At 39.5% G+C, this 72089-nt stretch overlaps 4 protein-coding genes and 1 pseudogene across 4 annotated transcripts; 3 read left to right on the top strand and 2 right to left on the bottom strand.

The window, feature by feature from the left end:
* Positions 1 to 339: 339 nt before the first annotated feature.
* Positions 340 to 972, top strand: LOC103963839 (germin-like protein 9-3). Its single transcript, XM_009376694.3, has one exon. It carries the CDS (start codon positions 340 to 342, stop codon positions 970 to 972), a length of 633 nt encoding a protein of 210 aa, XP_009374969.2.
* Positions 973 to 3406: 2434 nt separating this feature from the next.
* On the top strand, positions 3407 to 4039 carry LOC103941599 (germin-like protein 9-3). The gene has a single exon (XM_009351806.3). The coding sequence runs from the start codon at positions 3407 to 3409 to the stop codon at positions 4037 to 4039; it is 633 nt and encodes a 210-aa protein (XP_009350081.2).
* Positions 4040 to 26816: 22777 nt separating this feature from the next.
* Positions 26817 to 27591, top strand: LOC103941603 (putative germin-like protein 9-2). The gene has a single exon (XM_009351809.2). It carries the CDS (start codon positions 26983 to 26985, stop codon positions 27589 to 27591), a length of 609 nt encoding a protein of 202 aa, XP_009350084.2. The 5' UTR covers positions 26817 to 26982.
* A 436-nt stretch (positions 27592 to 28027) lies between these two features.
* Positions 28028 to 38879, bottom strand: LOC125475364 (annotated as a pseudogene).
* Positions 38880 to 62485: 23606 nt separating this feature from the next.
* Positions 62486 to 63391, bottom strand: LOC125475363 (F-box protein At3g07870-like). Its single transcript, XM_048580071.1, has one exon. The coding sequence runs from the start codon at positions 63389 to 63391 to the stop codon at positions 62486 to 62488; it is 906 nt and encodes a 301-aa protein (XP_048436028.1).
* Positions 63392 to 72089: the final 8698 nt, after the last annotated feature.

Genomic DNA, 72089 nt, shown 5'->3' with positions numbered 1-72089 from the left:
TATTACTCAACAAGGAACGTTTGTGAACAAAGCCAAATGCTCATAAGCATATACTTCTGTTCTACTTCATCTATATATTTAATGCTGATCAAGATAACCTAGAGCTCTAACCTTCATCGTTTCCTACTGTAACTACTAGGAAATATTGTAATGTTAGACTAAGTTAACACAAGAAAAATTAATATTGTAAACTCCAACTACAACAAGGCCTGCAGCAACATATTAATAAATTCGAATGCTGTTACCTTCTCTTTAGAATCGACATAACCATCAACCTATATAGTCCCTAGAAGCACAACGATCTCGTCCAACTCAAATTTAGTTAATCAGGTTTCAACAATGGCCTCCAGAACTTCAAGCCTCAGATTCTTCTCACTAATAATTTTTTCATTTGCCATTGTCCAAATGGCAATAGCCGGAGACCCGGACATTATTACTGACTTCATAGTGCCGCCAAATGCAAATGGAACTGTAGATGGAAACTTCTTTACATACACCGGCTTTCGTGCCCTTGTTGAAGGAGACCCTCCCACAGCCTTCAAGGCTATGAAGGCATCCCTGGTTGAATTCCCTGCTCTTAATGGGCAGAGTGTTTCGTATGCCGTCCTTCAGTTCCCAAATGGCACTACCAACCCACCACACACTCATCCTCGCTCGGCTGAGCTACTTTTCCTCGTTGGTGGTACCCTTGAAGTTGGTTTTGTTGACACCAAAAACAACCTCTTTACGCAGACGCTTCAGACAGGTGATCTGTTTGTGTTTCCCAAGGGACTTGCGCACTTCCAGTACAATGCTGATGCAGAAAACCCAGCCATAGCAATTTCTGCATTTGGAAGTGCAAATGCAGGAACTGTATCAATACCCTCCACCTTGTTCACCACCGGCATCGACGACAATGTGTTGGCTATCTCCTTCAAGACTGATGTTGGCACCATTCAAAAGCTCAAGGCTGGTCTTGCTCCCAAGCCGTAAAGATAGTCACATAATCAGAGAATTGATCACCAGTATTGCATTGTTTGTTGAATAATTACCAGTAATGTGTTCAAATGGTGTGCCATCAGCCTGTATTACATTGTTTGCCATAATTAATTTATTCTCGACTATATCATAACATTTCCTTGATTATTTGTGGTGGGTTATTTTTTTTTGTATTAAATAATATTTTGCTTTTACAATTTAATATAAAAGTTTTTTTTTTTTTAAAAAGGGCGCATGTCTGATTCGTAAGACTTAGAGTTGTAGTTGGACCAGTTCTGGGGAAATTGAGCAAACAAGAAGGGTTTTCGATGTGGGTGTATGCGGAGGGTGTGAGGTGTATGTATAGGGAGTTGGATTCTCTTCCCTCTTTTTTTCCTTCCCTTTCACTCCCCTCCTATTTGAACGGTCACGGTTAAGCCACGCTAATATCTTATATTAATTTTATATAGAAAGAGAAAGAAAAATAGAGAATGTGAGAGGAGGGAAGGGAAAGGGATGGAAAGAGGAGGAGAGATAATTCTAAATCCATATGTATAGTGCGGAGTGTGCAGGTAGTAGTGGAAAATATGTGGATGGTGTATTGAGATAAACTGTAACTGAAAAAGTAGATGTGGTGTGAAATTAGAATGTGAGGTGCATTGAGTAATGTGGGTTGTCAATAAAATAGTCCAAACAAGAAAGAAATAAACTGTTAGTTTTACAATAAATTATGATTTCGAATTGTGCCTGCTTGACAATCAATTCTAAGGGTAATGCTAGGGAAACCAAATTTTTTAACCAAATTTGTAAATCAAATAGCGTGTCACTAATAAGAAATAAGCATGTTAATCGACACTTAGTTAATAAACCAATCATCTGCAATCACATAATTTGGTTTGCAATTTTGGTTTAAAAAATTTAGTCTCGTTAGCATTACCCTTCTTTTGAACCCTCCCACCACCTCTCCCTTTCTCCGCTCCTCATTTCTCTCGTATACTTTCTCCTCTAACTCTAAGCAAAAGAAAACTAAAAGCTAAGCCAACGACTTGTAATGATCGTTCTCTTCCCTAGACCAAGACCTAGGTTCGAGTCCTGCTGTCGAAAATTCCTCTTGGTCGGCGATCTATAAAAAAAATAAAAAATGAGCTAAGACCCCTCTTTGTAAGTTCTCATATTGGCTTGTGGTATGCCCTGAACCTTGAATGGGGTAGCCTCCCCTCCCCTCCCCCCCCCCCCCCCCCCCCGGCGGCCAGATCTTTTAAAATACACAAAAAAAACTAAAAACTAAAGATTAAAGCAAATTACAAAATGTGCCGTAAAATTTTGTATTATTGAACGAATTCTTTTTTTTTTCTTTTTTTCTTTTTATTTTATTTTATAATTCTTGTGGTATTATTTGCGGCTAGAGGCTGACAAAAACTATTAACTGTCTTAAGAATTATGTGACTTATGTCCAGCAGCAAGAAGTACTGATGCTGTTTGAGTTAATTGGTACCCAAAATACTAGTTTTTGTTTTCTTTTTTCCTTTTTCCGAACCAAAATACTGATTTACACCAACCTGGGACGCAATTGGTTGAACTAAAATACTAGATTGTTGGTGGTTCCAAAATTTTGCAACAAGATAATATAAAACTGGGCAACGGAGGAATGGAGTTTGGCCATACAACCACTCTGATGCTATAAGCTGCAGACTGCAGGTGATTAACATTGATTAACAGATAGCAATGGATGTTGTTAATTCAGCCCATACCTTGAACCAAAAAGGGTCTAATTAACCAACAAAATAAAAAACAAAAGGGACGTCGAAACATACATTACTTCTATTAATATTTATTTCTATTTAATATTAGTATTGGAGAAGTTAAGCAAGAGTTGTTATGTTCTTGTTTCTATTCCAAGAAAAAAAATACAAATTAACAACTGTGGAACCGCAGCTATGACAACGATTACATTGTAATCTTCATCTCTAGTTTGGCAAGTCTTTCTGTACAAAGCTGTTCTCGCTATACTTTTTCTATAAAGCAAAGGTTAAGCTGGAATTGACGTCTTGTGGGTGTCAAGAATCAGAACTGAATGAACATATACCCTATTGTGTTGTAATATTACTACTCAACAAGGAACATTTTGTGAACAAAGCCAAATGCTCACAAGCATATACTTCGGTTCTACTCCATCTATACATTCAATGCTGCTCAAGATAAGCTAGAGCCCTAACTTTCATTGTTTCCTACTGGAACTACAAGGAAACATCGTAATGTTCGACTCAGTTAACATGAAATAAATTAATATTGTAAACTGCAACTACGGCAAGGCCTGCAGCAACAAATTAATAAATTCGAATGCTGTTGTTGCCTTCTCTTTAGAATTGACACAACCATCACCCTATATATAGTCCCTAGAAGCACAAATATCTCATCCAACTCAAATTTAGTTAATCAGGTTTCAACAATGGCCTCCAGAACTTCCAGCCTCAAATTCTTCTCACTAATAATTTTCTCATTTGCCATTGTCCAAATAGTAATAGCGGGAGACCCGGACATTCTCACTGACTTCATAGTGCCTCCAAATGCAAATGGAACTGTAGATGGAAACTTCTTTACATACACCGGCTTTCGTGCCCTTGTTGAAGGAGACCCTCCCACAGCCTTCAAGGCTATGAAGGCATCCTTGGCTGAATTCCCTGCTCTTAATGGGCAGAGTGTTTCGTATGCCGTCCTTCAGTTCCCAAATGGCACTACCAACCCACCACACACTCATCCTCGCTCAGCTGAGCTACTTTTCCTCATTGGTGGTACCCTTGAAGTTGGTTTCGTTGACACCAAAAACAACCTCTTTACGCAGACGCTTCAGACAGGTGATCTATTTGTGTTTCCCAAGGGACTTGCGCACTTCCAGTACAATGCTGATGCAGAAAACCCAGCCATAGCAATTTCTGCATTTGGAAGTGCAAATGCAGGAACTGTATCAATACCCTCCACCTTGTTCACCACCGGCATCGACGACAATGTGTTGGCTATCTCCTTCAAGACTGATGTTGGCACCATTCAAAAGCTCAAGGCTGGTCTTGCTCCCAAGCCGTAAAGATAGTCACATAAGCAGATAATTGATCCCCAATATTACATTGTTTGTTGAATAATTACCAATAATGTGTTCAAAGGGTGTGCCATCAACCTGTATTACATTGTTTGCCACAATTAATTTATTCTGGACTATATGAGAACATTTCCTTGATTATTTGTGGTGGATTAATATTTTGGTTTTCTATTAAAGAATATTTTGATTTTACAATTCAGTATAAAGGTTAGAAAAAGGCTTTTTTTAACCTTAATCCTTCAAAAAGATAAAAATTAATAAAAACCTAATGTCAGATTACATATTGGATATAATCCCTTGATGTGTCCTTAATTCAAATTAATTAATGTGTATTTTATTCAATTTCTCCATTACACATTTTAATTTATTTTTTGACCATTTTTTTTTAATTTATTAGTTTTATTTAACATTCTTCAAACTTGAAAGACTCAATGAATGTGCTTAAATGATACATTCCGATCAAAATCAAGACGTGCTGGCCGTCATCACCATAGCACAATATTGTCAGCTTTGGGCTCCAATCACGCCCTCGTAGTTTTATTTCTGAGAACTCACACGAGAACTTCCCAGTGGGTCACCCATCATGGGATTGCTCTCGCGCGCTACTCGCTTAACTTCAAGATTTCGATGGAGCCCGAAGCCAATGAGCTCCCAAAAAGCCTCGTGCTAGGTAGAGATGAGAATATACATATAAGGCTTACAGGATTCACTCCCCTGGGCAATGTGGGATGTTACAATCCACCCCCCTTAGGGGCCCGACGTGGACAATATCGTGCGAAGTTAGGTTTTGATCTAACTCATGATTTTAGTCTAAAAGTCATCTTTGCCAAGGATTAAATCAAGTTTCCTAAAAAAAAAAATAAAAAAAAATAAAAAAAAAGGAGGAAAACTAATGAAAAGGGCTTGAAAACTTTGAGTTTTAATGATAAGGACAAAATAAAGGGTAAAGTGAATAGTATCAGGTTTGACTTTTTAGTGTAAAAATGTGATTTTTCGTTAAAATGAACAGTTCCACGGGTTTTTCATTAAAACTCCCAAAAAAAAAAAAAAAAAAAGGGGGGCGCATGTCTGACTCATAAAAATTAGAGCTATAGTTAGAACAGTTATGGGGAATTTGAATAAAAAAGAAGGATTGTTTGATGTGGGGTGTAAGTGGAGTGTGAGGTGTATATAGTGTGGAGTGTGAGGGTAGTAGCGGAAGATATGTGGGGTATATTAAGATAAACTGTAACTGAAAAAGTAGATGTGGTGTGAATTTATGTGGGGTATATTTAACAATATATGGAGTGCCGATAAAATAGCCCAAACAAGAAAGCAATAAATTGTTAGTTTTACAATAAATTATGATTTAGAATTGCTCATGCTTGATAATCATTTCTTTTAAACTCTCCCACCACCTCTCCCTTTTTCCACTCCTCATTTCTCTCATATACTTTCTCCTTTAACTCTAAGCAAAATAAAATTAAAACTAAGCTAACGAGTGGTAATGATTGTTCTCTTTCCTAAACCAAGACCTAAGTTTGAGTCCTGCTGTCGATAATTCCTCTTGGTGGGCGATTTGCGGCTAGAGGCTGACAAAGACTAGTAACAGTCTAAGAGTCATGTGACTTATGCCTAGCAGCAACAAGTACGTACTTATGCTGTTTTGAGTTAATTGGTAACCAAAAATTACTAGCTTTTGTCTTCTTTTTTGTTTTTTCCGAACCAAAATACTAATTTACTCCAACCTAAGACGCAATTGGTTGAAGGTGACCCTAACCACTAGGACAATCCACCACATGCAAAATACTAGAATGTTGGTTGTTCCAAAATTTTGCAACAGGATAAAAGTAAAACTGGGCAATGGAGGAACGGAGTTTGGCCATAAAACCACTTTGATGCTATAAGCTCCAGCCTATAGGTAATTAACGTTGCTGGAAATTGAACATTATAATTATTCTATTATAATATTTAATTATAAAATATGAATGAAAAATAAGAGTCAGTCAAGTGTTAAACGTTATGCATCAAAGGGTGCCGCAAGGGGAGCCATCCCCTTTAGTGATGTGTCTGTTAGAGGGTATTACTTAACTACCTAAACCCTAAACGATACATCTCTTTGGCAGGCAATATACTTGAGTTTTATAAAAAAAACTCAAGAACTATTGTCTTTTAAGATATAGAATGAAGAGAAGAGTGGTTTTTTTAAGGTCTTTTATTCCTTGTTAGTCAAATTCCGAATCGTGGCTTGAAAGTACAGAATATATGAAGTACGCCAGAGTCTGAAGATTAATGTGCTTTGACTTTGGATTATAAATTGTTAAATCCTGGAAGATGGAGGCCTACCGAACTACAAGCACAAGAGTAAGGACAAAATTTTGTCTTTAGGACATTGTATTTATGCAAGCCTCAATCTCTAAGTTTGTCAGGTTTTCTAACTTTCTCTCTAGTTGTTTATGTTAATCTTATATATAATTGATGTAGTGAATTTATTTATTATTATCATTAGAATTACATTTTTTTTTTCTTTTCATATTTTCTAATATTACTCCAACAACTAACATTGATTAATAGAGAGCAATGGACGTTGTAAATCCAGCCCATAACTTGAACCAAAAGGGGTCTCTAATCAACAAAATAAACAACAAAAAGGGACGTCTAAGAATATATAAATATATATATATATATATTATATTTATTTCCATTTTAATATATATATATATATATATATATATCTATTATATATTTATTTCCATTTTAATATAAGTGTTGGAGAAGTTAAGCAAGAGTGAATCAAAATAACACACATCATTTCTAGAACTATAGTATAATAACCCAATATTTTTTAAAGTAACAAAAATAACCCACATTATTTCTGAAACTACAATATAATAACTCACACTATTTTTGAAAGTAAACCAAAATAACCCATATTATTTATGAAACTACAGTATAATAACTCACACTGTTTATGGATCTACAATATAATAACTCACACTATTTCTAAAAGTGAACAAAAATGGCCCACAATATTCCTGAAAGTGAACCATTATTTCTTCAACTACAACAAATAACCCATACTATTTCTAAAAATGAACCAAAATAACCCACATTATTTCTCAAACTACAACATTATAACCCACACTATTTCTGAAAGTGAACCAAAATAGCTCACACTATTTCTAGAACTACAACCACACTATTTTTTGAACTACAGAATAATAACCTACACTATTTTTGAAAGTGATCCAAAATAACTCACACTATTTATGAAAAATAACAAAATAAACACTATTTCTAGAACTAGACCAAAATAACTCACACTAATTTTGGATTTGAACAAAAATAACGTACATTAAGGCTACAATTGTCACAAATTTATACACTATTTATAACACTAAAGAAAACACACACTATATCTCATAGTTCTAAAAAACGTTAGGCGCTCGTCAAGTGGCGGACTGGGCGAATGTAAGTAAATGAGATGAAAGTTTGATGAATTTGATAGAATGAGATGAAAATTTAAATAATTACAATTTTGTAGTACAAAGTGGCAACCATTTTAGAATAATATTTTCATAATTTCGCTGTTTAAAAGAATTATTGAATAATCGTTACACGACCAAAAACTTTTGAATGCATTTAATTTTTTGTAGAGATGACTTTAAATGACAACCTAAAACTAAACAATTTAAATCGTCGTGCAACATTGCAAAATGAGAAAGAAAATTACGGTTTCCAAATTTATTTGTATAAAAAATAACAAGGTGATTTGTAAAAAGCATAACATGGCGACTTATAAAGCTATAATTCAAAACAATTGATTTGCTGATATAAAAATAATTTAATGGGATATTGCTACTATGTAATTTTAATTTCATGTGCAATTTTTTTTTTTTTTTTTTTGGTTGATTAATTTTGATTTTATTCATGTTGCTAGATTATTAAGATGCATTCCTACTGGATACATGAGTAATAGGTAACATTGATGATAATAGCTTATTTTTGTATTTATTTAAAAGTCAAATCAATTAGTGCTACAATGGACGGCCTGATTGGGAGAATTGATAGAAACTTTCAAAATTTTCATTTTGGGTAAATGACATTTTACCCCCTCAGGTTTAGGGTCAATTTCAATTTCTTACAACATCTTTAAAACATTTCAATTTCATACATTTACTTATAATTTAATTTCAATTTCATACATTTGTTAGAAAATCTGTTAAGTTAACCGTTAAATGATGACGTGGCAAATATAGGGTTCCTGTTTGTGCTGACGTAGCTACAACATTTATGCCATGTGGCTAAACACTTAATAAAAAAAATTTTAAAAATATAAAAAATAGAAAGAACCTAGAAATCCCCAACCCACTTCTCCCTCTCCTCCCCCAAAATGCCCCCACCCCCGCGCGCGTGCCCCCAGAAACCCATCCCTTCACCGCAATTACACATTTAGAATAGGAATGTGATTGTGTAATCCTAGAGAATCTGGGAAAGTATTATATATGCCTATTAGGATTAGATTACCTATTAAATGTTGTTATCCTAAAGGGAAAGGTTTTACCCTTTCTACTACTATAAATAAAGGCATAATGAGGTGAATCAAACACACCCATAATTACACATCCCTCTCTTCTTCTTCTCTATTGCCGCACCTTTCTCTCTCTATGACCTCCATAATTGTTCAGTAAATTATGCCTACAACACGTTATCAGCACACTCTTGACGCTACGCTAAAGAGAGTTTATTCTTCAATCAAGGGAGTATTACATTTTAATCATCCTTTTCATGATGAATTAATTTATTACTTTGAATTGATCTACATGCTATTGATTCAATTTAATTTTTCTGTGTTGAACATGATACAACACATTGGAGATACAATTCCGACTTTCCGAGAAGGATCTTCTACAATTTCAAAGGCTTTTTTCGTTTTCTGATAATCAGATACGCTTAAAATAAAGGAAGATATTTGAAATGTCCATGAAGCATGAAAACATTTCTCATGATGCATGAACTCCCCTATGTTTATATTTTCCTTCTGATATATATATATATATATATATATATATATATATATATTTGTTTCATGCATTATGCAATTAAATCACTATGTGAAATTTGTGAGTCAAAGTATATTCATAAATTAGAAGCATATTAGCATTTGTAGAACCCTAACAATTTCAAGGAAAAAAAAAAGGATTGGAACTTGAGATTTTGCGGCACCACCGCCGTGGCAACACCACGACATCACCGTGGATAGCATTAACGAGATGGGACTACTTGCGCAGCCCTATTTGGGTCTGCTGCTACCTCGTACAGCACCAAGCCTTAGCTTGGGTCCATGTCACACGGGCCTGCAGCCCTGCCCTCTTGTCTCGGCCCACGGCCTGCATGCCGTAACCTTTATGGTTGTTGGGCTTTGCAAATGCTCCAGCCCGTATCACATGCAACCAGCCCTTGATGCTAGGCCCCCAGCGCCACATCTACAAGCCAGCTTTTGTTGGGCCTTCTCCCATGCCTACCCCTCGGTCCAACACGCCAGCCTTAATAGCTGGGCCTATACCCCCTGACCTGTGACCTGCAGTCACTCCCTAGGTCCTTTTTGGGCCCTCCCTTTTCTACTTAAGGCACCCAATCCGTGCCCTTACCCACGGCACCAAGCCCAAATATTTTTGGGGCTCTATTTTTCGACCCAATGCCATTATTTTAGCATTCTAACTAATTTTAACCCGTATGTTAATATTATTTTTGCTTCTACGATCGACCCCTAATGGTCTCGATCTATTGAATTAATTAAAAGTGACCTGCAATCCATTAATCTGATAATGAATCCAAAATTATTGACTTGAAGATCACTTTTGGACATTAACGATTCAATAATTTATTTTTATACTTTGAACTGTCACACACTTTCGTAGTAACGAAGCTCTCACACTTGAGTTCCCGAAGAACCTCAAATCCACTATACTTAAATCAGCATATTGCATTCTCTGTTTCTTATAGGAACCTCTCATTATGAACTAATTGTTCATAAAACTAAATTGAACTTGTAGTTTCAAATTTAGTGCCTTTGAAACTCGAAGTTTTCAGAAAACAATACACGCATGAAAGCCCAACGTTTTTCATGAACACAATGTCTTAGCACTCGAATGTTCTAACTTTGATCCTTATAGTTGATTCATTCCCATAGCACTAATCACAATCTTGTTCCCTCCAATTCAGTGGATTGTCAAACTGTAACAAGTTCGATTTTCCTGATTTGGACGTTTCTAATAGGAACCACTTTACTTGGGGTACAAGACGTGAATCTCCACTTGACTATCAAGAAGTTGAGAAACCATTGAAGCCAACAATGGCAAGGAAGAGCTAAATAAGCCTCTAACATGATCTTCATTCAAAGACTTATACCCGAAGCATTATCAATGGAAATACCTCCCGAACGAGGATTCCCTTTGGCTCGCACCTACGGACCGTGTGATCATGCGACATATTGCCCGAAGCACACCATGATTACGTCCATGAATGAGTACAATTTTGAAGTTTATAAATCCGATTCAATTTTGACTGGAGAATATTTTTCTCGTCCTTCCATGTTTCTAACTCGCCCTTGAAGCAGCAGTGTAGAAAGCAAAAGTTTACCACATTCTCGAATCTGATTACTTCCACAAACATATGGTAAAATCAGGGCTGCCAAGGTGTGGCATAATGCCCGAAGCGTGATCCTTGGCACTTAAGACCTAAAACTTCAAGAATAAGGGATAATATTCCCGAACCTTAACCCTGCAGAATCTTTTTCTCCGTCTTGATGGAATAGATCATTGGTTATGCACCTGTTTGTGCCCCTACCAATGTAGTTAAGGAGTACCATTCTAGTAGTCAATATGTGAGACTAATTTTTGCTCCACCAAACACCAGTGGAATAGCCGAATTTTGACATGGATGGCCTTGTTGGCCGAATCCCCTTATTAAAGTAGTTACTTTATGAACATTTTTCCATGTTCTTGGATTCAAGTTTGGTATATGTTTTACTTATGGATAATCTTATTGATATTGTTCTCGAATATGAGTTAATTGAATCATGTTTCTTAATACATGTGACTGATTCAATTAAACACGTGATTAGGTTGGAATGTGGGAAAGTTAGTTGTCTGAATGAATGCATACTACGCACACTAACTTTACACCTAAATCACATTTTTAACAATGACTTCAGGTCTATCTAACCTGATTAAAAGCATTGGCACGCTCCTCGTTGTATGAATGGTACTGCATCACCATTTAAGGGACCTTAAATTCTCCCTGACGTTGAGTTTTTAAGGATATTCGAGATGATAATGATCATAAATGAAACCATTGAAGAAAATAAAGTGAAATATCTTTGCACCACCTCCAAAAATAAGCTTGAAGCTTTGATTTGGGGCCAATGGGTTGTCTCCCAACTGAGAATACACCACATGTGGCCGGCCTGGAGCCTAGTGATTGAGCAGTTTACTTGCTTTGGCACGACCTTTTGGGACACTTAGATCGAACACTAATGCTACAATGCATATCCTTATCTGAAGTAAGGATATTGTGCCTACAAGCACATTTTGCCAAGCATGCTCATTAAGGAAATTGATTTTCTATATCATTCCTCACAAAGATACGACACGACTCTTTTCACAGTGGATTCAAAGGAATATATGTGGACTAATCCAACCAAAATACGGACCATAAATACTTATGGTTTTGGTTGATGAATTGACAAACTGGTCACATGTTTGTCCACACACACTGCTGCTAAACCTCAAGGCCGATTATGGGTTCACCACCCTACTTATCCCTTAAGGTCCGATAAACTGGATAATGCCGGATAGTTTATATCGAAGGTTTTCGCTAAAGTATTGCATGTCATTTTGGGTTTTTAATTGAACATCGAATTCCCATGTTCACCCTAAATAGCCTTGCCTAGTGATCATAAAGTGCAATTTAAATGATCGCCTGAATTTTGGTGAACATACCAAGTTTTCAGTTTCTGCCAAAGGCTATGCAATCCCTGTACACAATTATGTTGGTCTACCTTGAGGCCCATTGCCACCCAAGCTATATGACGTTACAGTTGGTTACTGGATACAAACCTGACGATTTTCGTATTTATGCATTTGGGTGTGCATTCCATATGCCAAGTTGCGCTGCCGTAACGTACCACCATGGGTCCTCAAAGAAGGATGTGTATCTTTTGTCGATCATGATTCTTCTTCACACTAGCTCTCTTAGAGCCCTTACATGCGATCTCTTTACCGCTCATTTGTGGGTTGTCACTTTAATTAGACAGTCTTCCTATCGTTAAGGGGAGATAAGAATGTCAACGTTTCTGTAGAACGACATGAATTTGCGTGGACATTACCCACTATGTCTCATCTCGATCCCCGTACCGCACATGTACGATAAGTAAGTGTGATGAATTCTAGATTTTAGAATGTTGCTCCATACGCATTCATTTGATCTAGCTAAAGTGATGAGATCATATACTAGATCATATAACAGCTGCAAACATGCCTGCAAGGATAGACGTACTTAACGGACGTCGAGTCAACATCGCTGGAGAGTGTGCCACCTCCGTTGAACGGTTTGGACGTCCCTGTTGGACGGTCCGGTACACCGGCGGATAGCCAATCAATTTGTCTTAGTCTGGAGTACGACATATCACTTGGTTCGTATGATTCACTTCCCTAGAAGAAGAAGACATGGCATAACAATGAATCTAAACTCAATCGCTGTCTCAAATAATTTCCATCTCATGAGATTAATCCGGATTTCTCCCGAGATTTAAAGTTCTTGGTCCAGTATACTAGTTTGGATGAGCTAAATGGAATTGAAATGAGATTATCATCGATGATGTTTTCACTAATATGGTAGCTACCGACATAAATGAAAAGGGATGATATCGTCTATGTTCCGTTAATTAAGTGACAACGTAGAACTGATTGGACAACTAAAGTTACAATCCAGGTCAAATTCCTTACCAAAATGTGTATTAGACCTGTCATTCCTACACAGCCTAAGGTAACCCTGTTGTGTTACAAGTGGGAAATGAAGCGTTATGAGATGAATGAAATAGTACAATATAATGCACCCTGATGAGTATATTTTATATTATATATTTTACCCTATTCTTAATATATTTTGGTTAATAATTTGGAAGAATTTTGATACTTTGAATTGTATTTATAATATAGGACTTTCGATTTCTTCTAGAGAAAAACATGGCCAAATGAATGAATTTTGGAGTAATTCCAATTGGAGGACGTTCGTGAGTCACTTGGCTTGATCGTATCAAAATATCAGATCTTTCTACCAAGCGATGATTTTCTGGCAATAAAATAAAGGAGCAATGCGCAGTGCTAGAATAGTGACGTTTTGGGCTTAACTTGCGTTTTTGGAGCCTAAGATGACTTCGGATGGGTTCGTGGCCTTTTGGAGATGTGTTCAAAACGTTCTTATCTTTAAAACAAGCTATCTTGGACCAGATTTGGAGGAGAGTTAAGGCTAACGTGGCTGAACATTTTTTGTGCAGCTTTTCCTAGTTTAATTAGGACTTTATTTTTTATTTTATTATTATTTCGTTTCTTAGTGGGAATAAAATACTTGATTGTTAGGGTTTGTGGGCTGGTTTTAGAGAGATATTAAAAGGCTTTGACCGGTTCTAGGTTGAGGGGGATGCTTTTCTTTTATGCAACTTTGGAGACAGAGAGTAATTGCTAGGGTTTTTGGAGATTTTCGATTTTAAGGTGTTTTCATTCCTTTTATTCTTAATAATATTTTCTATTATTTCAATTATGAATATGTGTAACTAATTCCTTTTGCTAGGGTGAAGCCGTAAGCCTTAGCATGAATATGTTATTTTTATTTAATTGCTTATGATTGATTGCATGCATACTTTGAATTATTGATCATCGTGATTAAAACTATCTAATTGTCTTAATGCCTAATCACCATTAGGATCTTTAGAAAAGTAATTTAATGCAATTTTGGTCGGAAGGTTCCCTAAAATTGAGGCTGGCTTCTTGTGATTAATAATTGTAATTTCACTTAAGATGAACACCACGTCTTAAGGGTTGCATGGTTTTTCAAAGGGTTTTCATAAAGCATAATAAGTCTTTCATGTTCAGATTTGATATGAACGTCTGGACGGGTTGCATGTTAGATATACGTTCTATATTGGAGGTCCCAAGTAGAATATAAATTAGGAAAACCTAACCTTCAAAGTGGCATGTGTAGATCATAAGTAATTGGTAAAAATATATAGAATTGCTAGGTGATGGTGGAACCCTAGTGCTTTCTTAATTTGATTTTTCCAAAACAGTTTTCTTTCCCTTTCATCTTTAATATTGTAGATTAGTTTATTTTTATTAATTAAATTCGTTTTAATTTAAGTAGGTTATAAAACCAGTCATCTCAATTTTCTACTTTACAATAATTAATTGGAATTTAATTTGTTTCGAATTATTTAATAATCCTTGTGGAGAACGACCTTGCGAAAACCGTTTATACTACAACAACCTTGTCATTCTTGCAAGTAATATAGGAGTTTTTAACCCGTTTGCGTGTGTGGTAAAATCTCTATCAAGAAATTGACGTCGTTGCCGGGGATTATTTCAAATAATTCATTCTAATCAAATTTACAGTTAGTTATTGCTGCCTATACACATATATATAATAAAAAAATTTAAATTTCATTCTTATTTTATTTTTACAGATTACAGCAGTACTACAAATTACAACAATCTGTGCATGGTCAGAACTAGATTAGCAGCACAAAAATTGTTTCCATTTGATCCAGAACCTGAGCAATCTTTAAGGAGGAGATGCAGGGAACAAAATCTGCAGTGGGTTCCTTCACTGCAGGGGACTTTTCTGCAGTCTTTATTTTTTGAGGATCTGCACGGTAAGGAAACAATGGCATTTGTTATTCCAGAGGGTGGTCAACCTTTAGGGGATTCATTAACAGCTCATGCCACTAACATACCAAGTTGCAGTACTTATCTGGAAGTGGAGGAAGGGTCTGCATTCGAAATAAAGCAGCACATGTTGAATATTCTACCGACGATCCTAACATGCACATTGCAGAATTTTTAATGGGATGCTAGAATATTTTGGTGAGAGGATTTTCAGCCGAATCTATTAAGCCCTTGATTGGTTCCCTTAACCCACATAAATATGATTGGCCTCTTTCCCACAAGATGAGAGTTTAAAATAAATTTAAAATCTATAGTTTAGTAACACAACTTCAAATGTCTGTATCTATAACATTATAATCCGGACTCGCAAACGATTTTCGCCTATGCGCTCGTAGTTTCAAGATCTATTTGAATACGTTACTTGTGACCTCGAAAGGTCAACGAATTTTAGATAATTACTTCCCAAACTTCAAACTTCGTAACTAATTTAATTAAAATCTAAATCCAAATCAATTAATATAATTTCTTAAAAATAATATAAAATCTCAATAATACAAATACGGAGATTATAATAGTGAAATCCAGGAAAGGGATTTCACACGCGGACTCGGTCGAAAAGGATTGGAGTGAGCAACCTGCTTTTGTAACATCCCATATCGCCCAGGGGAGTGATCCTTATATGTATATTCTCATCCCTACCTAGCATGAGGCCTTTTGGGAGCTCACTGGCTTCGGCTTCTAGGGGAACTCCTAAGTTAAGCGAGTAGCGCACGAGAGCATTCCCATGATGGGTTACCCATCGGGAAGTTCTCGTGTAAGTTCCCAGAAACAAAACCGTTAAGGCGTGGTCGGGGCCCAAAGCGGACAATATCGTGCTACGGTGGTGGAGCGGGCCCGGGAAGTGGTCCCCCCGGGCTGGGATGTGACGATTTGGTATCAGAGCCTAACCCTGGTCACGTGTGTGCCGACGAGGACGTCGGGCCCCTAAAGGGGGTGGATTGTGACATCCCACATCGCCCAGGGGAGTGATCCTTATATGTATATTCTCATCCCTACCTAGCACGAGGCCTTTTGGGAGCTCACTGGCTTCGGGTTCCATGGGAACTCCGAAGTTAAGCGAATATCGCGCGAGAGCATTCTTAGGATGGGTGACCCATCGGGAAGTTCTCGTGTGAGTTCCCAAAAACAAAACCGTGAGGGTGTGCTGGGGGCCCAAAGCGGACAATATCATGCTACGGTGGAGTCGGGCCCGGGAAGTGGTCCTGCCCGGGCCGGGATGTGACAGCTTTCGCTGCCGATTTGTAAGGACTTTTCAGGATAATGCGTGGAGAAATATTGTGTTGGGGCTACCTAGCATCCTGCTTCTTTGCACTTCGAGGCTTGCAGATGTCGTCGCTGCTGGAACCATTTTGGTTGATGCTCAGGTACTATTCCCATGTCTGGGGGGTTGCAGAGAAGGAAAGGGAGAAGTGGGTCGCGGATTTCTGGGTTCTGGTTTTTTTTTATTTTTTTATTTTTTATATTATTATTTTAATATTTTAAATTTTTTATTAAGTGTTTAGCCAAGTGGCACAAATGTGGTAGCCACGTCAGAATAAATAAGGACCCCATATTTGCCACATCATCACTTAATGGTTAACTTAACAGATTTTCTAACGGATGTATGGAATTGAAATTAAATGATAAGTAAATGTATGAAATTGAAATGTTTTAAAGATGTTGTAAGAAATTGAAATTGGCCCCAAACCTAAGGGGGTAAAATGTAATTTATCCTTTCATTTTTATATGATATTTAGGCTTTGACAAGGTAGTGGTATAGTTGTAAATAAAGAAAAGTTTGCTTCTAACTAAATTGGGCTGACATAATGAAGTTTCTGTCAAGGGCATGGCTGGAAAAAAAAATTATTACGTGTTTGGGCTTTTTATTCAGCCCATGTCTCTTAATGTTTGTAAGGTTTGATTTAAGTTAGTTTTGTCCTTATGACTAAATATGAAACCCTTTTAGTTAAATAACAGTTTATGGTAGTTTTGGGTTAAGTTAAACTTAGCCCAAACCCTTTTCATTAAAATTTTCTTTATAAATCCATGGAATTTTATGGAGTTTAATTGATTTGTAGAGATTCATGTAAAATTTTGATTCAATTCCCTCGAAATCTCACAGGGAGAGGTGAGATTTGTAGATGCTTAAAATACACTACGAAATCTCTAAAATTCCCTCGAATTCCTCAACTTTTTAAAATTCTTTAAAATCAATTTCTAATGTAATACACCCGGAATATTATAAACTACTTTAAAATCCTAATTGAATGCACCTGAATTTCTAAGGATTTTAATTAACTATCTTAAAATTTTGATTGAATACACTTTGAATTTCAGAGAATCACTTAAAATCCTAATTGAATACCTCTAGATTCATTAAAAGAATTAAAATCCATCAAAATCTCATTTGAATACAAAGTACCAAATGAAGGAATCTAATCGAGAAATAGAAACAAAACCAAATAAACTAAAACTGAAAAATAAAATAAAATAAAATAAAAGAAAAATAATAATAAGTACATGTGATGATAGAATAAATAAGCGTAGTTTTTCCTAGGTCTGGCAATTCTTGACACGACACGACATGAAATTAACAGGTGTTCGGGTCGACACGATAACGAATCGAGTCGCTATCGGGTAAACCGATAAGCATCTATTAAGATAATGGGTTGGTTCGGGTATACACGTGGGTAACACGATACACGATAAGCAAAATATTAATTTTATAATTTTATTACCCTACAAAAATATTATAATAATTATATATATTAATTTAACAATTTTATACCCTTAAAAACTATAATAATTATATATATATATATACATATTAAATTAAATATTAAAAATTGGTGACCACTGGATCGGCTTAAATATACATACCATTCAATTTCTTAAGTGTTATACATACAAAATAAATAAATTTAAATCTACTTAATAAATAAATATATATATACACACACACCATTGAACTTGATGGGATACAAATTCTACGAAACTAATTTGAACGATCCAACCGTCAAACTTGTTTGTATATGCATCAAGATCACATCAGCAAAAAATCGCAAAAAATAATCATTCAGATATCAAGTAACGGGACAAAACTTTTCAACGGTTATCAACGAAAAATCACGATTTAACGGTTATTTTAACTCCGATTTTGATAATTTTTTACAGCTACACTACTTGACCCTATACGAATACAATAAATGAACTCGATCTTCAATTTAAAATATTTACACTAGTGGATACCACAAATATTATGTTATACTTAATGAAAGTATGAATAAACTCTTAAGTGTTAGTGAATCTATTGTTTTGATGGGATATGCATTCTACGAAACTAGTTTCAACTATCCAATCATCAAACTTGTTTGTATATACTTCGAGATCGCATACGCCAAAAATTGCAAAAAACAAACATTCAAATATCAAGTAATGGGACAAAACTTTTCGACGGTTATCAACGAAAAATCATGATTTAACGATTATTTTAACTCCAATTGTGATGATTTTTTATAGCTACACTCCTTGACCCTATATGAATACAATGGATGAACTCAATCTTCAATTTAAAATATTTACAGTAGTGGATACCACAAAATCTTATGTTATACTTAATGAAAGTATGAATAAACTCTTAAGTGTTAGTGAATCTATTGTTTTGATGGGATACGCATTCTACGAAACTAATTTCAACGATCCAACCGTCAAACATGTTTGTATATGCTTCGAGATCGCATACGCCAAAAATTGCAAAAAACAAAAATTCAAAGATCAAGTAACGGGACAAAACTTTTCGACGGTTATCAATGAAAAATCACGATTTAACGGTAATTTTAACTCTGATTTTGATGATTTTTTACAGCCACACTCCTTGACCCTATATGAATATAATGAATGAACTTGATCTTCAATTTAAAATATTTACACTAGTGGATACCACAAAATCTTATTTTATACTTAATGAAAGTAAGAATAAACTCTTAAGTGTTAGTGAATTTATCGTTTTGATGGGATACGCATTCTACTAAACTAATTTCAACGATCCAACCGTCAAACTTGTTTGTATATGCTTTGAGATCCCATACGCTAAAAATCACAAAAAATAAACATTCAAAGATCAAGTAACGGGACAAAACATTTTGACGGTTATCAACGAAAAATCACGATTTAACGACCATTTTAACTTCGATTTTGATGATTTTTTACAACTACACTCCTTGACCCTATATGAATACATTGAATGAACTCGATCTTCAATTTAAAATATTTATACTAGTGGATACCACAAAATCTTATGTTATACTTGATGAAAGTATGAATAAACTCTTAAGTGTTAGTGAATCTATTGTTTTGATGGGATACGCATTCTACGAATCTAAGTGTTAGTGAATCTTATGTTATCCAACCGTCAAACATGTTTGTATATACTTCGAGATCACATACGCCAAAAATTGCAAAAAACAAAGATTCAAAGATCAAGTAATGGGACAAAAAATTTCGACGGTTATCAAAAAAAAATCACTATTTAACGGTCACTTTAACTTTGATTTTGATGATTTTTTACAGCTACACTCTTTGACCTTATATGAATACAATGAATGAATTTGATCTTCAATTTAAAATATTTACCCTAGTGGATATCACAAAATATTATGCTATATTTAATGAAAGTATAAATAAACTCTAAGTGTTAGTGAATTTATCGTCTTGATGGGATATGCATTCTAGGAAAATAATTTCAATGATCCAACCGTCAAACTTGTTTGTATATGCTTCAAGATCGCTTACGCCAAAAATCGCAAAAAACAAACATTCAAAGATCAAATAACGGGACAAAACTTTTCAACGATTATCAACAAAAAATCACGATTTAACGGTTATTTTAACTCTGATTTTGATGATTTTTTACAGCTGCACTCCTTGACCCTATATGAATACAATGAATGAATTCGATCTTCAATTTAAAATATTTATACTAGTGGATACCACAAAATCTTATGTCATGATGATCGATGAAAATTGAGAATTTTGTAAATTAAATAACATGCAAGCTTTGAGTTCCATTGGCAATGTTTAAACTTTTGAGAAAGGGATCACAACCTTGAAAACAAAAACTCTTTCATTTTGCATATCCTTGCAGATTTAATATTTTGTAATAGACTAGTAGTGTATGGATGTTTGTTTATTAAGCTCTTATTTTCAAGTGTAGATGTAGTATTTAAACGAAAAATGTGTTTTAATGTTTTGAAGTAATATTTATGTGGCAATGTGTGGTATGTGCAAATTTAAGGGAAAAAAATACATTTTTCTTAACGGGTCATAACTGGTCAGGTCACTTTACCCGTTGGGTAAAGTGACTAGACCTGTTAAGGACCCATTAAGATAATGGGTGTGACACAACACAACCCGTTAAGATAGCTGGTGTTACACGAACACGACAGACACGATCCGTTTGATAGGTCTAGTTTTTCCTTTGCGGAGGAAACCATCGTGGGAGAAGTGGATAGTGGGTTTCAGAATTTAATTGCACTTCATAGACATACGTTCAAAAAACTACTACGATTTCTTTTACTGGTCTAGTTTTGCACAATAGATGGGTGTGGTGTTTGTCTGGTTCTACACGGTTATTGTTTCAGTTTTTATTTTCTTAAATAGTATAGATAATTACACGTTTTGAAATTTTGCAAAATTTAGTGTCCCCCCTCCTCTAAAATTTTTCAGTTAAGCGTGTATAGTTCTATCAGACATTATGCCCGTGGTAGATAACAAAAAGGGGTTGTGGATACAAACAATATTGACCACGAGTATTGTCCATGGTGGCTTAGTAAATTTACAATGTGCAATTTTGTGTGTGGTCGTTCACTGCTATTTTACAACGGGTTAAAATTTGATTGTAGTAAAAAATTGTTATTTACTGTGTGTTTATCATGCCCGTGGTAAAATTGTATTTTTTTTTATTTTTTATTTTTAACGGACACATGAAGCCCGTGATAAAATTGTCGTGGTAGATGAGCTATTAGTGTGGAACGGCCAGTATAAGGCATGGAAGTACAAGCTGCATAAGTACTACGACACTTTTCTGACACCTGAGGGAGCTCTTGCAAAGCTACCCCAGGAGTTTGTGGAGAAGGGGGCCGAGTGGAAGTAGCTTTGTATTCATTTTCAGCGTGAAAAGTTTTAGGTAATCAAAGTTTATTTATATATATTTTTTTCAGTTAAGTTAAATTAATATTTTGTAATGGACAAAAAAATCTGCGGCAATTAAAGGTAATCGGGACAAAAAACCGTATCTTCACCACTCCGGTTCTCGACCCCTATCTTACCAAGTCAAGGAACGGCAGGCGGCTGGGGAGCCTTTCTCCAAGGTGGTGGCTTGGAGGGGATGCACGCCAATTATGGCAACGAGGTCGCGATGAAATTTATGTAAGTATTCATTTATAATTCTTTTACTGTAAGTTTCGTTACAGTAAATAAGATTTAAATTATAATTGATAATCTTCCTTTGTTTCCATTGTTTTTTTTGTAGGCTTCTATGATACTTGATAAAAGAGTGTTTGTGTAATTAACCTTTATTTTTAGGGTTTGAATTGAATACATGATGGAAAGCAAATAATATAAGGAAACAGAGGTGCGCAAAAGCCATTTTCGTCAAACAACAAAATACATATATTTTTCACCAAGGACTTCCACTAGGACTCGCAAACATGGCCTGTTTATGTTTGTTATCAAGTCCTCTCATCCTCAATTTTTGGCTTTTGAGGCTATGTAGTTGCTTGAGTTGTTTAAGTTATGTACAACTCGAAAATTTTCAACTTATTAGTGTGTAAATTACCATTTGTGACAAGCAAGGTTCTAAAAGACGTTAAGCTAGTCGGGCGGCAGGTTGAAGCCTAACGCCTAGGTGGCTAGGTGGGCACTAGGCAGGGACTAGGTGGGGACCTAGGCGAATTCAAATAAATTTGTTATATATTGTATTAATAAGTGCCTATTTATACTTAAAAAACACATAATTATATTGAGATACATAAACTGCATAATAAAATGACATATAGATTATAAAGTATTAGAACATATTGAAAACATGGGAAACAAGCATATAATGAGTGTTCATCCAAGTATTTAACAAGTCTATTATATTTTATTTAAAAAATAAAATGCAAAATGAAAGTTATCGATTTTCTGTCTAAGTGGGAGTCGCAACCTAGGTGGGCGCCTAGGAGAGCTAGGCGGACGCTTAAGCGGGTCTAGGTGTCATTTCTTAATTTTCAAATGCCCAGGGACTAATCGGCACGGTGGCCAGCCGTCTAGCACTTAGGCAAAGATTTTTAGAACAGTGATGACAAGCACTTGATAGAATCTTGTTTTCGGTACACTACGAATCTGATGAACAGGAGCAACCTACATCCCAGACAAAAAACATATGAATACAACCCTGAGCGAGCAAAGTATAACACTAAGAAATGGCCAGCTGATGTTGTATGCAATAGATTAAGAATTTGTACTTACAGAACGGTATATTCTAATTACTTTTTATTTCCTGTATAAATAGTATTTTACCTACGCAACCTCGGCGTACCTTAATTCTGACAGATCGATTATCCATTTTTTGCTCATGAGACTGATGAGATCGTGTTCTTATTTGAGGTGCATATATACCGTTAAGGGGTCCTAATCTTTTCGACTTGAGTAGTCTGAAAAAACACAAACAGCCTTGCCAAGAACTACCTTGTACGGAATAACTCATGCTTCTTTTCCATGTATATATGCATGGCCAAGTGAATCGTAGCTTCCTTATCATCCAACCCAGCTTTCAGTAAATGTGATTCTAATTGGTCAATGCCACCAGAAGTGTGAAGCTCCTCATGTCATATATATATATATATATATGAGCGGAGAAGGAGAGAAGGAGTTTAGCAAATACGCGAGGAAGGTAATAGCCAGTAAGATTTCTCTATATTGAAAACCTGCATTTTGAACATTAGGAGTATATTATTTAGTCAAACACAAGTTGTCAACCTTTTGGTCACTGGATTTATAGGAATGCTCCATTCTTAGTGGGAAAAAAAAACTTCACTGAACAATCAAGAAATGAGATTAAAAATGCAGTCAAAAGACTTGAAGATGGAATACCCATCTTTGATGAACATATAGGACGTGGAGTCCCAGATGCAGTTAACACGTTACTTTTCACCATTATAGAACATTTCATAAGAACACCCACTAATGTTGCCTCTAGGATTCATGACCAACTTTCCAGAATGGTTGATTACTATCTTCTCTAAGCATGACTCTAGACATGAAAACATCTTTGTACCACCTAACATCACTTAGGGTTGGACATCTTAGATTGCTAAATTACTCATAATGTTCAAAATGCAGGTTTTCAATATACAGAAATCTTACTGGCTATTACCTTCCTTGCGCATTTGCTAAACTCCCTCCCAGCTCATGCGATCCGCTTATGCCAATCCTATGGACTTATTGTATGGAACACGCTTTACTGTTTGGGTTGAGAGTAAACAATCCTTCTTAGAAAGTTAACAAATGACATAAACTGTAACTGATAAACTGAAAGATGAACAAATGTAGTGATTATAAAGATGATAACTCAGAATTTCCCATTACTCCATCAATTCCGGCACAGTCAGCACATCCATCTCTGCCTGCCATCCCGGAACAGCCATTATCGGACATTAGTCCATCATCATTACTCAAAGGAACACCTATGGACTTCTGATGGTTGAATTTATCTCACCACTTGACTAATTTGGTTCTATAAACTTCATCTGTTTCAACTTCATAATTCCACTTCATATATATATATATATATATATATATCTATCTACAAGGGCGGAGCCAAGTACAGGGCTACCCTGGGCTATAGCCTAGGTAACTCTTGTGGGTACAAACCAGTTATTCCCTATGTTTCATTTATTTTTATATTCATCTCACTATTATAATGCCCATGTATTTTTTATTTATTTACTTCATTAACCAATACTATTTATTTCCTAACAAAATCTATTTTACACTTCATATACTCTCCATTTATAATTATTCGTGACAATAATTACTTACTCTAACAGTGCGTTTAATTCTTTTCAAAAGCAACTCTTTGCATGTTTCAGTTTTTGAATTATTTTATGCATGACTTTTATCTATTTAAAAAAGTTTTACAGTGTGTTAACCTTTTTCTGTTTATTTATGTATATATTTGCCATATTAAATGTTGATGAACATAGAATAATTCGACAAGCTTTGCTTGTAATATTAACGTACAGTCATTTTTTTTAAAAACCAACTGTTTTTTTATACTTCTTAGCTAGCCCACCGACCGAAATTTTTTTGGCTCCGCCCTTGTATAGCTAGTACTTGAGGGTTTCTATATATCTATTGACCCTAAAAACTACATAGCGTACGAGGCGCGTAGGTCAAGTAACTTAATGAGTTAATTATGTCCTTCGTTGGTTGATTGCTAATATGGGCATCCTAATTTGCTACTAAGCTCGGTCAGAAAAATGCTTTTGAATGTGGTGGTATGATGGAATGTGTTCCTGACTTTAGAATCAGGTGACCTTGGTTGAGGAAGCAACACTCTCAGCCTTGGATTCTATAGGTTGTGCAACTCGCTATGAAGTTCAGGGTCTTGTACACTGGGTTCGGCAACCTCAACTATTTTAGTGAGAATATAGGTCTGTCGAACTGGAATTAGATTGTAGAGACAAAGATACTGAAAGGAGATGAGTGTCTTTATAGTAAAAGTGGTTCAGCCGTTGATATGTCGAACTTTAAATGTTACATGAGAATATCTAATCCTAGAAAAATCCAGTTCATCAAGAAAGCTAATGAAGTGAGGTTGTTCGGCAAAAAATGTCAAAGACTCTTCACCAGGAGAGACTTGGGATAAATAACCAGTTGAAAAAGGAGATCTTATTATTTAACCAAATTTTCAAGACTCTTAGCCAAGCTGATTCTACGACTTCAGTAATGTTTAGCCAAACTGTCACCTTCACCAGTTGCCTTTAGAAAATTTTGTTTAAGCAAACTGTAGTCGCCCATCGGCTACCAACTCAAACCTGTTTAACCGAATTGAATTTGTGCTGACTTTTTAGTGGAGCAGTTAGTGTTTATTTATTTTTATTATTTCCTTTTTCTATTTTATTATTTAATAAAAGGGTAAAGTTGTGAATTTAATAGTAGAATTTTGACTGAAGAGGTTATATGAAAGTGAATTAAAACCTGAGGGCTGTTAGTGTAATGTCTCAAATATGAGGGCGTTTTGTAAATCTCGATAAACCTCAAGGAATTTATTATTTAATTAATTAGTTGTAAGGGTAAAGTTGTCAATTTATTAGCAGAATTTTGACTAAGCGAGTTATGTGAATGTGAATTAAATCCTGAGGGGTGTTAGTTTGATGTCTCAAATGTAAGGAGGTTTTGTGAAAACTAGATAAACCTTAAGGAGTATTAGTGTAACTGACCCTAATCAGGAGTGTGCATGAAGTAGGCTTGACAATTTCTGACACAACCCGTTAACCCGACATGAAACGACATGAAATTAATAGATTATCAGGTTGACACGATACAAATCAGGTCGTTATGGGTAACCCAATAAACACCTGTTAAGATAACGGGTTGGTCCGAGTATACACGTGGATAATCTGATACACGATAAGTAAAGTATTAATTTAATAATTTTATACCCCAAATAATAATATATATATATATATATATATTAAATTAAATATAGAAAATTTGGAAAAGGAGGTAATATTTTAATATGATATAGTACTATTGTTTTATTTATTTTCATAGTTATTTTGGTAAACTTCTCATAATTTGAATGGTTAACAATATTTGGTTTTTCTATACTTAGTTTATGCAGAAGAGAGTTCTCATATGGAAAACCTTACTGAAAATATCATCAACTTAACTCTTAAAGGCAGCAGATCGAGCTAAAGTTCCAACACATTTCTCCATGATGATCAATGAAAATTGAAGGATTTTGTAAAAGGAATGATGTGCCACCTTTGAGTTTCATTGGCAAAGTTTGAACTTCTGAGAAAGGCTTCACAACTTTTAAAAGAAAAATTTCTTCATTTTGCATATCCTTGCACATTTTATATTTTATAGTAGACTAGTAGTGCATTGTTCTTTTTTATTACGCTCTTATTTTGGAGTGTAGATATAGTACTTAACGACTATGCGTTTTTAGGTTTTGAAGTAATATTTATGTGGCAATGTAGTATGTGCAAATTTAAGGGAAAAAAATATTTTTCTTAATGGGTCATAACGGGTCGGGATCATTTTATCTGTTAAGTGACCCACTTATTAAGGACCCATTAAGATAATGGATGTGACATGACACAACTTGTTAAGATAATATGTATTACACTAAAACGACACGAAACACGACAAATACGACCTGTTTGCCAGCCCTAAATGAAAGAAACATGTTGTGTGCAGAAATTATTTTTTTATCATTATAACTTCTTAGTTTTTAAACAGTTGTTTCCCTTTGGGTATAAAATGCTTAATTTAGAATTTTTGGCTTAGGTGTTTGACTTCTTTCTCTGGCATTTTGCTTTCAAATGTTAAGGTAAAATCTCTTTAAAAAAATTAACTTGATCGTGTTTAGTTGTCAAATTCGAGCATACGCTAGGAATTTAATATTTATTGGCGACGAAATGAGCAAAATCTGTAATGTTTTTAGGCATGATCTTGCCCTAAAATGACAAACAAACGTCTGTAGAACTTCAATTACAAGAAGAAACATTGTAACCTTCATCTCCAATTTTGACATCAGAAAGGCCTGCAGCAACAATACAAACCCTAATCACCTCGTTTTCTTTAGGGTTCTTTCAACCCTAAACCTTATAAATGTTGCCCTTGTGGCCAACCATCTCATCCCACAACCAAACATTAATAGCGCAATATTGAATAATTCTACAATTAAATCATCCAACTATGGCAGCTCTCAAATTCTTTTCACTACTAATTGCTTCAATCACCTTTGTTCAAATGGCAATGGCTGGAGACCCGGACATTCTTACCGACTTTATTGCTCCTCCAAACGTAACAGTAGATGGCAACTTCTTCACAAACACCGCATTTCGCGCTCTTGTTGGGGGCGGCCCTCCCACAGCTTTCAAGATATTAAAGGCAACCATGGCTGAGTTCCCCGCTCTTAATGGCCAGAGTGTTTCATACGCCATCCTCGAATTCCCATCTAAAAGTACCAACCCACCACACACTCATCCTCGCGCTGCTGAACTCCTTTTCCTTATTGACGGTGCCCTCGAAGTTGGTTTCGTGGACACCAAAAACACACTCTTTACACAGACCCTTCAAGTAGGTGATCTCTTTGTATTTCCCAAGGGGCTAGCACACTTTCAGTACAATGCTGATCCACAAGTCCCAGCTCTGGCAGTTTCTGCCTTTGGAAGTGCAAATGCAGGAACTGTATCAATACCCAGCACCTTGTTTGCCACCGGCATTGATGACAATGTCTTGGCTATCTCCTTCAAGACCAATGTCGCCACCATTCAAAAGCTAAAGGCTGGACTTGCACCCTAGCCATGAGGACAGAATTGTTAACCAGAAGTTTCTGCTCAAGCAATTTTCTATCCTTTTGTTTGAATAATTTAGTCTTAATGTATTCAAGGGGCATGTTTGTTTCCTACAAATGATTTATGGTCAACCAACTAAAATCTTCACTCTCTTTTCCATTGCTTTTCCTTATTGCCAAACGTCCTAAAGTTAAACAGTACAGAGAAATAAACTCATCCGAGACAGCAAGTAAAACAGAATTATGCTAAAACAGACCAAAAAGAAAAGGCAGCATATAAAATCGTACCCGTGTGTAAATACAAATTCTTAAAGTAAAAGCTCAGTTGGAGAGGACAAAAAACTACATAACATTCCAGTTCTTCAATGCTAATAACGCCATAAACTACATCCGCCCCCAAAATTTATGGATAAAATTGTCGGAGATGAAACATATGCAAGTCGCTTACAGTTTTCTACCTCTTCTACCACCCTTTCTTCTGGTGCTGTCAGTGGGAATTGGAGTCACATCCTCTGGAAAACAGAAAGCAAGAATGGTTCAAGACCACCACCGATAAAGGATTGGCATACAAAGTTAAATCATTCTAGGTTCAGTCAGTACATTACAGAAACCTCTACCAAATCATCTAGGCTAAAACGATGACGAGGATAGGTTGCAGTCTTTATAGTCGTGAAATAGTGATCTTCAACATTTTTTGAGAAATAAAAGGGCTTTATCAATACGGCCAATCCTCATTCCAGATCGAGCAAGGGCCCGTAATGCAGAGTGAGTGCCTGGACCAGGAGTCTTGGTTTTGTTGCCTCCAGTGGCAGGGAGCTTAATATGAAGAGCAGTAATTCCAAGTTCCTGTTCAGAATTGAAAGTACAACTCATCTTACTGATTAAACCATATCACTTGGTAGCAAATCAACCATAACTATTCAGGCTGGCAATAGTATTCAGTTTCTAATCATTAGCGCAGTTAATGGGAGATGAAGATGACCTTGCATCTCTGAGACACGTCCTGTGCAGCAAGCATGGTCGCATATGGCGAAGACTCATCCCGATCAGCCATCACCCTCATACCACCTACATTTAGTTCATATGTTAGAATTTTGACTTCAGATACAGCTACTCAGGCCTACAACCACTGCGAGCAAAACATAGAACCCCAAATACCATTAAAGAAAAATACAAACTACAATTGCAATGCGGAAACAGCCATGTCAAATATTCACATCAAAATTGGAACCAACTGATAAAGTTCCTAGACCAGCCAATCTTAAGCTTGAGAAATACTCACCACTAATTTTGGCCACGCCCAGTGCGCAGAACTGAAGCCTCCGTATAAGCTCCAATATGACTCAAAAAAATTTATGGGAAGTGTATGTCTTTCAAGAGGCATGGAAATCAAGCATTCAAGAAACAATTTCTCCACTATCTAATGCTGCAAATATACCTCACTTAGACAAGGCCCAATCGCAACCAAATGTGGTTTGAATCGGATGTTACTTCATCTATAAATTTTTAATGTTTCATACTTCAGATGAGTATCTACCTGATAAACTTGGGTATTAAGTAAGACAAGAAAAACAAACACAAGAATTATGGAATCAGAATCTCTGATATAATTGATGACGGGTCAAGCAACTTAGCTTGTCCTCATGCTATCAGCAGTACACATGCAGGCATATGATAATTTCTTACAATTCTAATGTACAGTTGTTACATCTTGTTAGCTTGATTAGTGAATTAGTAGTTAGTTACGAGAACCCACAAATGTGGCTTCGGCTACTCTTTGTTATTATCTATAATATAGACATGTACATGTGCTTCTGCTAAAGTAACGAGAAGTAGCTTAGACTTTCACAGTGACTACAACAATAAGAAATGATATGACACGTAAAGGTAGTGCGCATAAGGGTTTCTCTTCAAGACAAATCAGTCACATGGAGCAGTTGTAAAACAGAAAGAAAATTACTCTATCCAACTGAAAGATAACAGATGACTGATGTACAGTATTAAGCACAGACTACAATACTGATAATTATCATGAAAGTATCATCACTGCTAGAAAATATTGCTTTCTCTACAATCATTTACGCGATGGAACAGATTTCGTCATGTAAACGAACTTTACCCGACGGATATTTCAACTGGGAGGGCGAAGACGATCAATAATCAGGGTTTACTTAAAAGCTTTACACGACGGACTATTGTCATAGTGCAAGTAAAATGTTGCTCGCGTCGTCGAGCAACATTTTGACGTGAAGTAGGAAAAAAATGGTGTGGAATAGCAGGGGGTTTGCTTGACGAATTAAGTATTCGTCGGCTAATTCTAATAATATTATTAAAAAAATTATAGTTACTGCAAACCCCCACCATTGGCTTGAACTCCTTGCTCTGGTAGTACTTACTATTATGATTTATACCACCAATATATTACTAACTAAAGGTGCACCTCCTTCCCAAACAATTAGGGGGTTTTTTTTTTTTCCTTCTATATGCTAGTTTCCATAACTTTTACATGAAAGCTTACATTGTATTTAATGGAAGTATAGAAAAAACACTAAGTGTTTTGGAATCGATTCTTTACAAGGGGACACACATTCTACAAAACTAGTTTGCACGATCCAACCGTCAAACATGTTTGCATATACTTCGAGATCTCCTCCGACAAAATCACCCAAAACAACCGTTCGGAGATTAGGTAACGGGATAAAATAATTCGACGTTTAGAAATTAAAATTCACGATTTAACGGTCGTTTTTGCTTCGATTTGGTTTTGTTTTTTGCAAATGCAATCCTCGACCCAACAAGAATAAGATGAATGAACCCGATCATGAATTAATTTTTTTTTTTAATAGTAGATACAACAAAAACTTACGTTGTACTTAATGTAAGTATAGAAAAAAAAAGGGAACTTTAACGAAAAGCTCCCGGTGTGTATACTCCGAAATCTCTTACGCAAAAGATCACCCAAAACAAATGTTTGGAGATTAGGTAACAAGATGAAATCATTTGATGGTTACAAACTAAAATTCACGATTTAATTGTCATTTTAGCTCTGATTTGGTTCATTTTTTACAATGCCCCAAATTGAAAGTAAAAGCACATACTAAATTTACCTGATCATCAAATTTGATGATTTTTTGAACAGTTTGAACTTAATGTTCAAAAGTAGGTAAACACTATTTTTGTTTTAAGTTTGCCTGACAGAATACTTGTACTCGTCAAGCGAACTTTCTAAATTCCGTCGGGCAATGTCAATAAAAAGATGCCCACAAATTTCCCCAAAAATTCAAATTGGCCCCCAAACTAGTAGAGCAAGTACAAGTAGTAGTAACATAGCAAAAATGTGTTCCTTATCATTAATATGTTTCGCCGCAATAATTGTGGCCTCTTGGGCGAATTGATGATTGCATCTTTTATGCACTTGCTTTGCTATGTTACTAATTTCCCCCAATTTTTTTTTTCACCAAATTTTACGATTTCTAGTAACTTTGCCAAACGAAATCTTAGGGTTATGAACACGTGTCAAAATTTTTAAAATCTTTGCCCAACAAAGTCGAAATTTTTAGTTGTGACGGGAATATGAGTGGTATACCACATGTTTTTATGTAAGTGGTGGGAATTTTATATTTAAGTTATTAACTTTTTAACACACATATCTCACCATTTATGTAGCGACACGTGGTATACTACCCCATGTGTGACGGTCACACTGAAAAATCTCTCCAACAAGTGTCAGACAAGTTTTTAAATTGTTATAGGAGGCAGATTGTCTACTCTCCTGTTTGGGTGCCCTTCCCATTCCCTCCTATTTGTGCGGTCACGTTAAGCACGTCAATATTTTATATTCCTATTTCTTTTTGTCTTATTATCTCTATAAAAAAATTAATATAAAATGTTGATGTGGCTTAACCGTGACCACACAAAATAAAAGGGGATGAGAAGGGTACCAAACAGGAAGGCAGACAATCTGCCTCCATTGTTATAACATCACGCAGTTCAAATTCAAAACCTCTCCCTCAGTGCTCTCTCTCTCTCAATCTCTCCCTCTTAGTCCTTTCTCTCTCGATCTTTCTCTCAGTCCTTTGTCTCTCAGTCCGCGTGCCATGAGCAACCACCACACCAACCACCAAGATCCAAGAGCAATCCCTCTCTCTCACTGTAAGTTTTTAATTTCGAATTTGCATTTGTGAAATATTATTTGAATTTCGTTGTCCATATTTGTGAATTTTGTATGTGAATTTCATTGTGAATTTGGATTTGTGAATTTGGTGGAATTTGCATTTGTGAATTTTTATGTGAATTTATGACACACCCCGACCGAGATCGGAGCGTGCTGGCCGTCACACGAAGGGGACGTAGCCATGTGCACGTGCGGAAGCTAATAAAGTAATAAAATAAAGGTACGAATAATTAAAACTAGCATACAAGTCCTAGAACAGGTGCTAGCACAAGTAAAAAAAAAAAAAAAAAAATTCAGAGCAGGTCTATAGCAGTCCAAACGAAACGACAATAGTGGTACGCTCGAAGGCGACCCTACAATGGTGAGTGTCTGTCAGAAACGCCGAAAAGCCCTCTGGGGAAACCACCGCAACGGCTAAGCAACTAGAACCTGGAGGGGCGCAAAACAAAAGCGTGAGTGGGCAAAAACAAAGCTTTCGAAAACCATTTATAAAAATACTTACTAACCCCTCGCCGTAAAACCTATATACTTCCCAGAAAATATATATATACGCATAGTACATGTGTTAAGCATGCTCAAAAATATGCCATATGCTCGATAATATGCCATGCCGACATCTCATAAAGATATGCAAGTGCTCAGGTATAATCATATCAACATCGTGTAATCTGGCAGCCGGAGTCACCTAACGTGACCTGTACGGCTGCATATAGAGCTCTAATCTCAATCTCAATATCTGAACCTGACCACGAGTCGGAACCACCTAAAGTGGTCTGTACGACAGGGCTGGGGTGTAATTAAGTGCTACGATCACGTGAAGCCTGGGCGAATAATCGCGGGTCACCTACGAGTCGGAACCACCTAATGTGGTCTGTACGACAGGCCTGTGCACCTAGCTTGGATCCAAGCTGAGCATAAGGTGCGGGAGGTGAACATCACGTGAAGGCCTGTGCCCTGCTCAGGGCGGGAGCACTAATACCGGGGGTGCAGGTTATGAGCTCTCTAGGCATCTCAAACCACTACTGAAACATAAACGTGAATGTCACTTACCTGGCACTTACCTGTGCGTCCACAGCACCCAATATGCATATGTATATGTATGCCATAATAATGCATACAATGATGCGTAAACGATAATAATAAAGTGCATGGCATAATGTAAATAACCCTTTTTAATCAATCTCTGGGAATATAAATGTATATAGGTATATACGGAAAACAAAAGCCCACTCACTGATACGTGGAAGGGTCGTAGCCCCCCTGTCTCGCGTGTGCACGCTCGTCCTCGGGGTACGTGTCACCTAAATGCGAAACAACTATAAAAACGTTAACTTTAAAGCACATAACCCATTTCTCAAAATAACTTCTCATACAATGCTCAAAATGGACATATGAATATACCAACGTGCTCTACACAACCTCAGGATCACAACCATAATTTTAAAATAATTTTTGGACCCCGCACGCGCCCCCACGCGCCGTCCTATGCACGGCCCTACGCGCCTCCCACGCGCGGCCACGTGCACTGCACATTGACGGCGTCAACTGACGCCGTCAGGAATATTCCTTTAACCTGACGGAATATTCCGTTATACTTAACTGACGCCGTCAACTGCTGTTAGGAATATTCCGTTAAGTCTAACGGAATATTCCCCTTTCTTCTCCGGCGAGACGCCGGCGCCGGCGACGGCGCCGGAAAACTGGGTAATTTTCAAACTAAGTTTTCTCCTTCGTTTTTCAACCATTTTCCACGATCTTTATACCAAAATGAAGCTTAGGACTAGTGGAACAACGCTAGACCAGTTTTAAGGCCTAAAAAATCAAGGAATTATACCTGTCTTCAAGGTCAAAACTCGGCCAACTTTGCACAGGACGATCCCGACGTCCAAATTCACCCAACGAACCACTCCTAAGCTCCTGGGAACCTCACAAACATAACCACAAGCTCAGAAATCCCTAAAACTCAAAGTACAAACTTTGCATGAACAGTACAAAAATCGGCCATTGTTGAATCGACGTGAAAACGATGTGTTTCTCACCTGAAAAGGGTATGGCTAAGCTTGCCTCGACCTCACGAGTTGAATGGTGTCCTTGGTTTCCTCGATCTGTGATGATTTGGGTGGTTTTGATGTTTGTCCGTACGTCGAAGGAAGAAGAGGAAGAAGAAAAGGAGAGAGAGAGAGAGACACGGGACAGAGACAGAGAGAGGGTGATGAGAGACAGTGTAGGTGCAGGTGTGTGTGTGTGTGGCCCAACACATGCCACCACACACAAAACAACCCCACAATGTGACGAAAAACACACTAGGGGCAAAATGGTAATTCCACACGTACGTTTTAATAATCCCGGGACGGGATGTCACAATTTAGATTGTGTAGGGTTTAGGGGCGGGGTGGTGTATGGTGGGGTAGGGTTGGGGGGTGGGGGGTGGGGGACCAGTTTAGGGGTAGGTACGAGGTGGTTTTAGGTGGTGCTGTGTTGGCCATGAGGTAATGATGGTGGTGGTGGGGTGGGGAGGGTACGGTTTAGGGGTAGATATTGGGTGCTTTTAGGTGGTGGAGTGTTGAGCATGGGGTAGTTGTGGTGGTGGTGTGGGTACGGTTTAGGGGTTGGTACGCGATTGTGGTAGTGAGTGGGCATGGAGGTGGTGGTGTGGGCACGAGGTTGAGGTGGTGGTGGTTATGTGAAATTCTAAATTGGGTTAATTTATTTAAAAAACTTGAAATTGTGGGTTAGTTTAGAAATTATTTGAAATATTCGAGAATTTTAGAAATTGTTTGAAATATTCGGCAATTTTAGAAATACGAAACATGTGAAACTTTTGAAATACATTAGAAATTATGTGGAATTTTAGAATTTTAGGAATTATTTGAAATGTTAGGCAATCTGAGAAATTGTTTGAAATTTAAGGAATTTTAGCTAATTTTAGAAATTATGTATTTTTTTCACAGATATTTTCCCATGTGATCACAAGTGGCCGCCTTTCTGCTTCCACATCTACTCAGAGTGAGCACTGGGCCCCTAATGCCACTCTGGTGACCAGCGGGACCTAAGTGGCCACTGTCGAATCGGCCATCGACAGGAGTACGTGTGCACCAATGACTTAAGCCACCTAATCTGCAAGGCAACTCCATAACCGTAGTCGCCACCAGCCTATGCTAGCACCCACCTCTGCCCTATCTCACCCTTCTCAGGGCAGTGCTGCGGCTGAATCCGCAACCCTGGAGGAGCTGTTGGAAGGAAACTTCCCCGCAGGCTTGAGGACTAAAAATACTACGTGTTCCCAACGTCTGCCAACGAACTCCTCATTTGGCCCGTCTTGAAATATAGAACAAGGAGTCTGATATGTGTGCAAGTCAACGGACGATAAACTCATAAGGCCAAGCAAGCTGATTGGCGGGATCCCTTTGAAGGTTGTAATGCCGACCAACCTTGATCTTCTAAGAAGGATTCAAGTGTGAGCATGCATGTTGGGACCTGAAGGGTGGTGAACTATGCCTGAACAAGGTGAAGCCAGAGGAAACTCTGGTGGAGGTCCGCAGTGATACTAACGTACAAATCGTTTATCTAACTTGGGTATAGGGGCGAAAGAGTAATTGAATCGTCTAGTAGCTGGTTCCCTTTGAAGTTTCCCTTAGGATAGCTGGAGCTCATAAACAAGCTTTATCAGGTACAGCCAATGATTAGAGTCATCGGGAGCGACACACCCTCAACCAATTCTCAAACTTCAAATAGGTAGGAAGGTGCGGTTGTGTCGTTGAGTCGCGCCACAAAATATAGAGCTCAAAGGGAGCCATTTTGGTAAGCATAACTGGCAAAGGAAAAGCAAGGAAGTTCGTAACGTAGGAGCAGGATGGGTTCGGGAATTTGGGTCTTTTCCTTAATCCAGCTCTACTCCATCGACTGAGACTGATTCTAAACTTCATCGAGTAGAGATGGAGCTGGCACGCCAAAGGGAATTAGTGCGCATGTACTTCACTGTCATAGCCAAGTCCTTGTCAGCTTCTAGCATTAGGATTCTCGAGCCCTCGGCCGAACTTTTGTAGCCATTCCAGGAGCCCCCCAACAACCATCCTAAGAGCCGCCTCAACAGTCACACCACCCCTCATCACAGTAGTTTACATTTTCTTGTTAGTTTTTGTAATATAATTGTGCGAACAATTTTTTTTTTTTTTTTTTGGGTTGTACACATTATATTTCCATTTTTGTAATTATATATTTAATATTTTTTAATTGTTGTTTTTTTATTTAAAAAACCGTCGCTCGACGGAACCGTCGTCACACAAAATGTTTACCGTAGAGTTTACTTAATGACTCTGTTGTCGGGTCAAGCTCACCACATTATTTAATCTTGTCCTACCTAACAACATAGCTTTCGTCGACCAAGAGTCCTTTCGTCAAGTCATTGGGTCGACGCACGCTCCCCCCACAACCACTTTCGTCGGGTTAAGCCATATTTACCCAACATAATAGTGTTTCCGTCGTGTAAGGATAGGAGCGACAAGTTTTGCCCAACTATTCTTCGTTGACGAACCTTAGTCGGCTAAAATCTTCGGCGACAAATGCTGCTTTTAGCCGATGAAGTTGTTCAGTCTGACGATGTGTTTTATTTATTTATTTTTGTAGTACATTAAATGAGGCAAAAAATGTGAGCCACACCATACGCATGTTCTCCGTCTCGTAGAGCAGGCCCAAGGGTCACATTTTCTCCTTTGTTTCCCTTTGCTTTCTCTTGGACGACTGGGAAAACCGCACCAAAAAAATATAGACCGAAAAGGGTTAGGAATAAAAAAAAAAAAAAAAAAAAAAGGTTCACCTGTTCTTTTGTTCTTGCACCCAGTGAGAGTACTGTATCAATGGCGGGCTAACCTTCTGAAGGGAAAATACAATTAAAAATAGAAATGTTAATCTCAAACAACGGTTCGAAGGCCACTCTATAAAAGGCACACATACAAATTTGAAATGGAACCAAGTCCCACTATAGTCTCAAACAAAGCAAGCATAACAAAATGTTTAATCCCGAAATAATTTAGCTTCCTACTTCTAAAGCGATACCGAAGTCATGATTTCTTTTACAATGTGTGAAAGAGATCAAGTTTCCAAATTATACATGAGGTATGTACATATAATTTGAAATCCCATCCTCATATTTCACTATTCAATTTTTCGTAATCAGTATTTTCAGGAAATTATTATTATTTTTCTTTAATTTTATCATTTTAGTTGCCTGGTTACAAAATTTGATTTTCATGATTTGTCATTAAATATTTGTAGACCTTTATGGGTCGCTCATAGAATTTTCAGATGGAGCTTGATTCCACAGATGCATTGGCCAAAATCGTTCGCTAATCGGAGCTTTAATGAAGAAATTAGAGCCCCTGAAGTCTGGGGCATTTTTGTCATTTGAACATCTATATATAATAGTGTTGACTCTAAAAATTACAAAACCTACGTGGCGCGCAGGCCGAGTAACTAACAAGCTAACTACGTCCTTCGGTTGAATGTGGGGCGTGCCAACTCATCGGCCGAGCTTGGCCGAGGAGTAAAATTTGTTGATGTCGCGTCGAGCGCGTCGTTGACTTCTCTATCTTGCTATTGCGACCGAGGAAGGAACACTCTTGGTCTTTGGGTTCTATAGCCTGAAGACAAGGCTACTAATTCTTCGGAGTTCACAAATCGTCAGAGCCCGATTCGGTCATTGTGATTATATTCGTAAGAGTATAAGCACGCCGAATCGAGACTAAACTATATGGGCACAGGTACTCAAATGTGATGTATGTCTTGATGGTAAACGTAGTTCGGCCGTCGGAATGCCGAACCCTGAAACTTACTTGCGAGTATCCAATCATAAAATCACTCGGCGTCCAATACGCCGAGCAATGCAATTCGTAACACCTGACTATGCCGAGAAGGCTAGCAAGATGACCTCTACCAACAAGGATTCGAAAACCCTTCTCGGCCGAGACTTAGATAGGTAACCGGTCGGCCTCAACGCAGTGCTGTTTATCCAAACTGAAGGTGTTTCTCGGTCGGCTGATTCTGCGGCAGCAATGCTGTTTATCCAAATTGAAGGTGCTCGCCGGGTGCCTCCACAGTGCTGTTTATCCAAACTGAAGGTGTATCGGCAGAAAAAGAAAAAGAAAAGATCTCAAGGTATTTAAGAGGTTTTGCGCAGGGCAATTGTATGCAGATTTTTGAAGACCCTTTCTGTTGCATGATTTCTTGTATTTATAGCACCCCATTCCTTGAGACCGATTTGCATCCTGATCTGGATTGGGAGTCCTTGTCCCGTTTCAACTCTAACTCGAACAAACCTACTCCCACTGGGATTCTGAATTTTCCTTCTTTTCGAGGCTTTATTCTTTGCCGGTCGGGAATCCTGGTCGCACCAGGACTTCCTCGACCTTTTCTATTTATCTGGACTACTTAGGATAAGATTTGACCGACCCTGCCAACTGGCCCGGGATTTATCATTCGGCCCATAGTATTTGACATGACCTTGGGCCGAGCTCATCCTGATGCTCGGCCCAACAATATTATTTTGGGCCCAAACATTGCCCCCTCGCTTCTGAGGTCGCCGACTGTTAACTCTTGGTCGGGCCTCGGCCATGAAGAAGCGGAAACGCCTATTTCTTTTCGGACTTTACTTCCCTTGATGACCATTACTGCTGCACATTTATGAGACATGATTGCACTATCCTCGTTACCCCCAACGTGCAGCCACGTGTCGATTCTCCGCCGATCTTAAAAGCTTTCAATCATTGCCCTCAAAATCGTGCACCTACCGAAGCGTCTTATCCTCATTAATGCATTAAAACCGTCGCCGTATGCAATCGTGCGTCCTAGATTTTCGACCCCTCGATCCTATTTTCGCAGGTTCCCAAAATATCCAAAATGATTGGGACTTTTACCCGGTTAAAATTCCCCCCAATTTGAACCAGTGCCTTTCGAATACCAAACGTTTGATCTTCATCCTGAAAAGCCTATAAATACCCAAACTTCTGCCATTTGCAAATCTCAATTTTATCATTCCAGTTCGTTCAAACAAAGCCTTCCAGTTCTTCCTTCTGCAATATCTCCTTCTTCCAAAACATTTTCTCTCTTCTCTTCCAATGGCCTCATTTATTTCGAAGCTCTCTAACGAGTGCAACAAGTGCAAGGATTTCATCGATCGGAGCGCAATCAAAACGCTACGCTTCGAGAATGACATGGCCACTACTCATCAGATTCTGGGCCCACTCTTCAGAGATGCAATGCCGTCGTGCATCACCAATCTTCTCAAGGAGCAGTGCTTAACACCACTGCTTCAGGGGTTCGACTGGTCGAAATGGTGCTTGGCTCGGCCTCAAGGAGCTTGGCCCTCGACCACCACAGCCTGGGCCGCCTGGGCCGACCGAATGAGAGCATTCTTCGGCGAGGAGTGGAAGGCCCTTGGTATCTACGATGCCATCATGCTCTCGACCATGGAGATTATCATGGACAAAGAGCTGCTTATGGCGGCCTTGACTTTATGGTGTTTGGGTCACCAACACTATGCTCCTTCCTTTCGGCCCTCTCGGCCCCACAGTCCTCGACATCTCGGCTATCCTTGGGACTTCTCCATCCGGCCTCCCAATCGATGCCGCTCTTTCTGGATGCCCCTCTCTTCTCGACCTGAAGGCGTTGTTCGACGAGCGGGCCGTCGAAACGCTCGGCCGAGGCGATCAAGAGCCTTCAAGAGAAGAAGTTCAGAAGCTTCATAAGAACTTCTTCAATTACAACACTCTTATCCTCCAGTTCGTTGGCCGAGGCGAGGAAAGCCTCAGGAAGGGAGAACATGAAGCCTTCCTCTTCTACTGGTATAACAAATTTATTTGTTGTACTAGGTCGAATAAATGCTTGGTCAAGAATATGCCGGTGGCCCAGGCCCTGGCTAGTGGTCACTCTCTGGCGCTCAGCCTGGCAATACTTGCCAACCTCTTCCGCTGCTTGGCCGAGACGACCATCAACAAAATTGACCCGCACTAGAACGGACCTCTCTGGGTCATCCAACTCTGGTTGCAGGTCTATTTTTCCACTCTTCGGCCCGAGGTCCCTACTTTCCAGCGCTCGGCCGCCTTTGGCCCCCAACTGGCCTCTTGACCGGTTCCTCCTCACCGGGCCGACGAGGTCCTTAAGCACTTTTTCAGTCTTGACGTCCTTTCGGACGACGAGTTCCTGGTGTGCCGGCGCCAGGAGTACCCTGCCTCGATCAGGCTCCCAACGGCAGCGTGGGCCGGGACCGAGGATGCAGCCCTTCGTCAGTCTTGGGGGTCATTCGTACTGGCTCGCGACCTCCCCCTTGGTTGCGATGCCCGCCGAGCCAGTTGGGAGGTCTACCATCCCCACTTTGTCGCTCGGCAGCTTGGCTACCTCCAAGGTTGCCCCGTACCCCTGCTCGCCTCTCGTTCCCTCATGAGCCGAAGACGTCTTTCTGGTTCTTCTGAGAGGGAATGCCGGACGACGGAGCAGGAGTTTCAGGATCGGTGCAAGAAATTTCGGCTTCGGCCGACCGTTCCTGAATCCTTGGGTACCGACACCTTTGGAGACTGGTGGGACGAGTACACCTGCGACTTCTTCGGCGCCTCAGCCGAAGACGTGGTCAGCAAAATCTTCGGCGACCGGCCCAGACCAGCGCCCTCGGCTCAACCTAAGGAGTCGGCCCAAGGTATATTGTTGTTCCGCTCTTTGCCCCTTTTTTTTTTTTTTGTTTCATCACTTGTCCTTGTTATTAATTACTTTGCTATTTCAGGGGGTCGCGTGTCGACGAAGGTGGAAGTGGTTGCCGCGGTGGCGAGGTCAAAGAAATTAGTTCCTACAAAGAAGGCCATCGCCACCGAGCGGGCAGTCCCTGCCAAATGCCCCCGTCGAGAAGCCGAACCGGAGGATGATGCTCCTCGCCCTTCTAAACGTGTCAAGAAATTGGCGAAGAAGGGCGACCGGGAGATTCATGTTGTTCCTAGTGACACCATAGGGACAACTGCTCCTGCCGACTCTCCTTCTATCCCAGCTGCCCCAGCTTCTCCAAACCTGACTCCTCCAGCCGTCTCTCAGCCTGAGACCACGGTCGATCCAGTCGTCGTATCAACTCCAGCTTCGGAGCCGGTCGTGGCGCCTGTCGTAGGCGAGTCGACTGCACCTGTCGAGGCACCCTCCACTCAGCGACCGTCGGTCTTTCTGGAAGAGGTATAATTCTACTTCCATCCTTTGTTTCGTTAGGTTTCTAGCCGTAACGAGAAATGTTTTTATTTCAGGACGTCGAGAGCGAGAGCGATGAAGTCCCGCTGGAGCGCTGTCGTCGACCAGTCAACTCTCCTCCCGTCCATCCTCCACCGGTCGTCGAGGCGACCGCTCGACCGTGTCCTCCTACGGCGGATCGCGGTAAAAGACCCATGGCCGATCCTGAGGCAACGGTCGAAACACCGATCCACCCGCAGGATGAAGACCTTCCCATTCCTCCGCAGGAAGTCTCCTCGGCCTTTGTAAGTCTTGTTTCTTTTGCGTTGATTTTATCATGACACATGTTCTTAAAAGACTATTAAATGTCAGGTGCCCGAACGTTCATTTCACCAACAATTTTATGCGCCGACAGGCGTTGTCTATATTTCCTGGCCACAGTCGTGGCCATCAAATGTAGATGATTGATGCGAGAATTATACGCACACAAATTAAACCCTCTTTTTGACAATTGTAGTATAGATATAAGTAGGGATCGTTCTAAACCGGGGATTAGGAGGGATTGCAAAATCACTTGGAAACTGACTCAAAAACGTAAAATAAAGTTTAAAACACTAAACTAGAGTCAAAGAATGCAAAACTAAACACTTAAAACACTAAAACAAACCAAAAGACTCAAACAGCACCCAAAACACTCAAAACTGCCTTAAAAACACTTTCTGGGCAGTTTTGAGCCCTTTGGTGAATTTGGACAAATTTGTGTAACAACTTGAATCAAAACACTTATAAACACAAACTAAGACACTTTCTAACTAAATTGGACACCAAAGCAAAGGGGGATTGAGGTTTTGACGAAGTTAAACTAAATGCACATATTGTAATATAAAGGCAGAATGTAAGTATGAATGTGATAATAATATGGATGGAATGCTAGCTAGAAGGTTCTTCTCCACACATGTTACACTTGCATACAAGATGATTTTCAGTTAGTCTTTCGATAAATTATGAAACTCAACACCCCGGGTTAATTAGGTCCGCTTAAATTAACCGTCAAGTTCTCCTTAAGTTAATGAATTGGATGGGTTTGCGCAGCGCAATTCACAACATTCTCCAAAAGTCCTTTACGTGAAAAGCACAATAAAGATACAATCAAAGATCATTAAGCATCATGAAAACTATAAGTGTTGACGAGGCCTTCGTTACTATGAAAAGCATGAAACTAGTGCCAAGAATTCATTTAACGCGATTGTTTATAAGCAACCTCCACTACTTGTGAATATAAGTTCATAACTATTAGGTGAAACTCACTTATATTCTAGCGTCGTATTCATGCATGAAAATTAAGTGTGCACTCTTAATAAACATACATAAATAAGTTATCAATCAAACAGTTAAACAATTTTAATCCACAACTCATGAAATTCCAACCAAAGGTAATCAATTCATATTGCAAGCATAAACATGGTTTCGAATCACCCCCTAGCTAAAGGGGGGTTTAGTTCCTCATACGTACAAGACAAAGAGAATTGAAATTAAACATTGAAATCAAAGGAAAAGAAACACCTAAACATTCCAACAACTCAAACTTGAATTGTATGAACGTTTAGGCCCTCTTCTCTTCCTCTTTGTTGCGGCACAAGGTCTAAGGATAGGTTTTGGGATGGTATTTGTATGGAGGAATGGTTGTGTGATGGTGTGAAATGTGTATGAATTTCTGGAATGGTGGAGGAAGGCACGGCACAAAGGGAATTGTTTTGTGGCACAAAGGGAATTGTTTTGTGCCGTGTGTTGTGTGATTGTTTGGATGGTGAATGGGAATGTGTATGAGAGATGGTAGTGTTTTGCACGGCTCCCCCTTTGTTGGTGAGGGAATGCATGGTTTTATAGGGAGATTGGGAGATTATGTGGCTGAAATAATGAAGGAAATGCATGTGAGTGACAGCTAGATTTGTTGGTGGAAAGCTGGAATTGCAAAAGGGGAATGCATGTGCATGGCAAAGGCTGTTTTGTGATGCATGTGGCTGATTTAAAGAATGGGAAAACATGTGGCTGCAAGCTAGGGTGAATGATGATGAATGCATGTGGATTAAAGAGGGCATATGGAAGTGAATGTGCTGAAATGATAGAAAGGGAAAAGCTGGAAATGCAAGGGGAGGCCACGGCAAGGATTGGGAAATGTTGTGGGTTATGCACGGCAAGGTTGTGGAATTTGGTGATAAATGTGTGGGAGTGAATGATTAAAGGGTGCATGAATGGAATGATTAAAGAGTGAGAAAGCATGTGGCTGCAAGCTAGGGCGAATGATGAAGGAATAATGTCATGGTGGCTGAAATGTGGTGGAATGATGAAGTGGACAACCTGGAAATGCAAAGGGAATGCACGGATTAGAGAGGATGGGTGAATATGTGGATGAATGGTTGAATTAATTAGTGTATGGAATGTGGCTAAAATACTCCCCCTTGCACGGCAAGGGAAGGGAAGAATGATTAAGGCACGGCAAGGGCTATGTAATTGGGCTAGGGCCTTGGTTTTGTGTCCTAAAGTGCCTCAATTTCGTCCAACACCTTGGCTCCAAACATAAGCTATCCATTCCAAGTCCAATTTTGCTCCAAAATGCTCCAAAATGCATCTTTTTGCTTCCTTAGCCATATGAACCTAAAAACACACGAAAATGGCTTAAACTACTAAAACAACTAGGAATTAACAATATAAATGCACGAAAACAAGCTAAGTAAGTCACCTAAATATGCTCCTATCAATGACCTCCATCGGCTGCGTGAATTCAGAAGCGGTCTAAGGCACTGGGCTCAGCCATTAAGTTCCCTAGGTTCGAGCAATGACCCAGAGGGCATGGCCGAAGTCTCCTCTCGGCAGGTCTAAAACAAACCCTTTTGTTTTGCACTATATCACGACGTCTTATTTTCCTTCACAAAGTTTTCCTTTTATGTGCAGCCATCGTGGGAAGTGGAGCTCGACGCTCTTCTTCAGAGCACGACCGGTGAGGCCGGCTCCTCTGCTGTTCCTGCCGAACCAGCGGGAGCCATGCCCGAGGCCGAAGCCTTCGTGAAGCTGCACGAAGTACTTTCTCTCTCTGCCTCCCAAGCTCTCCGATGCAAAGGTCTTGACTCCGTTGGGAAGTGTCTCAATGACCTCGCCAGCGGCGGTTACCTGAGCACGGAGAATATCTCCTTCCTGACCGACCTCTTGGAGCGGACTCGGCAACACTTCCATATTTTTGAACGAGCTCTACAAGCCGAGGACGACTTGAAGGCGGCCAAAGTCGCGCAAGAGGCTGGTCGAGCTGAGATGGAGGCAATCAAAGCCAAGCAAACGAAGTTGACCGAGTTTGATCTCCAGATCTCTGACCTCCAGCGTCAAATTTCTGACCTTCAACGGCAAAGGTCTGCTGCTGCTTCCGAGCTTGAGAAGGACTTCGAGGCCAACAGGGCTCGGCTAACGGCTTTCGCTGCCGGCGCACGGCACATCCAGCAACTGCAGTTCAATAAGAAGACGAGGCAGGCTGAGATAATTTTGGGCGAAGCGAAGTGGTTAGAGCTAAAAGCTGCCCTCGAGACTTTCCTCCCCTCGACCCCCTAGGAATTTATCATTGTATTTGTTTTTTTATTATCAATACAATGATCTTACTATCAATACAATGGTTCTTATTTACACAATGGTCTTTTACTCTTGCATTTCCCATGTAATTGGATAGTACTTTTTAAAAAACTTTCCATTAATCGGCAATTTGTGAACTGAACCTGCCCGATCTCTGAGATGATATGCCCCCTTGCTGAGGACTTTGTGAACGATGAATGGCCCTTCCCAATTCGGCGACCATGTACCAAATCGGGGGTCTTTAATCCCGACAGGTAACACAATTTGCCAAACTAATTCTCCTTCGCCGAACGTTTTTTGTCTTACACGCTGGTTATATGCTCGCTCGGCAATTTTCTTTTGTGCTATCAATAAGTGACCCGCGTGGATTCGATTTTCTTCCAAGTCTTCTAATTCTTGTCGCATCGCTTGACTATATTCGACACTGAACAAACTACTCTGCTCGATCACTCGTAATGAGCTTATACTCAACTCGACCGGTAACATAGTGTCGTGTCCATAAGTTAACGCGTAAGGAGTGGTTCCAGTGGCCGACCGGGATGAAGTTCGGTATGCCCATAATGCTTCATTTAACTTCAAATGCCACAACCCAGGTTTCTCTCTTACCATTTTTTCGAGGATGCCGATCAACACTTTATTGCTTGCCTCAGCCTGCCCGTTTGCCTGAGGGTAGTACGGTGTAGATTGCTCAAGTCGGATATTTAAACTTGCCGCGTATTCCTTAAACCTATCGGCCATGAATATGGTGCCATTGTCAGTTATGATCGTTTCTGGCACGCCGAATCTGGTCACAATATTCTCCTCTATGAAATTGCACACCTCTTTGGCCGTTAATTCGGCGTATGATCTTGCCTCGACCCATTTAGTGAAATAGTCAATTGCTACAATTATCCACGCGTGTTTCGCCGCCCCCGACGATGGCGTGATTTTGCCAATTACGTCCATTGCCCATCCCCTGAACGGCCATGGTTTAGTAACCGAGTGGAGTAATTCGGTCGGGGCTCTCTGCACGGGTCCATGAATTTGGCATGGTACGCATCTTCGTGCATATTCGATGCAATCCTTTAATATACTGGGCCAAAAATAACCGTGTCGTTGAAGCAACCAGCGCATTTTTCGTCCAGATTGGTGTGCCCCACAAATTCCTTCATGTACCTCGGCCATTGCTTGGGCAGCCTCGTGTGGGCCGAGGCATAATAGTAGTAACCCGTCCTCACCCTTGCGGTATAATTCATTTTGGTACGACACGTAATTCGTGGCGAGGACCTTCGTTCTTCGGTCGTGTCTCCCATTGGGGTTATCGAGGTACAGTAACATCGTTTTTCTCCAATCATCTGGTTCTACCTCGACTGCACATACTTCTACGGGGTCTCCTCGTTCTAGTAGGGATGGGAGCGACATTACCCTTGTGCGTATTACGTGTGTGCGCTGGAGAGTTTGCCGATTGACCAAGGCTGGGTACGAGCGCAGGCTTGTGGCTGCAATTCGGCCTAGTTTGCCCCCTGTGAGTTGTGCTCCGGAGGCGATCTGGGAGAGTTCGTCGGCGTCTGTGTTGTGGATACATGAAATATGTTCAAATGTGATCCGTTCGAACGACTCGGCCAGGTAGGTGGCGACCATGTGATAGGGCGCTAAAGTACAACTCATGCAACGAAACATGCCGTTCAATTGGTTAATCACAAGTTCGGAATCACCGAGGATGAGAACGCGGGAGACCCGTAGATCGTGTAAAACGTGGAGGCCGATAATAAGGGCTTCATATTCGGCCTGATTATTTGTGCAGCTGAAATCCAACTTGAGAGAAAAATACCATCGGCAGTGGTCAGGCGACTGAATTGCAATACCGACACCTGCCGAGGTCGAAGTACTGGAACCATCAAAATGCATAGTCCAATGGTTATCGCGTGTGGTGACTAAACCGATGTCGACGTCGCCTCCCTCAAAACCATAAGGGGAAGGGTGTTGGGCAAAGAAGTCGGCGAGAGCTTGCCCCTTGACGGCCTTTTAGGGTACATATTGAAGGCTGAACTCGGATAAGGCGAGCGTCCATTTCCCGATTCGGCCTTTGACAATGGGCCGAGTGAGCATGTAACGAATCACGTTTGTTTGGGCGATGACCTGCGTAACTGATGGGAGCATGTAATGCCGAAGCTTGGATGCGGCAAAAAACAAGGCTAAGCAAAGTTTTTCGACAGGTGAATAATTGGGCTCTGGTGAGTTCAGATTTCGGCTAAGATAAAAGATAGCTTGTTCACGCCCTACATTGTTATCTTGCGCGAGGAGACAACCAATGGATTCAGCGGCAGCCGAAATGTATAATTTAAGGGGTTTGTTGCGACAAGGTGTAACCAGCACGGGCGGGGTGGAAAGGGCCACCTTGATTTACGTAAATGCAGTTTGATGTTCTTCGCGCCATTCAAATTTGTCGGTATCCTTAAGTTTAAGGAGTGTAGAGAATACCTTCATCTTACCGGCCGAATTGGCGATGAAGCGACGGAGGAAATTTATCTGCCCGAGTAACGACTGGAGCTGTTTCTTTGTCGTCGGAGGTGGAGCGCTAATGATGGCGCGAGCTTTATTTGCGTCGACTTCGATGCCGCGATGGTGCACTAAAAATCCTAGGAAATTACCGGCCGAAACACCGAAGGCACACTTGGCCGGGTTCATTTTGAGTTTATTCTTGCGCATGCGAAGGAACGCTTGCTGCAAATCATCCAGGTGCATTTGGCGGCGTTTAGACTTTACCACCACATCATCGATATAAACTTCGACGATTGTACTGATTAAGTCGTGGAATATCATATTCATGGCTCGTTGGTATGTGGCGCCGGCATTCTTGAGGCCGAATGGCATGACTACCCATTCATAAGTACCAAGTGCCCCAGGGCAACGGAAAGCCGTCTTGTGGACGTCGGCTTCGGCGATGAAAATCTGGTTGTAACTCGCATGGCCGTCCATAAAAGATAGCAGTTCATGATTAGCTGCGGCATCAATTAGCAAATCTGAGATTGGCATTGTGTATTCGTCCTTGGGAGTAGCCAGATTTAGATTACGGAAATCGATGCAGATGCGAAGGGCACCGTTTTTCTTCAACACTGGGATGATATTGGCCAACCATTCGACGTACCGATTGGTCCTAATAAACCCGGCTTTTGGAAGCCGAACTAATTCTTCTTTAATGCCGAGTTGTACCTCGGTCGAAAATCGGCGAGGGGGTTGCCGAAAAGGCTTACACCCGTCCTTAATGCGTAGCTCATGCTCCACAAGGTTTCGATCGAGGCCTGGCATTTCATGGTAGCTCCACGCGAAGCAATCTTTAAATTCCTGGAGTAACTTACGGAGTTCGACCTTCATGGACGGTGGGAGTAACGCGCTGATAAACAATGTTCGAGGATCATCGGCCGTGCCTACATTAACTTATTCTAATGGGTCCTTGACCTGGGGCCGATGGTCTTCGAGTTCGGCCGGTACTGCCTGAACTTTATCGAAAGATAGAACGGGGCCGTTATCCGCTTCGGCCAAAAATTTGATTAAATTGATGCCGGAATTTGGTTGCTTGGTAATGGCGTACCAATGGGCCAGCAGACCTTCCATTGTGGATGAAACCGCGGCCTGACGCCGTTCTTGCTTGGTGTGATCAATCATCGGCATTGGTGACTAAATCTGCCAAGCCAAGTCTCGCCGAATCCTGTTGGACAGTCTCGGCGCCGACCTCAATCACTTTCTGTACCGAAATTATCGTCGGCCACCCATCCTCGTTAAGGCCTTGGAGGGTGATGTAGCCGACGTGATCATCATAATAGCGAGCCTGAATCATGTTGGTTTCAAATGGTTGGTTATCGGCTGGGTGGACTACGACCGATTTGCCATCCCAAACGATAAGGACTTGGTATAGTGATGAAGGAATGCAACTGGTTTGGTGGATCCAGTCGCGGCCAAGTAATGCGTTATAGTCGGTCTTGGAATCAATTATAAAGAATGCCGTCATGTGTTGACGACCGGCGATGCTAACTTCCAACGGGAGCACTCCTTTGGTCTGAGACTTATCACCAACGAAGCTGCTCATAGTGATCCCTGATGGAATAAGTTCATTATCAGAATGGCGTAAAGCCTTCATGACGGACATCGGCATAATGTTGACTGTGGCTCCACAGTCGACAAACACTTTAGAAATGGGAAATCCTTCGATGTGATCCGTGACGTACAACGGCTTCAGGTGTTGGAGATTAACCGAGGGGGAACGGGGAAATAGTTCGGCCAAAGCCGCCTTAAGGTTGTCCCCGCTTCGGGCTTCTCTGTCGTCGTCGTTTGCGACGAAATTTACTTGTGTTGCTTCTTCGGTGACCACGTCCCCGTCCAAGAAATTTGACTGGTGGGTACGTGGTTGGAATTCAGCTGGTAGGACGTGGACCATATTGATCTCCATATGTTCGAGGACCGAGGGACCCATCGGATCGTGGTCGTCGTCTTCGGCAGAATTAACCATAGTAGCAATCGGTGGAACATCCTCAATCAAACTTTTGAGTGCCTTGGTAAGAACCGGTATCTGAGACGTGTTGACCAAGTCGAGTTTGGTTTGGCTATTTTCTTCGACTATGTTTACTGCCGAAGATTTATGTTGGTCTTTCGTTATACGAGCTCGTTCTTCATAGGCAATGCGGGCGTTCCTTGTTTCTAGATATGTATCCAACTGTGCTATCCGTTTTTCCTCGTCGGTCGTGAGGCCGAAGAGAGATACAGCCGAGAAAACTTCGAAATGATAGCGCAAATGCTGAAGGTCTTCGAGTGAAAAGGGTAATTCGGCGGCGTCAATATCTGTGTAAGGATCGACCTCAAAACCAAGGACCCGAGCCTCCCGTATATGTTGGAACCTAGCTTTGATCGCTGGGTCGGAAGTTTTCTGAATAATTTGCTCGGCATCAGGGCAAATTAGAGCTAGGTCGAGGGCTTCCTGACACGCCTTGGGTAGTCCGTACAAGTCATTGGCGGAATATTTCTTATGAAACTCTCGCATGTACTCCAGGGATTCACCGAGGAATGGGGGTGTAAGTTGCGCCGTATTTTGATAAACGGCTCGCGCGGTGGTACCGGAGAAAGTTTCCTTTCGGCCTCTTGTCTAAAGTGCTAGAGACGAGCTCTCATCTCCCCAGGCCGGAGAAGGATCTTGATACGTTTCTCAGACTCTTCAATAGTTGTTTCGAAGCCGGGAGCTGCTACTTTCTTCCCTTCGACTAACTCGGTTATGATAGTCGGGGTTGGCCGTTCACTAATATTTTCCATGGCCTTTTTTGGTTGCCACTGGTTGGCAGGGCTGGCCTGCGCTTCTCGTCGTCGAGCCATGCAATCTATCCGTTGGCGGCGACGTTTTTGAGATTTAGACAGCGTCGTATATACGCCAGTCGGAGAATTGTAACTGTACCAGCGTTGATCCGATGTCCTGGGTGGTTTGAAGGTTTTGCGATTGGCTGGCGAGCCCGAACTGTGGGTATCGAGCGAGTAATAATCCTCATTATAGAAAGGTACGTCGAAGTCAAGACGCCGCCTGACCAGGGCCTGGTCTTTCGGCCATACTTGTGGGTCGAGTCGATCAAACACTTGACGTCGTGGACTTTTACCAAGTCCCTTCGGTGATGTTGTAGGGGTCGTGGAGAGTGTTGAAGATGTCTTCTTCCCAGGTTCAACTGGTGTTTTACAATGGTCACATAAAACCTTTGATTTATGAGTTTCGTCGGAACTTGACCCCGTCATAGGCTCATCGGTAGGTGGCCCCAATTGTTCCGTAGGTGGTGCATTCGAAAATAAATCAAGCTGTAGTTTTGTTTGACTATTCCGTCTACGGATATGCTGTACTGGGACGTATTCGGCCTTCCTTTTGTTTTTAGGAAGATGAGCATCCACTATACCAATTGTTGTTGAAGGGAAGGGATTGACGTCGACTGCCATCTGCTTTTCCGGAAATTTCAACTTTCCTTTCTCGATCCAACTTTGAATTGTGTCCCGGAATACAACACAATTATTGGTTGCATGCTTATTAGAATTATGATACTTGCAGTATATTTTCCCTTTTAATTCATCGGCCTTAGGGATGGTATGGCCCGGCCGAAGCTTGATGATTTTTGCTGCCAATAATTGATCAAAAATTGCATCAGCTTTGGTGATATCGAAAGTGTATATTTTTTATGACTTACTCATTTCCTCGGCGGCCGAACGGGTTTTGGTGTCTTTGGAACTCACTTGAGTCAAAGCCTTATAGACGTAGGGTTTATCTATTACTATCTCGGCCGCATCCACACTAGCATACTGAGGATCCTCACTTTCGGCCAATGCATAGCTAACCGTGGGATTCTTATACAACGTCCTCTGGGATGGTGACTTGGATATCTTTTCTTCTCGGAGCAGATAATCATACTGTTCAACGTGTTGAGCAAGTTCGTACATATCTCGAATATTTGCCCCCAAAAACTCTTTTTGTATTCCACGTCTAATCCGTGGAGGGCGATCCTGACATATTCCACCTCGGGGAGTGGTACTCGGCACCAATTCCTGGCCGACTTAAACCTCGTTAGGTACTCCATTGGAGATTCATCGGATGCTTGAGCCATCCTGGCCAATGATGATACGGACATCTCCATCCCTGGCCGATAGAATTGTTCATGGAACTTTTCGACTAACTCTTCCCAACTCTGCACGGAGTTGGGCGGGAGATTAATGTACCAGGCGAAAGCTGAGCCTACCAGTGAAAATTTAAACAGCCGTAATTTATAGAAGTCGCTATTGATGTCTCCACACTGCGCTGTGAAACGAGCCACATGTTCTAATGAGGATAACGACGATTCCCCGGCGAATAGACTGAAATCAGGGATCTTAAAACCTCGTGGGTATTCAAACCTTTCTACATAAGCCGGGTAGGGATGGATGAATTTTGGAAACTTCGGCCCCTTCTTTAGGGCCGAGTCAATCATTCTCTGGACTTCGGTCATGTTTACAGAAGCGGCTTCTTCTCCCTGGCTTGGTCCCTCGGATCTATTTCCCGATCCATCTCTTTTTTCTAAGGTGATTGGTTGCGGCCGGCGGACCCTCTCTCGGCTTGTATTGGAACATTCGTAGAAAGCTGCCGAGGTTGGCTGACCTGGCCATCTTCGAAGGCTTTACTAACCAACAGTTCAAGCATCCGGGTCTGTGTATTGTTGTTACTTCGTATTGCTTCTAGTAAATCATTCATCTTTTGACCAATCGACTGCTCGACCTGTCGATACTGTTTATCAAGTCGTCTCCGAAGAAACGTCCTAGTTGGTGGATCGGAACCTTCCCCACCATCGTCGTCGCAATCTTCCGCAATCCCTTCCACAAACATGCCCACCGTTTGATTCGGGACCGCTGAGTTGTGAGGTTGTCCGCCGAGATAGATTTCATTTTCTCGGCGTGTCACACTTGTGCCCTCGGGCGGCGCAATAATGATCGGATTTTTTGCAGGGTGCAAATCCTGCCCAAGGCCTTGCACTGGTAAGTCAGATGTTGACTTTCCCATGGTTGTTTTCTTCTTTACAGACCGTGTTTCAACGGTCATGAACTCCGAAGGTTTAGCACAAAGGTCCCACTGGGCGTGCCAAAATGTTGACTCTAAAAATTACAAAACCTACGTGGCGCGCAGGCCGAGTAACTAACAAGCTAACTACGTCCTTCGGTTGAATGCGGGGCGTGCCAACTCGTCGGCCGAGCTTGGCCGAGGAGTAAAATTTGTTGATGTCGCGTCGAGCGCGTCGTTAACTTCTCTATCTTGCGATTGCGACCGAGGAAGGAACACTCTCGGTCTCTGGGTTCTATAGCCTGAAGACAAGGCTACTAATTCTACGGAGTTCACAAATCGTCGGAGCCCAATTCGGTCACTGTGATTATATTCGTAAGAGTATAAGCACGCCGAATGGAGACCAAACTATATGGGCATAGGTACTCAAATGTGATGTATGTCTTGATGGTTGATGCCGAATTTACTTGACACTCAAATTAAACCCTCGTTTGACAATTGTAGTAGAATGGATAAGTGAGGGATCGTTCTAGACCGGGGATTAGGAGGGCTTGCTAAAACCTTCTAAATTGACTTAAAAACATAAAAACTAAATTAAAATACTCTTAACAAGACTACTATGACTCAGAATGGCTTTGAAAAACTCAAATTGTCTAAAACAATCAAATTGACTCAAATAGAAGCTAGAACTTGATTTAGATGAATTTGCATTTATTTATGACTCCAAAAGCTTAAAGATACAAAAATAAAACATATACGAATGATTAAGACTTAACAAAATAGGGGGGGGGAATTGTGGTTGGACGATATTAAATTAAAAAGACAGAATATAATTAAAGGCAAAATGTAAATATGAATGTGATAAAAATATGGATGATGGAATAGCCAAGGGGTTCTTCTCCACACATGTTACACTTGCATACAAAATTGATTCTCAGTTGGTCTTTCGATAAGTTGTGAAACTCAATGCTCCAAGTTAATTAGGTCCGCTTAAATTAACTTTCAGATTTCCCTAGATTCGTTGGATTGAATGGAAAACGCATTACAACCAAATTATTCTTAATCAAAGTCCCTAACTATGGAATACGCATGATAGAGACATTCAACAAAGATCATTAAGTTCAACGGAAATCATAAACATTGACGATGCATTCGTTACTATGGAATACGCATGAAACTTATGCCAAGAATTCGTTTAACGCGATTGTTTATAAGCAACCTCCACTACTTGTGAATATAAGTTCATAACGATTAGATGAAATTCACTTATATTCTAGCGTCATATTCATGCATGAAAATTAAGCGCGCATTCTTAATAAACATTCATAAATAAATTATCAATCAAACGGTTAAACAAATTGAATCCACAACTTATGAAATTCCAACGAAAGTTAATCAATTCATATTGCAAATATAAACATAGTTTTGAATCACCCCCTAGCTAAAGGGGGTTTAGTTCCTCATAAGTTTGAAATCAAAGAAACCCCTAAACATTCCAACAACTCAAACTTGAATTGTATGAACGTTTAGGCACTCTTCTCTTCCATTCTCATACGTACAAAACAAAGAGAATTAAATTTAAACTTTGAAATCAAAGAAACACCTAAAAATTCCAACAACTCAAACTTGAATTGTATGAACGTTTAGGCACTCTTTTCTTCCTCGTTGTTGTAGCACAAGGTCTAGGTGAACTTTGGGGATTATGTGAAGTGTTTTGGAGGGATGGGAAGTGGTTGGATAGTGGCTGCAATGGAGGAGAAAAACTGCACAGAAATGGAAGGGGATTTGCGGCACAAGGGTTGTGTTTGTTGATAGGAGCATATTCATGCGACTTAAATGGCTTGTTCTCGTGCATTTACGTTATGTTTCTCTCGTTATTTTAGTCCTTTATGTTTCTTTTGTGTGTTTTCAGGTTCTAAGGGCCTAGGGAGCAAGAAAGTGCATTTTGAGGCCATTTGGAGCATTTTTGGGCATGGATTGGATAGCTTATCCATGGAGCCAAGAAGATGGACGAATTTGAAGGCCTTGTATGCACTTGAAGACACAAAACAATGGCCCTAACCCAATTACATTCACCTTGCCTTGGGCTTAACACATTATGCCATACAAACCAACCTATTTTAGGCCCATTCTATGTACTTAAACCCTAGCCCTTTAAACTAGTTCATTTATCACTTATCAAACCATTCACTTATCACTCACCACATATCATTCACTTATCACTTAACATATCATTCATTTATTTCACTTCCATACTCCTCTTAATTCCACATGCATTCTCACACATGCACATCATTCACTCACATTTCCACCATTCATTCTTTATTCCTTTCCAAACATCTCACATGCATTTCTTCATTATTTCCTAACCCTACATGCATTATTTATTGCATCTTCACATGCATTCACACACACTTCACACATTCAAACTGTGAGCTTCCATTCCTATATGCCATTTTCAGATTTCCACCCACTAACCTAGTCATCAACACATGCACTTCCACCTTTCATCCACAATGATTCATGATTCATTCACTTTGCATCCTTTAATTCAATCACATACTTTCCCATTGTATAATACATCCACATGCATCTTTAACCAACAAACATTACAATCACATGCATTCACACACCATCTTCCCTTTTACAAAATACATTGCCGTGCCTTCCCTTCACAATTTCAGCTTTCCTCCTTTTAATTCCACATGCATTCACTTCATCATTACACCACCACTCATTCTTTAAATCCACATGCACATTCAATCATTCATTCAAGCCCCCTTGTGCCATGTTTCACCCTTTGTTCCCACCTATCACATGCATCATCATCAAACAAACTCTAATTGCCGTGGGTTCCCTTTGCTCCCCTTGTGCAATTCCAGTTTTCACATGTGTCCTAGCTGTTTTTCCATCATTCCTCCACACAAATGCTTAAACAAACAGCCATATGTTCCCTCCATTACCCCTATAAATACCCTAGCATTCATTCATTCACTCCCCATTCAATTAGCATCTCATTTCATACGCAACACACCACAAACACTTCCATTCCTTCCCTAGCCGTGAGTTTCTTTCCATTTTGCATCTTTTCTTCCATCTCCAACCACTTCCCATCCCTCCAAAACACTTCACATAATCCCCAAAGCTCACCTTAGACCTTGTGCTACAACAACGAGGAAGAGAAGAGTGCCTAAACGTTCATACAATTCAAATTAAACTTGTTGGAATGTTTGGGTGTTTCTTTGATTTCAAAGTTTAAATTCAATTCTCTTTGTTTTGTACGTATAAGGATTGGAAGAGAAGAGTGCCTAAACGTTCATACAATTCATGTTTGAGTTGTTGGAATGTTTAGGGGTTTCTTTGATTTCAAACTTATGAGGAACTAAACCCCCTTTAGCTAGGGGGTGATTCAAAACTATGTTTATATTTGCAATATGAATTGATTAACTTTCGTTGGAATTTCATAAGTTGTGGATTCAATTTGTTTAACCGTTTGATTGATAATTTATTTATGAATGTTTATTAAGAATGCGCGCTTAATTTTCATGCATGAATATGACGCTAGAATATAAGTGAATTTCATCTAATCGTTATGAACTTATATTCACAAGTAGTGGAGGTTGCTTATAAACAATCGCGTTAAACGAATTCTTGGCATAAGTTTCATGCGTATTCCATAGTAACGAATGCATCGTCAATGTTTATGATTTCCGTTGAACTTAATGATCTTTGTTGAATGTCTCTATCATGCGTATTCCATAGTTAGGGACTTTGATTAAGAATAATTTGGTTGTAATGCGTTTTCCATTCAATCCAACGAATCTAGGGAAATCTGAAAGTTAATTTAAGCGGACCTAATTAACTTGGAGCATTGAGTTTCACAACTTATCGAAAGACCAACTGATCAATTTTGTATGCAAGTGTAACATGTGTGGAGAAGAACCCCTTGGCTATTCCATCATCCATATTTTATCACATTCATATTTACATTTTGCCTTTAATTATATTCTGTCTTTTTAATTTAATATCGTCCAACCACAATTCCCCCCCCCTATTTTGTTAAGTCTTAATCATTCGTATATGTTTTATTTTTGTATCTTTAAGCTTTTGGAGTCATAAATAAATGCAAATTCATCTAAATCAAGTTCTAGCTTCTATTTGAGTCAATTTGATTGTTTTAGACAATTTGAGTTTTTCAAAGCCATTCTGAGTCATAGTAGTCTTGTTAAGAGTATTTTAATTTAGTTTTTATGTTTTTAAGTCAATTTAGAAGGTTTTAGCAAGCCCTCCTAATCCCCGGTCTAGAACGATCCCTCACTTATCCATTCTACTACAATTGTCAAACGAGGGTTTAATTTGAGTGTCAAGTAATTCTCGCATCAAATTTTGGCGCCGTTGCCGGGGATTAGCAACTTTGCTAATCCTTTGTCTTTATTTTTATATATTTTTTTTTTTAGTTTTTCGTGCATTCTTATTTCAGATTCTTAGTTTGTTTGTTTCCTTGTTTTTTTTTAGGTACTGTGTATGACTCGTCGCTCTCGGCCTATTATAGAGAACATCTCCGACTTTGACGGTGATTTTGAACGCACTTTGAGGAGAACGAGGAGTCAACAAGAGCCACCACAACCTCCACCACAACCTAGGCTTGAAGAAGACGAAGTCGGTGTAGAAGAAAAGCCCACGGATCAGATTTTTGAAGAAGAACAAGCCATGGCAGCAGATAATAGAACCATCAAGGAGCTTTCGGCCTCGGGTTTGGATAATGCATTGCCTCTTTGTATCCAATACCCCACGGCTGCAGAGGGGAAGACTGACGAATTTGAACTCAAATCCAGTTTGTTACACCATATTCCGAAATTCCATGGCTTGTCTATGGAAGACCCCAACAAACACTTGAAGGAGTTCGAGGTGGTTTGTTCGAGCATGACCCCCGTCAATGTGGATGGGAGTATACTGAAGATGAAGGCCTTTCCATTTTCACTTATGGACAAGGCCAAAGATTGGCTCTACGAACTAGCCCCGGGAACTGTGACTTCGTGGGAGAGTATGAAGCGTGCTTTCTTGGAGAAATTCTTCCCTACTTCGAGAGTGATTCTCCTACGGAAGAAAATTAGTGGTATTCAACAGAACCATGGTGAGACATTCCCGGCTTATTATGAGCGCTTCAAAGGCCTTGTAGCTTCATGTCCTCAACATCAAATGAAGGAGGAACTTCTCCTTCAATACTTCTATGAGGGCCTTCTTCCTATCGAACGTCAAATGCTTGATGCATCAGCGGGAGGAGCATTGGTGGACAAAACACCAAGGGATGCCAAGATGCTCATAGCCAACCGAGCGCTCAACGCTCAACAATATGAAGGAGTGGGCCAAAGGGAAGCCCCACGGCAACAAAGTGTAAATGAGGTGAGTGTTATTTCTGAAATTCAATCACAGCTTGCTAATCTTACTTCTCTTGTTTCTCAGGTTGTGATTGGTCCAAAAGCACAAGAACACCAAGTTTGTGGCGTATGCTCAATTCAAGGGCATCCATCCGACAAGTGCCCTCAACTAATCGAGAATGGTGGGTGGGAATCTGCCAATGCAATTGGTTTCCAAGGACAAAATCAAAACAACCCATACTCGAACACTTACAATGCCGGATGGAGGGACCATCCAAACTTCAAATGGAGGGAGCCACAACAAACTGCCCAACAAGGAGGATTTAGGCCAAACCCCCCTGGTTTTTATTCCAAGCCGTATGCACCCCAACAATCCCAACAACCTTCGGCATCATCTCATTCAGGTACGTCTTTGGAAAGTAATCAAGCTATGCAATTACTAACCTCTATTTCACAGGGGTTGCAAAATCAAAACAACCGGATAGAAAATAACGAGAAGGAGATGATGGATATGAAGAAACAAATAGGGCAGATTTCTGAGTTCCTTGGACAGATTAGAGAACAAGGAAAGCTTCCTAGCTCAACCACAGTCAATCCAAAGGGAGGATTCGAATCCGCCAAGGCCATCACCCTAAGGGGTGGAAAAGAAGTTGGGACCGAGCCAAACAATCCCAAATCTACCCAGAAAGTAGATGAAGAGACGACACAACCTGAGGCAGATCACCCTAACTCGGCCAAATCAGGTAATTTAAGTTCAAATTCATGTACTTCACGTCCTAATCTGCCCAATGTACCTTTTCCTCGCAGGTTCATGCAAGAAAAAAAGGAAGAAAGCGAGAAGGACATTCTTGAAACGTTCCGGAAGGTGCAAGTGAACATACCGCTTCTCGATGCAATCAAACAGGTTCCAAAGTATGCTAAATTCCTCAAGGACCTATGCAATACAAAGAGAAGAAGGGCAAAACAAAGAGGTAGTGAAGGTAAGCGAGAATGTGTCCGCTGTTTTGCAACGTAAACTGCCTACCAAGTGCAAAGACCCCGGTAGTTTCACAATTCCTTGTGTGATTGGACATAATCGTTTTGAACATGCCATGCTTGATTTAGGTGCATCCATAAATGTCATGCCTTATTCTATTTATGCATCTATGAATTTGGGTGAATTAAAACAAGATGGTGTAATTATACAATTGGCCGATCGTTCTAACGCGTATCCAAAAGGAGTTTTGGAAGATGTGCTTGTGCAGGTGAACCATTTAATTTTTCCGGCTGATTTCTACGTCCTAGACATGGAGGATTCAGCCCATTCTACATCTTTGCCGATTCTCCTTGGTAGGCCATTCATGAAGACGGCCCGAATGAAGATTGATGTATACAAAGGCACCTTGACAATGGAATTCGATGGGGAAGTGATTGATTTTAATATTTCTGAAACTATGAGATATCCCGTTGATGACCATTCTTGTTTTTCCATTGATGTTATCGATTCTTTGGCGCAGGTATACCTTGAAGAATTGAACGAGGACGCCCTAGAAACAATCATCACTAAGGCCATAGAGCGCAAAAATGAAGGATTTGGGCCAATGCAAGGCCACGGCAAGGAGGAGGAATTCTTTGCAATGGGTTCTAGTGAAGAAATAATTGAGGTTGTGGCAGCCCTTGAGTCATTGCCACAACAATATGGTAAGGTTCCACTCTCACTTTCAAATTCAGTTTCCACTAAGATGCTACCTTCTGTTGTTCAGGCACCATCGCTTGAACTTAAGCCGTTGCCGGACCATTTGAAGTATGTGTTTTTGGGAGAAGGCGAAACATTGCCCGTCATCATTTCATCAAGTCTCACGGCAATGGAGGAGGAGAAGCTTATGAGGGTGCTGCGAGAGCACAAACAACAGGTGGTGGCCGTGGAGCAATATTTGGCCTTGGCCGTTGAACGAGTTACTACAGTTTGCTTCTTCCTCTTCCAGGAAATAGGTGATTGCCCAAGAAATATATAATAACTTGTTACCGATCATCTCATATCTTTGAAACAAGCCCAATCTGCATCATAGAATGCTCTTGGTTGCATTGTGCTTTTGGCAGACAGAAGAATGCCTTATCTTGATGGTCTTTTGAGGTACCTGAGAACCAAAAATGCTGCCTCATGTTGTGGGACTCATGGCTTGTCCATAAATTGACTAAGCACATGAACAAGATAAACTAAGTTAGGTCTAGGTTAGGTCTGGTAATCCTTAAGTAGATCAATCTTCCCACAAGACGCCTATATGATGACAGGTCGCTTAAGAGCTCTCCATTAGTCTATGTGAGTGCTAAATTTGATTCATTGCAAACTTCTCTGGTTTAGCTCCCAAAAACCCAAGTTCTCCAAGTATCTCAAGTGCATATTTCCTTTAAAATAATGAAATGCCCTCAGATGATCGGGCCACCTCGATGGCTCGATACCCAAGAAATATTTGAGTTGGCTGAGATTCTTGAGCTTAATTTATTGCTTGGATAGAAAATGTTTGGTTGCTTCAATGTGTTGTATGTTGTTGCCCACCAAAATTACATCATCCATAAATACAAGAATGATAATGAAACTACCTTTGTGGGATTGGACGAAAAGTGAATAATCCACCTTCGATTGGTTGAAACCAGCTGCTTTGAAAGCTGTAAAGAGCTTCAAAAACCGTTATCTAAAGGCTTGTTTCAACCTATACAAAGATTGACTAAGCTTGCATACTCGAGTCTCCCCTTTCGTCTGAATCCAAGGTAGTGACAAGAACACATCCTCATCAAGGTCACCATGCAAAAACGATTGTTGACATTAAGTTGGCGAACATGCCAATTTTGAATAGCAACAACAGTAAGAAGCTCATGAAAGGTGACTAGTTTGGCAACCGGAGCAAATGTCTTGTGATAATCATCCCTCGATTTGACTATATCATTTGACCACTAAGCAAGCTTTGTAACAATCTGTAATGCCATCAGGTTTTAACTTCGAGTAATACTATTCATACCACATGTTTTTTATACCACATTTCTATACAACCTGTTGACCCTAAAAATTACAAAGCCTACGTGGCGCGTATGCCGAGTAATTAATAAACTAACTACGTCCTTCAATTGTATGTGGGGCGTGCCAACTCATCGGCTGAGCTCGGCCTAGGAGTAAAATGTGTTGATGTTGCGTTGAACGCGTTGGTAACTTCTTGATCTTGCGACTGCGGCCGAGGATGGAACACGTCTCGGCCTTCAGGTTCTAGAGCCTGAAGATAAGGCTGCTAGTTTTGCGAAGTTTAATATCAAATTCGACTTTCAATGTGCTGAATGTAGTAACCTGTAACACCTCACTTCGCGGAGATGGCTAATGAGATGACCTCTGCCAATAAGGATTCGAAAATCCTTTTCGACCGAGACTTAGATAGATAACCAGTCAACCTCGACGCAATGCTGTTTATCCAAACTAAAGGTGCTCCGAGAACGGCTGATTCTACGGCAACAATGTTGTTTATTCAAACTGAAGATGTTCGCTGGTTGCCTTCACAATGCTGTTTATCCAAACTGAATGTGTGTTGGCAGAAAAAAGAAAATAAAAAAATCTCAAGATGTTTGAGAGGTTTTGCGCAGGGTAGTTGTGTGTTGAATTGGAGGGCCTCTTCTGTTACCATATGGGCAACCCCCGGCTCACACTTACACATTACTATAGAATAGACGTTAACAAAAGTTTCCGATCGCCGTTGTCCTCTAGACAAGCCATCACTCGCATATACAAGCAGAATTTTTCTGATGGCTAAAAAGGCAGTCTTCTTCTTTATTTGCTGTGGAAGAGATCGAAGAAGAGCTACTCAAAACATTGTTGAGATATTGGGATCCCTTAACTATTTCAACAAAACCCAAGTGCCGATCATATAGAGTGAATGCACTCAGTGAAATCCAGCTGAAAAGAAACAAAATCATTCAGCATGCATTCAGGAAATGAAATTAAAAGGATAAAATAACCATCAAACAGGCACAAGAAAACAGATTCATAATAGGAACTATGACAACGCGCCGAAGAACTTACGGCTCAAGGAAGATCCTCTCCAAAAGGACAGCCACAACCTGAGTTCAGTTTTGTGTACTTTCGGGGTGGCATCCAAGAACTGGCAGAATTGTAACTCCCTTCAGCAAACAGCCATTTCTCATGTCGTTGTACCCTTCATGCCACACATGGTAAGCATGCCAAAAAGAGTGTATCAGTGACCAATGTCTCAACCACTATTGAAGCATCCGTTTATTTTTTCAAATTCCTAGATAACAAAATGCTAGAACAAAATATACAATAACAAAACTGATCGTCAATTTCGTCTGAACAGAAATCAAGCATACATTGGTACGTGGAACACTTGACTTAACCTACTCCTGCTCATCGTCCTACCCACCCTCACCAATGGGCTACCCCAGTTGGTTCATGATGAGAAATTTTGAAAAATTGTATTCTTAATGTCTCAATAGATAATAGGCAGTGAACTTGTTACATGTATTATGAGTCATATGAATAACATGTTGTCTTTTTCTTCTCAAAAGTGTTCAAATATTACTAGGAATGTAGAAGTGCTAAGGACTCGAGAAGATAATTAGACATTAAATTCGAAGGTTGGATTTGCCTAAGAAACATTAAATTCCACACTCATAAAGCGAAAAATAAAAGTAGCAGTAAAGAAATGTAACTAGATTACTACATGTCTATATTTGGAATGTAAACTTAGTACCTCTTCATATCTTCACCATTTGAGACATTGTAGAGTGAAACAAAGGATGGACTGTAGGCAATGGCCTCAAAGGGCGCCTGAGTCCAAGTAATCTTTATTTCCCTAAAACTCTTTCTTTCTCCATTATAACAAACTACAGCGCGGTTATTGTACAACATCAGGATTTCCCCATTACTCAAATACATAATTGGTTCATACACATCACAGCACAGTTCCTCTACACAATCGTACAGTTTTCGAAAACAAGAACTTTAGTCCAAGACTCTTGGACACCGTATTCCTTCATTACCCACATGTCAAATTACTACAATCGTCCCCAAACACACACAAATGGAGACAGCCTCCTATCACTTCCAAAAGGAAACAATCCGAAAATTGATTCACGGGTAAGCTAGGGACGGGTAGGGGTCGAAACTGTTCTGTTTCAAAGTCGAAAGAGTGTATAAACTCGGGACTTTTACTACTATATGAAACCCAATGAAGCGCTCCATGCAGAAAAGCATTGAATGGCAACTGATCAATGTCCCCAGGAGCATTTCCAATACTTCTCCACACTCCCGAACCAATGGTGTAAACCTCAGCCTCGGTCCCATTGGTCATTCGCAACACCTTATATTCATTCATCGCGGAGCTAAAACCAAGTCCAACGAAAAAGAAACTATTTCGATTTCGAGTGTTATCAGTATGTGGGATAGTAATATACTCACCTAAAATCGGATTGCACACAAAACAGGGGTAATCTCTATTAGCTCCAGAAAAGCAAAGTAAGCCATTGCATGAGTTTATCAAGCGAAATTCGGGCATGGCCCCGATGGGCAGGCTATTTTTGGGACTAAACCTTATTTTCTCGAGCTGCAAATCAGAACCAGCAGAATCTAGTATATGGGTGAAATCAAGTCTCCTAGATTTTCTTATAGGGGGATAGGTCTTGATCAAGATGCCAATGGGTGATCTTGAAGCGTGGAGACGAGTAAATTCAGGGTCGAAAATTAAAGAAAGCCACTCTTTGCAAACGCACCTGCAATTCAGGAGGGTTTTGATGGACAATACCCTTGAGAGAATCTCCACGATCAAAGCCTTTGGAAGTTGTAGGAAATTGTTGCATCCTTCTCTTTTCTCTTTGTTTTTGCTGCTGATTGCTGCACTGCCTTCTGTTCTTTTCTTTGGATTTCCTTTCTTTTCTCTCGCCATTTTTTGTGTCTGGTATTGGGAAAGTTCCGGAGCACTGGGATATAGTGTTTTTAGAGAAGAACCACCACCTGCATGTTTTGTTGTGGAAACTTTTCTTACCTGCTAAATTGGCACGTATAAACTGCATGTATTTGGCAAATGACAAATGTCAAATGGTAATCAAGAAAGAAGAAATCATCTAATACGTGTACAACGCCCTTAACACACCTAGTTACACATTAGTATAGGTGAGTTTCATTTCTATATGTAGGAATCAAGCACTTTAATTAAGATTGATTATTGCAATGTAAAATAGGTAGGGATGATTTGTATTTATTAGTTATAGGTCTCTTTAATTTTTTTTTCTTATAATTAGTAATTGATTATTCTCTCTTATACATCTCAAATGGATAAATTTTTTATGTGTGTCCGAAACACGTCGTATAGTACATCATGTGTCATAATATACATTACAACAAATTATTCTTTCAGCAAATTAAGGAATTTGCAGCGAGAAATCATTTTTCTCGCTATAAAGCCCTTTTGGCAATATTCTCCGATTCTCACAAAACTAACCCAATTTTGTTCACTAAATTTGTCCTTACTATAGCTAGAAAATTAAGGGGGATGTAGTCAAACTAGGATTTGAGAGGATTTTAAAAGACTTTAAAATCCTAGTGTAGTCAATTAAAAGATTTTAAAGGATTTTGAAATCCATTCAAATCTAGGTGTAGTTAATTAAAAGATTTTAGAATCCTTTAAAATCTATGTGTAGTCAATTAAACAATTTTAAAGGATTTTAAAATCCATCCAAATCCAAGTGTATTAAAAAAATTAAGATTTTGGAGGATTTCAATAAGTTGTGGATTTTGTGGGATTTAAGAGCCAAAAGTATATATAACCAAACTAAAAAGAATCCAACCTCACCCTCTAGGATTTCAAATCCTTCCACCACAATCCATTCAAATTCTTTAAAAATCCATATGAATTTTGTAGAAGTCTTTAATCCTCTTAAATCCTATCAAATCTATTACTTTTAAAATTCTTTAAAATCCTTTAAAATCTTAGTTTGACTACACCCCCTAAATATTTGGCAATATATATACCCGTTTAAGAATATTTTTTCTTTACTATCACGAAATCTATGTTTTCCATAATTTTCCAGAAGTTTTAAAAGGTGGAAAGACCCGCCAAATCTAGCGTACAAAATGGCTGGTATGTCCCAAGTCAAGGAGTTCTTTCCTAGCTTGTTTTTGTTTCAAGAGAGTTTTCTTAGACCTTTTGATAGATGTTTTTGTTATTCTCTACTATATAAGGCATGCCTAAGCTCTCTACAAGATCACTATATTCAATATACAATACTCAAGTATTAGAGAGAAGAAGAGCTTGAGAGTCTGAGACATGCATTGTCATGGATTCTAGATTTTATCTTTCTTTTACTTTTACTTGAAAATATTTATTTTGCTAGAGCTTAGATGAAGCCCTTAGTATGAATAATCTTTAATTTTAAGGAAAACTAATTAAAAAGACTTGAAAACTTTAAATTTTAACGATAAGGACAAAATAAAGGGTAAAGTGAATAGTACTATGATTGACTTTTTAATGTAAAAATGTGGTTTTTCATTAAAGTGAGTAATACCGAGAACTTTTCATTAAAGTTCCCTTAATTTTAATTGCCAACCTATTGGGTTTTGGTCTATTGTTAAATTCCTAATCACCATGTTATCAATCTATTTACATTATCTTTGGAGCTTACAAAGTAGATTACTTGGTAGGAATGCATGAGGCTTGAACCAAAGAGTAGATATTTTCTAAAGTGCCATATAATTAGGAGTTGTAAATTTAGAATATGTAAATGCTCGAAAGAGGTGGATATTTGTCTTATTTGCATGTTCTCTGTTCTTACGCTTAATGAAGTTTTGTGGTTTTCAATATTTAGTACATGAAGTTTTTTTCGTTCCAGAGTCATGCCTAAAGTGTTAATTTTGTGACAGTCTCATATATCCGTTAGTCTGGCTGTTAAGTCTCCTATTAACTGATGTCGTGGCGCCCATATGGACAATAACTGGGTGCCAGTGTCATTAAAGGGTCCACATGGAAATTAAAATTTCAACACAAAAAAAAAAAAAAAAAAACCCAAATTTTCAAAATTCAAAATTGAGAATATGAACAATTAAAAGTGAAAAAGCAAAAGTGAAAACCATTTTTCACTTAAGGCCCACACCCCCAGAAATCTTGATCCTCCATCTCTGTCCGAAACCTTACCAACTCGTTGTCAATCCACCTCGTCGTCGCTCAACCTCGTCGTCACTCCACCTCGCGATCGATCCAACTCGCTATCGATCGCACGCCATTATACGTTGCACACACCTTTTCACATCAAAGAAGGGGAACTGTTTCTGGACAAGGTTGTCATGAAGCCATCGCTGGCAATGGGGTGGCAAAAAAGGAGAATTGAAGTAGCTGAAACACCAGTTTATTGTAAGTAACCCACCATTTTCAAAGCGTAGATAATATGGGCTTAGGTTTTCCGGATTTTTCAATTTTGAATTTTAGGGATTTGTGAGTTCCAATCCCTTTTTTTTTTTCCTATGGTTTGTGGAATTGTGTTTTGTAGTGGGTTTCCTGCATTGTTAATTGTTTTCAATGTGCACGTGGTTTTGTCTTCATTTGTGGTCTCAATTGCAGCCTTTAAAAAACCATGTATTCATGGTCCCCATGGTTTTGTTTTCACCTTTTTGTCCTCATGGTCCCACAAGTTAGTGTTTTGGGTTAACTTTTTGGGTTTTAAAATCTTTTTCCTTGAATTTGCATGCATGCCTGAATTATTTACCCTTAAAATTAACCACGGTGGGAAGTGGTCTGATAATGCATATATGGGAGGGTTTGAGGTTTGGTTTGATTACGTAGATAAAGACTTCATGTCTTTTTTCCAGATTGATGAAATGGTTAAGGAGTTAGGATATGATGAGTTTATCTTGTATCACTGTAGGATTCCTAAGATGTCTTATAGGGAGGGATTAAGGCTTATTGAACGGGACCAAGATGTGGCTAAAATGTGCAAGTATGTTCCAGGGACTAGGGAAATAGAAATGTACCTAGAACTTCTATGTCCGAAGCAAGCTGCCATGAAGAGTGGCATATTAAAAAAGGTGTTACTATATAAGATATTGAGGAATTGAGAGTGGCAATTTCGATTACAAAGGGAAGTGGATCAAAACTGAAGAAGGGTAGAGCAAAAAGGGGTGCTGATCACTTAGAAAAAAGGTTATGTCTTTTGAATGACATAGCCTACAATGGTGATGATGAGCATGAGGCTGAAGCAACTGAGGTAGGACAAGGAAGTGGAGATGAGGTTGAAGATGGTCCTCTCAATGCTGATAATGAATGTGATGAAGATGATGAAGGTGATGAAGGTCAAGGATTTGAAGAAGTTAATGAAGGGCCAGAACTAGAAGCTAATGAAGGTAAAATTTTTGAAACATTTATTTTTGCAATTTTAATTTCAGTATTCAATTATTTTTGCAAAGTTTAGGTTTTTAATAAATATGCATTATTTGTGGCAGTAAATGCAAAAGATGACACTATTGATAATAAGTTTGTGGACAGTAACTATAGTTTGGAAGATGATGATCATCGTGCAGTAGATGATACGGTTGTAGACACTGTGATTGGAGATGCTGAAAGGGGTGAAGGGGTTGGGAACCAACATCCAGAAGACGTTATTGATGCAAGGGATGTAGAAGATGTTCCACTTGATGATGAGAGAGAAGACTCATATGACCTACACAGTGTTGATGATTCAGGTTCAAAATGTGATGAGAATGTCATCTACCCTGAGTTCAATGAAGAAATCGATAGGCATGATCCAAATTTTGAAAAAGGGATTGAAGTTCAGAGATGCTGCACAGTTGAGAGAGGCAGTATGGTCTCACTCCATTAAGCATGATGCACCTTCTATTAAGCTAAAAATGAATGAGAAATGGAAGATTAGTGCAAAGCGTGAGAAAAACTGTGCATGGAGATTGTATGCTTCTAGGGTGTACATGAAGATTCAATGCAAGTGAAAACTTATGTTAGGAAACATGAATGTCCGAGGATTTGGAGGGAAAATCGTAACTGCAAAGTGACATGGCTTGTGAAGAGGTATGATGCTGCTTTAATGCTTTAGGTTGTTTAATGCTCCATGATGCTGCTTTAATGCTTCAAAGTCTACTGCAAGAGGTCAGAAAAGGAGGAGGATGAATGTTCCATGATGCTGCTTTAATGCTTTAGGTTGTTTAAGGGTTCATTTTGTTATAGTTGAATATGCCCTTAGTTTTTTTTTTGAAACAACTTTCGGATAGATCTTTAGTGTTTTGGACAGATCTTTGGTGTTTTTGGTACTCTTATTTTGGTTTAGTTGTGTACTTATATGTTGGAAGAACACCTAACCCATTAGTTGTTAAAGTTGTGGTCTTTTGATACTTTCCTGTGAATTGGAGGATGTACAACTTGGAATATTGAATTTTGTTGTGAATTGAAAGTTGTTAACAATTGAACTTTGTTGTGAACCCTTGAAACTTTATTGTGAACTTCGTTGGTAGTTAGTAGTTTAAAGGATGAATTTGCAGATTTAGAATTGAAAGCTTTTTTTTTTTTTTTTGGAAAGCGAATTGAAAGTTTGTTTGGAATTAAATTTGCAAATTTGGAATAGAAAGTTGTGGTTTTTTCCCTATTTAATTTTATTTATTTTTTCAAAAAATTTTGGCGGGAAAAAAAGGAAGGCAGTACACAGTTATGAGTTAAAATTTTGGGTGGAAATTCTTTTTTGAATTTTTAATTTCCACGTGGACCCCTTGATGACACATGGCGTCCAGTCATTATCCACATAGGCACTATGTCATGATCAGTTAACGGGAAACTTAACAGTCATACTAACGGATGTATGATATTGTCCCAAAATTAACACTTTAAGTATAACTTTGGGACGAAAAAAAACTTTATATACAAAATGTTGAAAATCACGAAACTTGAGAGTAATAAACTGAGATTTACCCTTAATTATATTGAGAGAGTTTTTAGTGTGCTCGAAACATAAGATGGTACATCACATGTCATTAAATAATGCTGAGACACTTCAAAAATAAAACTTTTCTTCACCTATATAATGACGCATATTATATCATCATATATTTCAGACATAATGAAAATTTCTCCTAAATAAGACGCCAATCTTTGAAATCTGAACCTGATACTTCAACTTCTACTTCTACACTTAAACACACCAAACCATTGCATGACGTAAGTAGCCTGGCACGCTCGGTATGCTGGTGTACTGATGGGAAAGTGTAAACAGAAAAACCAAACTTTTATGTATGAAAGTGATATGAAAAAAACAAGTGTAGTTGAGTGCGAGATCTGCAAAACTTAAAGAGTAGTAAAGTGGTAATTGCCCAAAAGTTAAATTATAACAAGAGCTTTGTAATCCCCTTGTTATCTACAGAAGCAGATCAGTTTCTCTGGTGGCCTCTTTTACCATATGCTTTGGTATCCATAGAAGCAAATTTGCCGAAGAATACAAGGTGAGTTTTTTTGCACTCCAACGATTAATCTTCATACAAAAGTAATTGAAGAAGAGCTCGGAACTTGCATCTAAGCATTGAACCCCGTGCCTCCCACCAAATGCTTAACATAATTCTTTTCCTTGTAAATGAAAGTGCTCACCGCGGACGGCACCACCGCCGTGACTCCCTTCAGATTTCTTACTGTTGCCTACCCTGAAAACATGACATAAATGAAGGATATAATCAACTTCCCCAACCAAAAAAGCAAAACTAAGAGTTGTAACACAGAAATGCAGCTAACTTACCAGAGAAAAATCATTTGCCTCATTCAGTGAAAAAGAAACAATCATCTCTTACGTGACCAAAGAAAGGTAAACAAACTAAAGCCATCTATATCTAACAAAAAGTTTGCTTTAAGTTTAGGATATGTCACATTCGTCGCGGCCTAGTAAACAGCGCGTATATCATGATATGCAGAACTAGGTATAATTAGTAGAACTCATACGACCTTTTTATGCATGTTTGAAAAATGCAAAAACATAGGTCACGTTTGTCTTAAAAAAGATTTAACTTCGACAGTTCAACAAGTAAAAAGTGAAGACTATAACTTGATCAGTACCTCTCCACCTCTTCTCCTTCTGCAACATCGTAGAGCGAAATAAGGGAGGGACTGTAAGCAATTGCTAAAAAGGGCGATGTAGTCGCTTGAATTGATATCTCCCTGAAGCTCTTAGTTTCTTGATTATAACAAAACACATCCCTATTGTTGAACAACAGCAGGATTTCATCATTATTTAGAAACATAATATGTTCATACGACTGCCAGCTTAGATCCCTGTGATACTTATACAAGCTTTCAAAAACAATGATTTTTGTCCAAGACTCTTGAACACCGTACTCCTTCATAGCCCACATGACCAATTTGAGAGAATCAACACCAATCACACATAAATGGAGACAATCTCCCACCACATTCAATACCAACATATTAGAAAAATGATTCTCTGGTAATCTAGGTAAGGATAGTGATCCGAATTGTTCTCTGTCGAAGTCAAAAGTACTTATGAGATCAGAAACCCAGCACTCGCGGATCAAACATGCTCTATGGTGCAAATGCATAACTGTTTTCCGCTATTGCAAGAAAGTGCAAATATGTTAGGGTTAAGCAAAAGAAGAGCTCCATGCAGAAAAGCATTGAACGGTAAATAATTACAAAACTCCTGAGGGCAATTTCCAATGGTTCTCCATGCTCTTGTACCAATGGTGTATATCTCAGCCACTTCGCTATTGTTCAGTTGCAACACTTCGTACTCATTCGTCACATGGCTAAAACCAAGTCCAACACAAAAGCATTCGTCTCCACTTTGATTGGAAGGTGGAATGGTGATGTACTCACCCAATATTGGCTTGCACACAAACATGTAATAATCTTGATTAGCCTTTCCAGAAAAACAAAGTAGACCGTTACATGAGTTTATCATATAATTATGAAAGGCTCCCTTGGGTGGTAGGTTATTTCGGGAGGGAAACCTAATTTTCTCAAGCCGAAAATCAGAGCCAACACATTGGTCTACATGGGTGAAATAAGCATTCTTTGATCTTCTATGTGGGGGATAGTCCTTGATCAAGATGCCGTTGGGTGATCTTGAAGCATGGAGATGAATAAATTGAAGGTCAGAAATTATAGAAAGCCACTCTTTGCAAACACACCTGCAGTTGAAAACTGTCTTGACGGAGAGCCTTGAGAAAATGTCAGTAACTAAAGTCTGCGGAAGTTGTTCAAATTTGCCAGGATCCCCTTTCTCTTGGTTGCAATTGCTGCTATCTTTGCCACTCTTTTCCTTGGCTTCATGGCATTTCTTTTCTTTTGTCTCAAATTGTAGAGACGTTAGAGAATCAATGGCGGTATATATGTATAGTACACACTACACAGTTAGGGTGATCCTTATAAGGAGTAATATTTTTTGTCACATAATCGACATGATGTTACAATTTCACTGAAATTCGTTACTCATAATCTCATAAACCATGTGACATACCAACACGGTATTATAAGTTGACACAAAACTATATATATAACAGATGATGTGCATAAGTTAAGTGAGTTTTCAAAAATATGGTTTTATAAGTTGAAGATCGTAGATGGATGGGCTAAACAAACTTAGATGACAGTGAACCAATCCATAAACGTGCTTTGTGAATTGATTTAAATACAACACAGACAACAGGATTAATGCAAGACACCAGTAATATAAATGAACATAAGAAAGAGAAGAGCAGAAAACGCTTTTATGCCGGAAGTCACCAACACATGGGAAAAAAAAAAACCTCCGGCAAAAAGCTGCTTCTTTTTTTTTTTTTTTTTTTTTTTAATCAGAAAAAGAAGCACATACGTTATTCAAACCTGGTGGGGAGCCGCGCAATACACATACCTTACCAACACGATGCAGTACAATTTTTGAAGCAAGCAAGCAGTTTTTTGTCTCCTTTTGATCGCACACCACTGAACGCGGAGTAAGAATCTTTGCGCACATACAAAATGGATGATATAATCTGCTAGATTTGAAGAGTTTCACTCAAAGAATTTTTCTAATCTCACACTCAATTCAACGGAATGCGAAGTGTGTCAGTAATTGATGGAAAACCAGATTCTTGTAGTAAACGTGATCCTAATGAAAAGGAGGACTAGGGTTTGTAAATTGTTTCTCAACTTGAACACAAAGTAATTTGATTCACATCCTAAAAATGCATTTAAAACTGATCTCACAATTTTTAAGAGAGTCCAATTAAAAACAAAATATTCCCCTTGGTTTGGACTTTGGACTTGTAATTAACCATATTAAAAAGATTAGCCACAAATCCAATGCTCATAAAATAATTAGAGGGTTGTAATTAGCATTTGGACATGAATTAAAAGATTTATAACAAAAGATATAGACTTCAACACATTCGGATGCGGTCCATAAGCAAGGCAAACAAGGCATGCACCTAGGTCTCACTTAAAAGGGCCTCATATGGCAAACAGGCAGGTGCCTGGAGGCCCACTTTAAATTGAAACTCTATTACCTTTAGCGTAACCCTTGGAGTAAGTTACCCCTCTATTCCTCCCCCCCCCCCCCCCCCCTCCCCCCCCCCCCCCCCCCCCCCCCCCCCCCCCCCCCCCCCCCCCCCCC

This window comes from the organism of the source record quoted next, unplaced genomic scaffold (assembly GCF_019419815.1).
Source record: "Pyrus x bretschneideri cultivar Hongxiangsu unplaced genomic scaffold, Pyrus_bretschneideri_v1 Contig141, whole genome shotgun sequence".
NCBI classification, from domain to species: Eukaryota; Viridiplantae; Streptophyta; class Magnoliopsida; order Rosales; family Rosaceae; genus Pyrus; species Pyrus x bretschneideri.
This window is presented reverse-complemented; position numbering and strand designations above follow the sequence as displayed.

What these genes read in the sequence shown, in the direction of transcription:
- LOC125475363 (XM_048580071.1), bottom strand. Translation starts at nt 63,391, where the DNA reads ATGGCGAGAGAAAAGAAAGGAAATCCAAAGAAAAGAACAGAAGGCAGT.
- LOC103941603 (XM_009351809.2), top strand. Translation starts at nt 26,983, where the DNA reads ATGGCAGCTCTCAAATTCTTTTCACTACTAATTGCTTCAATCACCTTT.
- LOC103941599 (XM_009351806.3), top strand. Translation starts at nt 3,407, where the DNA reads ATGGCCTCCAGAACTTCCAGCCTCAAATTCTTCTCACTAATAATTTTC.
- LOC103963839 (XM_009376694.3), top strand. Translation starts at nt 340, where the DNA reads ATGGCCTCCAGAACTTCAAGCCTCAGATTCTTCTCACTAATAATTTTT.